The 65196-nt window shown below is 35.8% G+C and overlaps 3 protein-coding genes across 6 annotated transcripts; 1 reads left to right on the forward strand and 2 right to left on the reverse strand.

The window, feature by feature from the left end:
• The first annotated feature begins 15764 nt into the window (after positions 1-15764).
• Positions 15765-22021, forward strand: QPT1B (nicotinate-nucleotide pyrophosphorylase [carboxylating], chloroplastic-like). 2 transcript variants are annotated; one of them, NM_001425969.1, is made up of 10 exons: positions 15765-16028; positions 16280-16413; positions 17076-17209; positions 17312-17375; positions 17451-17533; positions 18636-18719; positions 18815-18967; positions 19972-20148; positions 20541-20608; positions 21795-22021. In NM_001425969.1, exons 1-10 carry the CDS (start codon positions 15970-15972, stop codon positions 21889-21891), a joined length of 1053 nt encoding a protein of 350 aa, NP_001412898.1. In that variant the 5' UTR covers positions 15765-15969; the 3' UTR covers positions 21892-22021. The 2 variants fall into 2 exon arrangements, with proteins under 2 accessions (NP_001412898.1, NP_001412899.1); NM_001425970.1 differs by having other exon boundaries at positions 15877-16152.
• A 9116-nt stretch (positions 22022-31137) lies between these two features.
• LOC107810615 (putative late blight resistance protein homolog R1B-12) lies at positions 31138-34089 on the reverse strand. Of its 3 annotated transcripts, XM_075248113.1 has the most exons (3): positions 32789-34089; positions 32324-32698; positions 31138-32246 (listed from the first exon to the last, which is right to left on the reverse strand). In XM_075248113.1, the coding sequence occupies exons 1-3, from the start codon at positions 33930-33932 to the stop codon at positions 32233-32235; spliced, it is 1533 nt and encodes a 510-aa protein (XP_075104214.1). In that variant the 5' UTR covers positions 33933-34089; the 3' UTR covers positions 31138-32232. The 3 variants fall into 3 exon arrangements, with proteins under 3 accessions (XP_075104214.1, XP_016490900.1, XP_016490901.1); XM_016635414.2 differs by having other exon boundaries at positions 31138-32698; XM_016635415.2 differs by having other exon boundaries at positions 31258-32246; positions 32324-34089.
• Positions 34090-35326: 1237 nt separating this feature from the next.
• LOC107810614 (putative U3 small nucleolar RNA-associated protein 7) lies at positions 35327-45712 on the reverse strand. Its single transcript, XM_016635413.2, has 8 exons — positions 45252-45712; positions 39021-39086; positions 38818-38907; positions 38468-38606; positions 37966-38084; positions 37543-37610; positions 36862-36910; positions 35327-36658 (listed from the first exon to the last, which is right to left on the reverse strand). Exons 2-8 carry the CDS (start codon positions 39069-39071, stop codon positions 35636-35638), a joined length of 1539 nt encoding a protein of 512 aa, XP_016490899.2. The 5' UTR covers positions 39072-39086; positions 45252-45712; the 3' UTR covers positions 35327-35635.
• Positions 45713-65196: the final 19484 nt, after the last annotated feature.

Here is a 65196-nt window from a genome sequence, read left to right on the forward strand (position 1 = left end):
ATCTTCAATACCTGGCTCTGCACAAAAATATACAGAAGTGTAGAGTGAACACACTACAGCGGTGCCCAGTAAGTATCAAGACTAACCTCAATGGAGTAGAGACGAGGTACAGTCAAGACACTCACTAGTCTAATAACCTCTACAATATGATATACAAAATAATAGGAAACAAATAATAATAATAAAGGCAAGATAAAACAACCAGTGATATGCACAACAGACAACAAGAATACCATTAATACCACTCAACAATTTAGTAAACATAATTACACCCAATTAAATCAAGCCCTTCAAATAAATATCTTTCACATAGTTCTTCCACATAACTCTCTTTCAGATATAATTTTCTCAAATAATTATTTTTCAAATATAATTCTTTCAATAAATCTTTTCAAATACAATTTTCTCAAATAAATATCTTTCAAAATACAATTCGTTTATATAATACTTCCTAAGTAAAAATCATTCCAAATAAATATTTTGAATATAACTTTTTCAATTAAAAAGTCACCATGTGATACCTCATTTCAAAATCATCAAAATACGGGTCTCAGCCCATTTTCATATTTTTCGTAAATACGGGTCTCAGCCGTAAATACGGGCCTCAGCCCATTTTCATGTTTCTCTCATTTCATATCTCAACTGCATGGATAATTCACGTGTCAATATCCCTATTTCATATCACAATTCACGGCACCTCGTGCTCACATTTCATTTCATAAACTGCCTGGCAATAGCCACAGGCTCCCAATTTCAACATAAATCATATTATTATCAATTTACTAACAACAAGACAAGTTGCACAAGGTATAAAAGTAAACACAAGAAAATCACAACATCACATGAAAATTGTCAACACCTCAATCCCATATCATCACATATCGTCCCTGACAATAGCCACCCTTATCGCTCCTATTGCCACCCTTATCACTCCTATATCCACCCTTATCGCTCCTATTTCCACCCTTATCACTCTTATATCCACCCTTATCGCTCCGCCCAGATAATATCAATAGCCACCCTTATCGCTCCTATTGCCACCCTTATCACTCCTATAGCCACCCTTATCGCTCCCCCCAGACAATATTCCAACAAAAACAACAACAGTGATATGCCACCCTTATAATCACATAATATCAACGGTGAAATGCCACCCTTATCTCCCCAAAATAACAACTCACACAATACAACAATTTTACGCGGAAAATTATCATAGCAACATAACAAAATCAATTCATATCACAATTTGCCCAATGGCCAAAACCAAATTCCAAAGCTACAACCAAGTCAATTAATTTCCTAACAAATAGCCAAATGCTCCACACAATGTGTACAACACCCAAAAAAAATCAAATAGAGATAAAAATTACTTAACATAAAGCAAAGTCTTCATAAAGATCAAATTTTCAATAATTATATAAAAACCTCTTCTTAAGCTCATTTAATTAATTATTTGCAGAGGGGATAATCCAAAATGAAATTAAGTTCCAATAATTATCAAACAGCAAATTCACAAAAATTTCATAATAATCAAATAACAACCACATCACATTGGCATATAACAACAAAGTCAACAACAAGGATTTAGGTACGACAAGTAGATGATTAAATACATGCCAACGGTTATCCGATTTACTACACAATATGCTCTAGACTTTAACTCAATAAAATTTGCACATATAAACCAAGTACGTACTCGTCACCTCGCGTACATGGTTTTCAATTACACAAATTACACATAAGACTCAATGTCTAAGGAGTAATTCCCCCACTCGAGGTTAAGCAAGACACTTACCTCTTTGAAGTTATGCCGATATTCTAAAATCGCCTTCTTACTTGAATTGACCTCCGGGCCGTTCAAATCTATCCAAATTAATTGTATAACTTCATTAAAATTCATCGGAAACAATTCCGGATAATAATACGTTGACTTAAAAATTTATTCCAAAAAGTCAATAAAAGTCAACGCGGGACCCGTTTTAATCAAAACATAATCATGGAAATTAATAAAAACTGGATAAGAATCACTTACCCCAAACACCCACGCAAGAATCTCTCCAAAATAGCCTTCTACCAAACTCCAAATTAGATTTTGAGTTATGAACTCAAACCCCCATTTTTGGGACTTTTAATTCTGCCCAGATACACCTTCTTTGCGTTCGCGACCATTGCTTCGCGTTCGCGACCATTGCTTCGCATTCGCGAAGGCCAAACTCTAGCTGCCTCAAATCATTCTTCGCGTTCGCGTGACAAGAGTCGCGTTCGCGAAGGCCACTGTTCCTGCATCATCGTTTCCTCTTCGCGTTTGTGACTTCCTCGTCGCGTTCGCGATGGCCAGCTGCCCAGCTCCTTCGCGTTCTCATTCCACACTTCGCGTTCGCGAAGACCAAATGACCTTAGGCCCCTATCTTCCTTTCTTCTTCGCATTCGCGTTGCCTGGGGCGCGTTCGCGAAGGCTTGCCCTGCTCCTTCTTCGCGTTCGCGTTCGCGAAGAACAAATCATCAGCTATCCAAAATCCTTCTTCGCGAACGCGTGAGACCCTTAGCGTTCGCGAAGAACAATACCAGATATCAGTTCCAGCAGTTGCATAACAAGGAAAAATGATCCGAAATCATCCCGGAACTTACCTGAGCCCCCCGGGACCTCAACCAAACACACCATCCAGTCCCATAACATAACACAGACCTGCTCGAGGCCTCAAATCACATCGAACAGCATCAAAATGATGAATCACACCTCAAATCAGAATCTATGAACTTTGAACTTTCAAATTCTATGACTTGTGCCGAAACACATCAAATCAATCCGGAATGGCTTTAAATTTTGCAGGCTAGTCCCAAATAACATAACAAAGCTGTTCCAACTCTCGAAATCACATTTTGACCCCGATATCAAAAAGTCAACCCCCCTGTCAAACTTTCCAAAAAATTCGACTTTCGCCATTTCAAGCCTAAATTGGCTACAGACCTCACATTCACAGTCCGGACACGCTTCTAAGTCCAAAATCACCCAACGGAGCTAACGGAACCGACAAAACTATATTCCGGAGTCGTCTTCATATAGTTCTGACTACGGTAAAAATCCTAAGGCTTAAGCTTCCATCTCAGGGACTAAATGTCCCAAATCTCTCCGAATCATCCGTAAATCAAACTCGACCACACACGCGGGTCATAATAAATATAGCGAAGCTGATCAAGCCCTTAAGTCACTGAACGAGACGTAAGTTCTTAAAATGACAAGTCGGGTCGTTATATTTTCCACCTCTTAAATAAGCGTTCGTCCTCGAACGTGCTAAGAATCTTTCTGAGGACTTAAATTACTGAGTATATTCTTGCACACATACTTGTGAGTGATTTTTACATTCCCGCAATTTAACACGGGTCTGACAACACCATCTCAATTGAGATTATTTCTTTTATCCATACTTGAAAACTTTAAGGCCATTCTCTTACGCTCCAATATTTTCAAAAGGCCTGATTTCTCATAACAACGCACAATATTAGTCTCAACTAGCTATACCAACTCGTGCCTATGCACATATCAATTTTTTTTTCAATAGTGTTGAAGTAATTCAAAACTTTCTCTGGGGTGCTACATTATTCCCCGCTTAGGATCATTCGCCCTCAAACACATAACATAATTTATCTCTTCCTTTGCAAATCTCAATCCCCCAAATTTTACTAACTCCTAAATTTTTCAGAAATTTCGGCAGAGTCTCCCCTGTAATTGAGCCTATCCACCTGCCAGAGTAACACCTAAACAACTCCTAACAACATATCTACAACCCAATAAAATACCACAGGGTATATATCAATAACATTAATCTCAGCATTGCCTTATCATAATGATATCAGGACATGAAGCACATCATATGTATGCTTATCACCACATCTCTTGTCTTAAAAGTTGTTCATAATTAATTCCAGCATCATCAATTAATCTCATATTAACCATTACCTCGTTTTGAATTTTCACAACACTGACAACAGAACGTGAGGCAGGAAGACCTCATGATTACCTACTCAGATTAATGAGTCACATTTAACGCCACCTGGGCACTCATCTCATAGGTTTAAACTTATTATTTACAGCACCAAAATGGTTGAATATGCGCAGAAAAAAAATATACAAGAATTATCAAATAAGCCTAACAGGCATGACTCCCTATTAATACTATTGTACAATTAAATTTCACAAAGGGAAAATTTTAAACTCATAAATATTTTACCACAAGGACCTCGTCCTTACATAACTTTCATCGTGGCTTGCAGCCTGGTTTAAGTATTTCACATCATGTATAAAATGCGAGGAGCTCGTCCTCAACTCTGAATCATAAGTATTTTGCACATTGTGCCAACTGAAATTTTCAATTTCCTTTCTTTCTTCTTTTCAATATATTTAATAAAAATTGGAATCAATTATTCCGAAACACATTAAACCCACTGTATTGAATAAGAAAATTTTGCTTTTGGACTTATACCCCTCAATGGTGCACAAAAATAAAATGACAGACACAGGCTCACATCTTTAAATCTCCAAACAGGGATACACATATAAGTGGGTCACAAATTTACGAAGCTCATCCATGAGTGGAGCATAATAGGAGGATTCACCTCGATATTCAGGACCGAATCAAATTAAGGAAAATATCCTTTTATAATAAAAACCAGGATCGTACCTGTAACGATACCATTTGGTGTATTGGCCTCAGCCAAATCATAGTGATTAAATCAACGGGTCGGGCCTCCACCTCTTAGGCTCCCACTACCCGCCTGTCCTCCACCTCTAGCTAACTGTGCACATGGAGTATCAACTAGAATAAAGCTTGTAGCTCGAGTGTTCTGATGAAATCCACCCCTCCCAAATCTGGGACAATCTCTCATGATATGCCTAGTATTACCATACTCATAACAACCCTTCTGAGGTCGCGACTGCTCGTACTGAGTCTGTGCCGGATAACTGGAATAATCACCGTAAGAATCTCGTACCGATGGTGCACTATAAATTGGAGTACTCCGAGTAATCTGATGTGCGGACTGAGCTGACCGGCTGCTCGAGCCTCCGCTATAATGGGTTCTAGCTGAAGAGTAAAATCCACTGAACCCTCCAGATCTTCGAGACCTTTTGGCCTCCTTAGACTCCCTTTTCTCGCCTAAAACACCCTCAATCTTCCTTGCAATCTCCACTACTTGTTGAAATGGAGCATCAATTTGCAACTCTCGAGCCATACATATTTTAATATCATAATCGAGCCCCTCAATGAATCTGCGGACCCGTTCTCTAATTGTAGGAACTAAGATAGGTGCGTGACGGGCTAACTCACTGAACCTGATAGCATATTCTGACACCGTCATAGTACCCTGACGCAACCGTTCAAACTCTGTGCGCCACGCATCTCTGAGAGTCTGGGGAACAAATTTTTTCAAGAACATTTCCGAAAATTGAGCCCAAGTTGGTGGTGTGGCATCGGCTGGTCTACCTTCTTCATAGATTTTCCACCACCGATACGCTGCGCCTGACAGTTGAAATATAGTAAAGGCAACTCCGCTCACCTCCATAATACCCATGGTGCGGAGAATACAGTGACAATTTTCTAGAAATTCTTGGGCATCCTCTATAGCAGTGCCACTGAAAGTTGGCGGATTGTATTTCTTAAACCTTTCAAGTCTCCTTTGTTCTTCTTCTGATGCCTCGGGCCTGACCTCAGGCAGAATCGGAATAACAGGTTGTACCGGTACTACACCCGGAACCTGCTGCTCTAGAGTTGTGGTAGGAGTCTGAGCTACTCCCTCCAATCTGCGGAATGTTTGGTGCAACAGAGATCAATCCCGCCTGAGTTAATGTACCAAACATACTCAGGAACTGTGCTAAAGTCTCTTGAAGTCTTGGGGTAACAACAGGTGCTTCTGGTACCTATCCCCCAACTGAAGCTACTAGTGGCTCCGCAACTGTTGTTCTGACAGGTGCTCTAGTCGCAGCACGTGCCCTTCCTCGACCTCTACCTCGACCCCGGCCTCTTGCAGCCCTAGCAGTATCTACGGATGCCTGCTCAGCTAACCCAGTAGCACGTGCCCTCACTATCTGTGAGAGAATAGAGATACAAAGGTTCAAATTCCAAATTCAACAAATTCCGCACGACAAGAATGAAAGAAATGGAAATTTCCTAACAGTTCTGTAGCCTCTCGAAGATAAGTATAGACGTCTCCGTACCGATCCGCAAGACTCTACTAGACTCGTTCGTGACTCGTAGAACCTATGAACCTAGAGCTATGATACCAACTTGTCACGACCCAAAATCCCACCACAGGCGTCGTGATGGCACCTAGTCTCTAAGACTAGGTAAGCCTATTTCTATTATATTTTGAAGTCATTTTTTTTAATTAAATAAATAATCAAAACTGACAGCGGAACAAATATGAATACACAACCTTCCAAGACTGGTAGTACTGAGTCATGAACTCTGACTTAATATATGGAATGATCACGAGGACAGAATATACAATACTGTTTGATTACAAATTAACAGTACAATGAAATGAAAAGACTCCAAGGGACTGCGACGGCCAAGCAGCTCTACCTTAAATCCTTATGATCGCGCTTTAATTCTGCTCAAGTCCGATATCTTCAATACCTGGCTTTGCACAAAATTGTGCAGAAGTGTAGAGTGAGCACACCACAACGGTGCCCAGTAAGTATTAAGACTAACCTCAATGGAGTAGAGATGAGGTACAGTCAAGACACTCACTGGTCTAATAACCTATGCAATATGATATACAAAATAATAGGAAACAAATAATAATAAAGGCAGGATAAAACAACCAATGATATGCACAACAAACAACAAGAATACCATTAATACCACTCAACAATTTAGTAAACACAATTACACTCAATTAAATCAAACTCTTCAAATAAATGTCTTTCACATAGTTCTTCCAGATAACTCTCTTTCAAATATAATTTTCTCAAATAATTATTTTTCAAATATAATTCTTTCAATAAATCTTTTCAAATACAATTTTCTCAAATAAATATCTTTCAAAATACAATTCGTTTATATAATACTTCCTAAGTAAAAATCCTTCCAAATAAATATTTTGAATATAATTCTTTCAATTAAAAAGTCACTATGTGACACCCCATTTCAAAATCATCAAAATACGGGTCTCAGCTCATTTTTATATTTTTCGTAAATACGGGTCTCAGTCCATTTTCATATTTTTCGTAAATACGAGTCTCAGCCCATTTTTATATTTTTTGTAAATATGTGTCTCAGCCCATTTTTATATTTTTCGTAAATACGGGTCTCAACCCATTTTCATATTTCCACGGCACCTCGTGCCCATAATTAAATCATCATATTTGCTTGGTACCTTGTGCCCTCATTTCATATCTCAACTGCATAGATAATTCACGTGCCAATATCCCCATTTCATATCACAATTCACGGCACCTCGTGCCCACATTTCATTTCATAAACCGCCTGGCAATAGCCACAGGCTCCAAATTTCAACATAAATCATATTATTATCAATTTACTAACAACAAGACAAGTTGCATAAGGTATAAAAGTAAACACAAGAAAATCACAACATCACATGAAAATTGTCAACACCACAATCCCATATCATCACTGACAATAGCCATCCTTATCGCTCCTATTGCCACCCTTATCACTCTTATAGCCACCCTTATCGCTCCATCCAGACAATATCAATAGCCACCCTTATCGCTCATATTGCCACCCTTATCACTCCTATTGCCACACTTATCGCTCTGCCCAGGCAATATTCCAAAAAACACAACAACAGTGATATGCCACCCTTATAACCACATAATATCAACGGTAAAATGCCACCCTTATCTCTCCAAAATAACAACTCACACAACACAACAATTTTATACGAAAAATTATCACAGCAACATAAAAAAATTAATTCATATCACAATTTGCCCAATAGCCACAACCAAATTCCAAAGCTACAACCAAGTCAATTAATTTCACAACAAATAACCAAATGCTCCACACAATATGTACAACACCCAAAAACAATCAAATAGAGATAGAAATTACTCAACATAAAGCAAAGTCTTCATAAAGATCAAATTTTCAATAATTATATAAACACCTCTTCTTAAGCTCATTTAATTAATTATTTGCAGAGGGGATAATCCAAAATGAAATTAAGTTCCAATAATTATCAAACAGCAAATTCATGAAATTTCATAATAATCAAATAACAACCACATCACATTGTCATATAACAACATAGTCAACAACAAGGATTTAGGCACGACAAGTAGATGATTAAATACATGCCAACAGTTATCCGATTTACTACACAATATGCTCTAGACTTTAACTCAATAAAATTTGCACATATAAACCAAGAACATACTCGTCTGAAGTTATGCCGATATTCCAAAATCATCTTCTTGCTTGAATTGACCTCCGGGCTGTTCAAATCTATCCAAATTAATTGTATAACTTCATTAAAATTCATCGGAAACAATTTCGGATAATAATACGTCGACTTAAAAATTTATTCCAAAAAGATAACAAAAGTCAACGCGGGACCCGCCTCTCGGAACCCGACATAATTTTCATGAAATCCGAACACCCATTCCGATTCGAGTTCAACCATACCAATTTTATCGAATTCCAATAACAACTCGACTTCCAAATCTTAAATTTCCTTTTTGGAAGATTTTACAAAAATCTTGATTTTTCCTCCATTAAATCCGAATTAAATGATGGATTCAAAGACATAATCATGAAAATTAATCAAAACTGGATAAGAATCACTTACCCCAAACACCCACGCAAGAATCTCTCCAAAAATCGCCTTCTACCGAGCTCCAAATTAGATTTTGAGTTATGAACTCAAACCCCTGTTTTTGGGACTTTTAATTCTGCCCAGATACTCCTTCTTCACGTTCGCGACCATTGCTTTGCGTTCGCAACCATTGCTTCGCGTTCGCGAAGGCCAAACTCTAGATGCCTCAAATCCTTCTCCGCGTTCGCGTGACAAGAGTCGCGTTCGCGAAGGCCACTGTTCTTGCATCATCGTTTCCTCTTCGCGTTCGCGACTTCCTCATCGCGTTTGCGATGGCCAGCTGTCCAGCTCCTTCGCGTTCACGTTCGCAAAGGCCAAACGACCCCAGGCCCCTATCTTCCTTTCTTTTTCGCGTTCGCATTGCCTGTGATGCGTTCGCGAAGGCTTGCCCTGCTCCTTCTTTGCGTTCGCGTTCACAGCTTCGCGTTCGCGAAGAACAAATCATCAGCCATCCAAAATCCTTCTTCGCGAACGCGTGAGACCCTTCGCGTTCGCGAAGAACAATACCAGATATCAGTTCCAGCATTTGCAAAACAAGGAAAAATGATCCGAAATTATCCCGGAACTCACCCGAGCCCCCCGGGACCTCAACCAAACACACCATCCAGTCCCATAACATAACACGGACTTACTCGAGGCCTCAAATCATATCGAACAATATCAAAATGATGAATCACACCTCAAATCAGAATCTATGAACTTTGAACTTTCAAATTCTATAACTTGTGCCGAAACACATCAAATCAATCCGGAATGACTTCAAATTTTGCAGGAAAGTCCCAAATAACATAACTGAGCTGTTCCAACTCTCGGAATCGCATTTCGACCCCGATATCAAAAAGTCAAACCCCCGGTCAAACTTCCCAAAAAATTCGACTTTCGCCATTTCAAGCCTAAATTGGCTACAGACCTCAGATTCACAGTCCGGACACGCTCCTAAGTCCAAAATCACTCAACGGAGATAACAGAACCAATAGAACTCTATTCCGGAGTCGTCTTCACACAGTTCCGACTACGGTAAAAATCATAATACTTAAGCTTCCATCTCAGGGACTAAATGTCCCAAATCTCTCCGAATCATCCGTAAATTAAACTCGACCACACACGCGGGTCATAATACATATAGCGAAGCTGCTCAAGACCTTAAATCACTGAACGGGGTGTAAGTTCTTAAAACGACAAGTCGGGTCGTTACACCTACTTATGCAAGTAAATGCAATTTTCTAAAGTCTAGACACCAACAAAGATGTTATATGTGTTCATTAGGGGTGGTTTGATAGGATGTATCAGAAAAAATAATGCAAGCATTAGTGCTAAAGCTCAATTTCACATTTTAATCAATTTTTCACATAAAAACTTTCCGAAAAAATTTACGAACTGCACACGCAAGTCGAGGAATGCTGAAATGTGCTATTCGAGGTCTCAAAATACAGAAATGAATGTTTAAAATTAAAGATGACATATTGGGTCATCACAGATCTAAACTCGAATTAGAAGAATGAAGAAGACATAATCTTTCATTAAAAAACTCAGCGTCAAATATAGTCACTTTTACCTAAAAAATATTTTTTGGAAGTTTTGGCTCCAACCGTGAATCACACTTATTTTAGGTGATATTTTTAATCTCTAGATGCCCCAGTTCAGGAAAAAGCCGCAAAGAGAGCCGGATATAAATGAAATTACCTTGTCAAGTATTCGTCACTTTCAGAACCTTCCAAATATTTTGCAATTATGGTCCTACTTATGCAAGTAAATACAATTTTCTAAAGCCTAAACACTAACAAAGATGTCCATGTGTTCATTAGGGGTGGTTTGGTAGGAGGTATTAGAAAAAATAATGCAAGCATTAGCTCTAAAGCTCCATTTCACATTTTATTTAATTTTTTACATAAAAACTTTCCAAAAAAATTTACGGACTGCACATGCAAGTCGATGAATGCTGAAAGGTACTATTCGAGGTTTCAGAACACAGAAATGAATGTTTAAAATTAAAGATCACATATTGAGTTATCACAGATCTAAACTCGAATTAGAAGAATGAAGAAGGCATAATCTTTCTTTAAAAAACTCAGTGTCAAATATAATCACTTTTACTTAAAAAATATTTTTTGGAAGTTTTGGCTCCAACCGTGAACCACACTTATTTTAGGTGATATTTCAAATCTCTAGATGCCCCAGTCCAGGAAAAAGCCGCAAAAGAGAGCCGGATATAAATGAAATTACTTTGTCAAGTATTCGTTACTTTCATAACCTTCCAAACATTTTGCAATTGTCCTACATATGCAAGTAAATGCAAATTTCTAAAGCCTAAACACTAACAAAGATGTACACGTGTTTATTAGTGTAATGTTAGTTCTTTTTTGAAGGATTGTGACTTTTAATAAAGGAATATGAAGGATGTTTGGACTATATGAAAAGTGAATCAAACGGAATTGGGGGTTGCTAACGGGAAGCAAAGACCGAAGAAATATATTCCTGTAAGTAGGATATTAAATTATTGTTTGGAAGGACATTTTAGTAATTCAATTTTTGTTTTAGGGTTTCCACTTTAATATAACTAGTCTTATAACTTGTTTGGATGGTTGTTACCCATTGTATTGTATCGTATTGTTACTTTAAATATGTTGTTTGTTTTGATTGTTACTTAAATTTTATTGTATCATATCGTTAAATCCGCCGTTACATAACGACAAAATGTGCCACTTTATGTAACGACCGATTTGGTGTGGTCGCGTCGTTATCTTGTCTTTTTATCTCAATCTCACCCTTCATTATTATTAAATAATTTTATTTTATCATTTACCCTACTTTTTTATATAGTAATTTTACCTTGTATCATAATTTTTCTTTATAATATTACAAGTTTATTCTTCATATTGCTGGTATATGATATCTTGAAATGATGGCAAACGACACAATCTATCCAAACATTGTATTTATCAAACGATATAGTACAATACAATACAGTACGATACGATATATTATGAAACGATACGTAACAACCATCCAAACAAGCTGTTAAGATACGCGCGTTGCGCGTGTACCCATGTTAATAAAAATAAAATTTTTAAAATAATATAAATGGTATATTTAAAAGATATTTGTGATAAATAAAAATTAGCAAAAATATGCTTTCCAAAGATAATTCTTTTAACCCACACTAATTAACTTTTTCAAAAGCCAAAATTCTCATCATCTTGTGATAAATACGTTTTCTTAGATTTTTGTAATGCTGTTAAATTTTAGGACATATTACGCATTTTGATGTTATAATTATATTATTTTTTTATTAGGCGAATATGTTATTTGATATTTTGTATTCTGCTTAACGTATATATTTGCTGATAAAGTAATTTTGAATAATTAAAAAGAATTAAAATTGCTAGTATTTGGCCATATGAAAATAAAAAGATGAAGAAAGAGAGAAGAATAAAAAAAAATACTTTTTATGCCCAATACCTTGCTTTAAATTGATCTAGTATTTGGAGCCAGATTTCACATTTTTTTTTTGTAAGAAAGCACAAAAAGAAAAAAAGAAACTAATATTTTTCAAAACTGATCTACACCAAACAATGTTGATGGAAAACCTCGAGAAGACATAATAAGCCGCCGACCTCGAGAAATTTTTCAATGTTTATTAGGATTTATAAAAGTAAAATCATACTTGATTTAAATTTTTAAAATTAGGTATTCGTACATTTTTCAAATAAAAAAATTTAGAATCTTAATTTTTAGAAAAATAATTAAATTATTATTCTTAAATATTAGAAAAATAATTAAATAACTATTTTGTCTAGTGAGTAGTGTCCATAATCAAAGATTTAGAGATCTAATATATGTTACACATGTATGTGTCTGTATATTTTAGAAGGATTTAGAACAAACATTAACAATACAAAAATTTCTTTTTAATTTAGTACAATACATTAATCGTTGGCAGAAGGTTACTCTTCTTAGACTATCAACTACATTTACTTTATAAATTAATATACTTGATTTTTAAATACCCAATAGAATAACAATGTTTATATTTAGCGTAGAAAAGAATATCAACTAATTAATATAGCCTAAACCTAAAAGGAATACAAAGTGGAACAACTTTGTATAGGTACGCGCGTTGCGCGTGTACCATAATTTAATGAGTAAAACTTTTAAAATTATATGAAAATTTGTGTTTGACTAATAAAAGAAAAGTATATTTTTATGAAAAAGATGATTATAGACCTTATATAACTAACTCAATAAAGAAAATTATCATATAGAAGTCCTTAATCATCTGTTGATATGTTCAACTTAGAATTTGTTTTGGTTTTATAATTTTATCACTTTAATTTCACAGGCCATTATGCTTCCTTTTCAATTTCAACAAGAATACGCAATCCTTGAAGATTTAAGATTGGAAAAAATTTAAAGTATGTTTTGAAGTATTAGCTTAGAAGAAGCTTACTTGAGAATCTGACATTATCAAAAAAAAAGAATTATTAGTCTAAAATAGATATTTACTACCCGAGAAACTTATTTACCATCACAATTTAAGATTCTTTTTTTAAAAAAAAATTATAAAATAACTCTCTTTCGTAGCTTCACAAAGATAACTATTGTCCCATAATAAGAAAAACAAAAGCTTAATTAAAGAAGAAAAAAAACAAGAAGGGCTGAAAAATATGTTCAAAGTGAAATAAAACAAATATGTTGATTTTTCTATCTTAATAATTTCTTTGAATATAGATCAATTCATAGTAAGTTTGATTTAATAAAATTTAAAGAGAATACTTTATTATATATTTTATTAAAAAATTATACTATCAACATATTTCACTATGTCCTTTATATTTCTATCATATTGTGTATAAGTTATATGAATTGTGTAGAAAGTTAGCACTATCATGTAACTTATAGATAATTACATGTAATCTCTTTATAAACATAGTAATTATATTAAAAATATTACCTAATAACTATCAAAGGTTACAATTTACTAACATTATAAAAAGAATATGAATACTATACAACTTAATCCATATCACAATCACCAATGTATTAAATCTTTACAGATGTACTTTTCTAACTTAATATAGTTATTAATTTATGCATGATTAGGAATAGGATACCCAAATTTAACTGTATAGATGACATAAAACTAACGGATAATTAGTATGTGGTATATTTTATATATTTATTGGTACAATGATATTAAGTTTTAACTAATAAATTTATTGATAATTAAGTTAGTTTAAGTTATTTATTTATTGGTAATAATTAAATTAACTATAACAAAGTAAGAAAAGGAAAAAGAATAACTTGGGAAGAAGAATAATCTCACTGCAATACGTTCAACAAATTAAAGCTCTTCCATATCAAAATTCTAAATATTTGAATTTCTACCTAGTTAAAACAAGGAATGAGCAAAAATTTTATTGTTTTCAAAGCCCTAATATATTAAGAGAATAATTAAATGACAACGTTGAACTCTATTTTTTAAGGATATTCATATTATGGGAAATGATAAGTTTTACATTGCCTATCTACCACAACCTTCCTTTTTTATTCAAGTTTAAGATGGACAATGTGAAAAAGCTCACACAAACGGAGTTAACAGAGGAAAAGAAAACTTGCTCCGACTAAAAGCTGGATCAAGCTTTCTCCTTCATAACTCTTATGCTTTGAACTCTAATTAAAGCCATTGTTGTAATATTAGAAGAAGAAATAACAAACCCCTAATCATATTATTAATCCTTTGATCACAAACTGACGTTTTCTTGGAAAAAATGTCAAGAATATGCTAACAAAGAGGAAGAATAATTTCGGTGCCGTTTATTTTGGACAAAAGTTGATTATAAATGTGGGAAAATGCAAACATATAATTTTTTCAACACAAAAAAATTATGGCTATTTTTGGGTTTTGGAAGACTTTGAATTAAGTAGTTTCTAGAAGTCATAAGTTGAATGATGAAGTGTTGGCAGACATTTTAGATTTGGGGAGGAAAATGAACATATCATTTTCTTTCAAGTATAATATATGATATAGTTAACCTTTTTCTCAGTCCAAATAATTTTCTTTTGCACGCATTAGTTATCTGAGATTATAATACAATGATTGCTTATGTGGTAATTAATAATTAAGAGATTGTCAGAACAATAATCAGAAATTATTACAATGATTAATCCTTCATTAAACTTAGCTCCGCCACTAGAACCAGCTATCTCGGCTACCAACTAATGCGAACCTAAAAACTTGCATTTAGCAAGAGTATGAAATTTTAGGGAAGAATATAGAGAGCGATTGGAACAATTTCATAGCTTGTAGTTTCGAATGGAACATACTATAGCTCTTACACTAATTGGTCTATAGCTTATTACCATTGATTGTATTTAACTAATTGTATATCTAAACAACTACAGTATCTATTAGGCAATACATGCATGCAAGATTGACATGAAATTGGTGTAATTTCAATCATTCATTTGAATACTATACCACAAGATTTATAACTAAAGTTATTTCTTAATCCTTACTCTCCCTCCCCGCCCACAATCATTATTCTTGGGAGGATCAACAATGATTGGTCACCACCATTTTTACTTTACCTGGTAAGTCGAACTCTTAGTCTTTATAATTTGCAGGAGCAACTCTCATAAGTTATATACGATTAAACGATAACAAACGTTATAATTTAGAAAAGAAATGCCTTATTTATTTTTATACATTTATTTATTTATCACCGTTGTTATTGATCTTTTGTCTCTGAACCGATATTTTCTGAAAACAGTCTCTCTATCCCTCCGGGTTATGGATAGAGTATGCGTACGTTCTACCATCTCAAACCCCAAGATTATTAATGGATTGTTATTGTTGTACATTTATTTATTTATTTATCTGCCTATCAAATGTTGTATCCTGTTTCTTTAATTTGATATATTCTGAAAGGCATATGTTAATTGTTCGCAAAATCAGGAAAAGGGAAGTGAAAAATAACCTATTGTGGTCACCCTGTTAAACCATATAGACCAAAACAACCACAAATTCACATAATTGGAGGACTATTTTGTTAAAACAAAAGTCTTCACAGAAAGCATTAAGCTCCGCAAAAGCTATTTGCTACAAAATTCCTTGCATACCCCAAAATTTCAATGTTTAAAGTTCTTCCTTTCACTGCAATAGTCCACCCTAATGCAATTACAGCTCCAAGGTTTCTTTAAAACCCCTCAATTTAACCCAGAAGCAACAACAAAAAAAAGGATTCTTGAAAATCATGTTTTTATTTTTGTTATATACTGATAAAGATTGTTCTTTTATGCAATTACAGCTCCAAGGTTTCTTTAAAACCACTCAATTCCACCCAGGAAAAAAAAAGTCTTGAACATCATGTTTTTATTGTTTTATACTGATAAAGATTATTCCTTTATGAGTTTCTGATTAAAATTTGTTTGTAAATTGCAGATTGGTTGTGAAAATGTCAGCAATAGCCACCAAAAATGCAGTGGAGTCATTTGTAGTGAAGCCACCAGCACACCCAACTTATGATTTAAAGGGTGTTATTCAACTTGCCCTCTCTGAAGATGCTGGGGATATAGGTTTGGTTTTAGCTTATATTGTTTTTTAATCTTATGTTTGTCAAATGGGTTTCAATAAGTTTTTATACGTGGGGAAATGCTGTTAAAGAAAACTAATGGTAAACGTTTTAATTAATTGGGAGGTGCTTTATGAAGTTTAGCTATAGTCTATTTTTTTTTTGTGAACTCCAAGCTTCATTCTTTCTTGTGTAGCCTCAATTAGTTAGAGCTAATTGTGTTCTTTTTCGATAAGGACAGCTAATGTGTTCTTAATAAGTATTATCTTCAGTTTAAGGAAAGAGGAGGGGGGAGGAATAGTTCTGCCAAAAGTTGCTTTCTTTCTTGTTTTCCATCCGCTGTGAGGCCCAACTAATCCAGATTCGCGCTAGGAAGTCCCACGTTGAGGTAAAGGTGACTTCATTCTCAGGCTTGAACGTTGGACCTCTTGTTAAGGATTGACGTATCGCCCCACCACAACCTTTGGCGTTAAAAGTTTTTTTTTTTAAGTTCAATATCAGGAGGATACTGTCATGTACTGTCTGACTCTCTGCGTGATGGAAAAGTTTGTTTGAGTAAATTTCTTGGAACTAGCAATATTTTCAGCACCTAGCTACCATTGTGAATTTGAGTACTCAATTATACAAAAACCAATTTTTCCTATGTATTATTTGTGTGAAATGCAGGAGATGTGACTTGTAAGGCGACAATTCCTATTGACATGGAATCCGAAGCTCATTTTCTAGCAAAGGAAGACGGGATTGTAGCAGGAATTGCACTTGCTGAGATGATATTCGCAGAGGTTGATCCTTCACTAAAGGTATTGATTTTTTCAATTAGGTTGTTCTGGTAACCGGTATTTCTACTTTGAAGAAATGTCTGAAAAAAGGGTTTTTTAATTTCTTCATGTTCTCATTATCAGATGGAGTGGTCTATAAATGATGGCGATAAAGTTCATAAAGGCTTGAAATTCGGCAAAGTACAAGGTAAACTATATGTGAGAAATGATGAATTGCTAATGATTCTTTGACTTAATAATAATCTTGCCTTAACGTTTGTAGGAAAGGCTCACAGCATTGTTATAGCTGAGAGAGTTGTTCTCAATTTTATGCAAAGGATGAGCGGAATTGCTACACTAACTAAGGTGTGTTTGTCCTCATGTAAGTAGCTCATCATTAATAAAGATCTGGAAAGATATTGCAATGAATGGAAATGGTTATTGTCATTGATGTGTTGGTTCCAGTATTCCAAAGTTAAGTCAAGCGTACTAGATCTGTGACTGGTCAATTGTTCTATGTCCGAAATTACTGAATTTTGTTGCAGAACATATGTGTTGATCCAAATTTACACATTCCTGTATGAATTATGATATATAAAATCAATGAAATATCCTTCAACGTTTCGAGTACAATAGTCCAGAGTGCAAGTCTTGGAAACAGATTCCCTGTACTCTTTATAAGGCTGTGTACGTCCGCTCTTCTGATACGTTAGATGGTGTGAGAGCCACACACTGAAAACAATTCTGCAATCAGTCTATGACAAAGATTCCTCAGTTTAATCCAGTGTTGCGCGGACTCTCAAAAATGATGCCGCACCCGTGTCGGATCCTCCAAAAATACACTTTTTTGGAGGATCCGACACGCACCCAATAACATTTTCGGAGAGTCCGAGAAACATAGGTTTAATCCATCACAAACAATAGGTGCAAATGCACATGCAAAGACGTAACTATACACATGCCATTTTCTAGAACTCAGTAGATGAGAATAAATTAACGAATGAATGTTAACTTAAATTATAAAGTACCAACAAAATTTGTAACTAATAAGAACGGTTCAAATATTCACCCGGAAATGAAATAATGTGTGAAATCTAAACAGAATTGTTGTTGGAATTTGCAAAAGGAGCTGTGAGTTTTGATACTTTTGGTACAACTACTTGCGTTTACCTTTCAATGGATCCCCTTTGGTTCTCTAAATCAGGTAACAAATATCAAATATTTGTCCACAAAAATTAATTCCATGTGTTCCTTTTTCAGGATATCGACACTGCTGCTGGTGTCATGTTTTAAAAGAATATGAAAAATTTCATTGAACCAAAAACAAAATATCTTCGTCTCTCTAATGAAAGACAATCTAGATGTTTTGTACCTGATAATGCTATTTCAAGATGTCATGGAGTTCATTGTCTTGCCTCTGTATTAATGATTAGAATTTAGAAGAGAGTGATTTTTTTAATATTTGCAGGCGATGGCAGATGCTGCTCACCCTGCTACCATCTTGGAGACTAGGAAAACTGCTCCAGGATTACGTTTGGTGGATAAATGGGCGGTAAATATTTACTCGCCAAAATCATCCATTGTGAAAGGCTATCACATGTATATATAGTTTATCTTGGCTGACTTTCTACCTGGCTTTAAGTGAAGGTATTAATCGGTGGGGGGAAGAATCACAGAATGGGCTTATTTGATATGGTAATGATAAAAGATAATCACATATCTGCTGCTGGAGGTGTCAGCAAAGCTCTAAATTCCGTGGATCAGTATTTGGAACAAAATAAACTTCAGATGGGGGTTGAGGTTGGCCACATATACCTTTGGATTAAATTGTTCGATATGGTTATAGTTTGCGCATATGATATGTTTGTTTCGACCTGACAGTTCAATTACCTATTCTGCTGGAATATATTAATCATTTAATCTTAGCTTCTGCCATCAGTTGTGCAATACTCTTTTGTCAATTTTGTATTTTGTCAGATAAACATTTTTCTAGAGCCATTTCAATCATAAACTATTTATATTGTTGATAATATAAACTTTATGATTGATGCTATTTCTGATATCCTTTCACTGAAGAACTGAATTCTTATCTGTTGAAATCAAATGTTAGTTCAAGTTCAGAGATGTTTGCCCTACACCTCAAGACTTTTATTTTACATTTTTGTATCTAGATACACTTTAGGGGTTGAGAGTAGTATCCCAAAATATATCATGATTTCGGATAACTGAAACAAGAGTGGAAAATTGTTTTATTTGACCATGTTAAAGCAGTTAGCGAACAAAATAGTTTGTCAGGTTACATTTTGGACTAGTTTTCGAGGTCATGTTTTTTGGATTTCGGCACACAACAATGTACATGGGTTCCACTCCCTTGGATATTCTTTCTTGATAATGTTTTGCTTTTGTTACAAAAGTAAAGGGAAAAGTAAAAATAACATTATATATTGCTGAAAAAACCGGGAAAATTTCTGCTTTCGGGAATTTTTCAATGTTATCATCCACCCTAATATAACCTAAGAGGTTTGGGAGAAACTGTATTTTTGGTCTGTCTTTGCATAACACTTAATAGTGTTGTCATTAAGTTGGTAATTTGCACCTACTTTGGATAGTTAAGAAGACTAATTATGTAGATACTTTTTTTTTATAAGGCAAAATCTTATAAATGTGTCACCATCAAGAATATGCTGGTAGGAACCCAACTTACGTTATTGTATTTAGCAGTTTTGAGCGTATGGTCCTTTCTGAATGTGCTCAATATCTGGTAATTATTGTCAGAGTTTTAAACCTTTTCTCTTATCCAACAGGTTGAAACCAGGACAATTGCAGAAGTACATGAGGTTCTAGAATATGCATCTCAAACAAAGACTTCGTTGACTAGGATAATGCTTGATAATATGGTTGTTCCATTATCTAACGGAGATATTGAGGTATCCATGCTTGAGGAGGCTGTAGATTTGATCAATGGGAGGTTTGAGACAGAGGTACTTCTGGTTTCATTTAAAATTTTTACTGCTCCACAAACTGTCAGTATATACGAAGCTTAGAAATAGCATTTAAGATTTGATTTTATGAAAAAAACTCCTAACTCATAAAAAAAGATACTGCGCGGTTTCAGAGGCGAATCCAGGATTTAATGCTTATGGTTTCCTGCAACAATCTCGAGTAAATTTTCAATAATAACTGAGTTCACATTCAAACATTTATAGATATTTAGTAAATTTTCGAACACATTTACACTGTTTGGACAAAATCTACTAGATTCACTTGAACCCTTAGGTCGGGAGGTGGATCCGCCCCTTCTTGGTTTCCCGTTTATTATTTTTGTCAGCGGATATCTTGTGATGACATGCTTTGTTTGCTGTAATGGTGGCAGGCTTCAGGAAATGTTACCCTTGAAACAGTGCACAAGATTGGACAAACTGGTGTTACCTACATTTCTAGGTATGTATTTCGCTCTTGCTATTTTTTAGACAAGAGGGGTTGCTCTGATGATAAGCAACCTCCACTTTCAACCAAGAGGTTGTGAGTTCGAGTCACCCCAAGAGCAAGGTGGGGAGTTCTTGGAGGGAAGGATGTCGAGGGTCTATTGGAAACAGCCTCTCTACCTCATGGTAGGGGTAAGGTCTGCGTACACACTACCCTCCCTAGACCCCACTAGTGGGATTATACTGGGTTGTTGTTGTTATTTTTTCAGAAGATCTTCATTAAAGAAATTGGAAGATAATAAAAATAGAATAGACTTCTCATTGTGTGTTATTTGTATTGCTGGGACGTCTTTCTTTTCCTCTTTTTTTATACTAATAAGATGGTTAGTTTACTCGCACACATCAGACAAAAGCTCCCATTAGATGGTCTATGTTATGCATAATTTTCTTGATAAAATTGATAAACAGGAGAACTTACATGGATTGCTAAAGTACAACAACAACTATAAACCTAGTGTAATCCCACAAGTAGGGTATGGGGAAGGTAGTGTGTACGCAGACCTTACTTTCATCTTGAAGGTAGAGAGGTGGTTTTCGATAGACCCTCGGCTCACGAAAGACGAGAAGAAAAGCAATAGCACCAAGCAATAACCAATAAGATAGTAAGAGAACGAAACGAAAGGAACAAGTAATACTAAAAAAATCTAACAAAAATAGAATATAGGACTAATACTCTCGACGACCTACTTACCGTCTACCTTGATTCTTGAGCTTCACACATTCCTATCAAGGGTCATGTCCTCTGTAAGTTGTAGTAAAGTCATATCCTGCCTAATCACCTCTCCTCTATACTTCTTCGGCCAATCTCTACCTCTTCTCAGCCCCTTTAGCTTCAACCTCTCACACCTCCTTACATGGATTGCTAAAGTGCTGACAATTAGGTTGTTGACCTCTTCGGTTATTTATAAGTTAACAAAGGCTTTACTTTTAAGCACATGATTTAGTGTGGGGTACAATTTCCTCGCTAGGAGTGGACTCAATACTTGAGAAAGTTCAATATATGTTTGTTTCATCCACTAATGATACCCTTTGTCAGATATTAGCCTGTTATTTTGATAAAAACGAATCTATCTTTTGTTTGGTCCATATGTATTAGGCACCTGAAGGTTTTGTTATGATACTTATAGTATGAATATTTGCAGTGGTGCACTAACGCATTCTGTGAAAGCACTTGACATTTCCCTGAAGATCGATACAGAGCTCGCCCTTGAAGTCGGACGACGTACAAAACGAGCATGACCGCCATTACTTTTGTTGTAGGGTTGGAGTAAAAGCAGCTGAATGGCACAAAGTGCAAATAAGAATTATTTTACTAGTTGTCAAACAAATAAGATGTAAGTTGCTGGAATAATTCGGTGGCTCTTTTACAACCTAATTGCTTGAGTTGATATTTCATTATAGCTTTGCTTTCATGTTTTGGTGTGTGTGAAGTTCTGTGTTACTTCAAATCTTTTATGGCTCTCTTCCAACCTACCTACCTCTGAATATTTTGGTGCACTACTTTGTAAAGGAAACAGCAAAGTTAAGGGAAGAGCCCTGAGTATGGAAAAATATTTAGTAGGGAGCGCTTCCCCCGAATGGGGCCTTACATGGCGCGAATCCGGATATAGTCGGGTTCCAACGTGGGTACAGGATACCGGGTGGGAACCAAAAAAAAAAAGGTGTCAATCCTTTCTTGAATGTGCTCCTATGCATATTACATTGATTATATTAATATTAGAAAGAAAGAGTAGTGAATTGTATAAACATCTCTACTATCTACTACGAGGCAACTATAAAGATATGTTTTGAATAAATTAAAGAAAAATGAAATATTGCATTAGAAAATGGGAAAGTATAATTCATTGTCCTTAATGCAAAACAAGTTGTGTTAGCTATATGAATACTCACTAGCCATGTCTTTTGATCGGCTTTATAAAACCGGATCAGCCCATGTCTCGTAATATTTGTATTATGAGAAATAATTAGTTTTATATCGACTACTTAGCCACAATTCTAACACCTTTATTCGAGCTTGAGACGGACAATGCATCACTTTCTACGTGCGCGCTAGAGCTGTCAAAACGGGCAAGCCCATGCCAAGCCTCATGGGCTTTTAAATTTGGTGGGCTAGGATAGGCTGGCCCGCCATATGAATGGGCCTTTAAATGGCCAGCCCAACCCAACCCTAAGAAGGCCGCGGGCTAGGGCAGACCGGCCCTTCAACTTTTTTTAGAAAAAAAAAATTTCTTTAAATCCTTAAATATTTTTTCGTGACGTAGTCGATTAATCATATAAACAACTTCTGTTTGCTTAGAGCATACAAAAAGCTTGATATTTGACGAGGAATCTCCTAATTGAAATGCAAATTCTCTATATTTCTAGCTCTTATTTTTTAAAGTTACATGAATATTTTCTTAATAATTTTCTTTCATTTTCCTCAGATTCAGAGATTGCTTCAATAAGTTTATATGTTAAGATTTTTTAATTTAGGATTAACATCATTTGCTGATTTCATCATTATAGTCCATAAAAATTTTAAAATTCCTGAAATTTGCTAGTGGTCAATTTTTTGTGTGTATTTAAAATTGATATTTTTCTATATTGAAGAGCAGTTTAAATATTAATAATAATTAGAGTAATCCAAACTGATCATTGGACGCTTAAAGTAATATTTTCTTTTGAAAAAAATATTATTATTGACCACCTAAAACTTTTTGAGTTCGTTATTAATTAAACAAAAGAAAAACTAATTTTGTCATATTACATGCACGTCAAAAATCTAAATTTTAGTTGATATGAAAGGATAAATGAGCAATCTAGGGTTGGGGAATGGAGATTATAGTTAATAGTTTTTTTAGTTTTTTCTTTTTAAAAATATTTAATAGTTAATTAATTTGAATTTAAATTTTTTTGGCCCACGAGCCGGCTCAGGCCCAGCCGCAAGGGCAAGTGAGCTGACTTGGGCCGGGCTTATAAGCCTCCGTTTTAAATGGGCTCAAAAAATCCTAATGTCTAATAACTTTAATCCATTATATAGATTTGGGTGAGAAGTAAATGAATTAAAAAGGTAAATTAAAGACTAATGTCTCCTTTATTGACATGTTTTGAGAGGCAACCAAGTTAAGAATTAAATAAATTAGAAAACAACATTTCCTCTTAGAGGAATAATTCACAATTACATATTATATTACCATCGTGTGCTTCTAATATATATATATATATATATATATATATATATATATATATATATATATATATATATATTAAAAGCACAAAAGCCCTTAGCGAAATGTCGTTCGTCTTTTTACCATTTTAAAATAGAGTTCACACTAGACAAAATAGTCATTTGCTTATTCTCCTAGCTAATATTTATGAGTTTTAAATTTAATCAAATTTATTACTTATTAAATATTAATTTTTTTCTTATTAGAATTGAGTAAAAAGTCCTTATAATTAGGACTTTAATATTTAGGCTTTTCAAATTAATTTAAATTTTGACTATTAAAACTTTCCTTATTTGAGGTAGGTAAAAACTCTTAATACTTAGAAATTTAACATCAATTAAGATTTTACTTATATATAAATATAAATTCTTTCCTTATTTAAATTATTTTTTTCTAAGAATTATTACTTAAGTTTTTCAATATCTTCCAAAACAATAGAAATTAAATGACTCTAGAAGTTGTTATTCAAGTTTTGAGAAAATAATTTTTTGAATGGGATACAAAAATGTGTGTGTCTGTCAAAAAAATAAAAAAAATACTATAATAATTATTCTATTTACTTAAACAACGTAGTAGGTGGCTTTAAGAATTTCAAATATGTTGTCAATTTCTAAAATTTATTACAACTCCGTTATTTTTGCCATACCTTTTTAATCAAGCAAGAAAATAATAAAGCTCTAGCTAAACTTTTTTATTGATTTGACCCAAAAATAAAAATACACAATTAAGATATATAGTTATTTGCATATAAAACAATAACAGATAATACACAATTGGTATTTTATTATTTTAGCTAAACTATTTTTATGCTAATGTGTTGGAATTCGGTCTAAGTTTTTTTTAATAAATTTGACCTGAAAATAAAATAAAATATACAATTGGATCAAATAGCCATTAAATCTAAAAAAGAACTTAAAAATATAAAACTGGATAAAATATGTTGTATATTAGATGCATTAAGAATAAATACATAATTATATTGTAGTAAATAAATAATTATATTAACGATTGAAAAGTATTACATCGGAAATTTATTTTTTTAATTTTTTTCACTTTCACGCACCTAAAGGAGAGTATATGTATCTACGCTCTTTATCACATTAACATTCCGGAGTAACAATCAAATTGTCAACTTCGAGGGTAATTAAGACTATACTTTATTTAGGTGTGTAACGATTTCGTGCAAAGTTTAGGAAATTTTTTTAACATAAGCTCCATATTTTTGGCTCATAGATTGACATGGTCCTTTTAGAATCTATTAACGTTAATTAATTTCATTACAATCTTAGCTTCTTACTTTCATAAAAGAAAATATTAGGATGCATAGTTGTGTGCTTGGACCAAAAAAAAAAAGTTCCCTCCAAAAAAAAAATAGTAGATTAATCAAAATGTAGTGGTTGAATAATACATTTTGTAATATTAATTTAGTCTCTTTTAATATGTTGGAAACAATTCATATGATATATCTTCTTGATCATAAAAATAGAAAAATTGTGTTTTGGTATTGAGAATTTCTTCCTTAGTTGAAGTTAGCTAATTAGAATCAACAACTTGTAGAAACTTAAGCTTTGGTTAATTTTAATTTTATAACTCAAACCCAAATTCAAATATAATATTTATGTAATTTTCTAAAATTTTATATTCATTGAGATAGGTAACACACGCAACGCGCGTATCCAAAAGACATATATATATATATATATATATATATATATATATATATATATATATATATATATATATATATATATATATATCAAATAATTTAAACTCACACGATTTTTTTTTTTGCCGGTGACTGGGGTTTCTGCAATCGTCCTTGGCGATTGGTATGCATAGTTTTATTGGTTTTAATCTTTTTTAGCTCAGAGAAGTGCATGTGCCAAGCACGTGACTTGAGTAATCCCATTGACCCATATTTTTGGGAACTTGTATTTATTACAAATGCAATCAAACATTATAGCCTTGTTTATTCAAACTAACACAATCATTACTTCCGGTCCATTTTAATTAATTTTTTTGGCTATTTTTATATATATTAAGGAATTTATATTTTAATATTAATTAATAATAAATCGATTAATTAACCTTTATTTGTTTATTGGAACTATAACAAATACTCCTAGGCTCTTTACTCCAAAAATAACTTTGAAAAAAAAAAGTTAATTCCTTTTTTATATCTGAAAAGATCAAATATTGTGAACCACAAAAAAAGGTTAAAAAATCAATTAGAGTGGATCAGAGGGAGTAATAATTAACAAGCAGTTAGTTCATTAAGGTGCTATTGCCAGCAGTAATATAACAATAAGAAATACTCTCTCTTATCCATTTTAATTGATTTTTTGGTTATTTTTACACATATTAAGGAATTTCTTAATAATGAAATTGACTATATTAATCTTAATTTATTCATTAAAAATATAACAAATACTCATAGATTTTTTTACTCCAAGGGCAACTTTGAAAATAATAAGTTAATTTTTTCTTAATATTTGAAAAAATTAAATATTATGGACCACATAAAACATGCCAAAAAATCTATTAAAATGGACTGGAGTCCTGAGGGAGTATACTATAAAATGGTACCTGAATGATACGAAACATAATAATGTAAGCCTCGAGTCATTCAACATATATAACGTGCTTTAAAACTCTCTTTAATTATTAAACTTTAAAAAGGACAAATTAGCAATGGCAATTAATGAGCAATTAATTTAGAAGATTTAACCCAAACAGTCGTCCACCTAATCTCTTAAACTTAAAATAGCTGTCGGATGTATAATATATATATGTACAATATATGTTTAGCTATGTATAATCTATATATATCGGCTAGAAAAAATAAACATTAAATCTTGACGACTATTTGTGTAACAATCTCATTAATTTATGGTGTACCTAAGGGCTTATAAATATGATCCCCCATGTTATAAGAAATCACCACACAGTACTCCTCTGCTAGCTTTGTTCATTAATAAGAAATATTTCAAAGTATTTGCAAATATGGCTGCCAAACATCAAGTGAACAAGCTATCTTATTCATTGCTCTCTTGGCGATAACTATTGAATCGTAAACCGTAATTTTACTTTACTTTATTTGTAATTTTATGAAGTCGTGCATTATATTACTTAGAGACGGACCTATGTTATATCGAGAAGAGTCATCGGCACCCGTAAAATTTAGCAAAAATTTCACGTATACACAAAGGCGGATCTAGGATTTCAAGAAGATGGTGCACCATCAACTACGAGATTGAGACAAGTCATGGATACAGAATGCTGAATATATAATTCCAGTAATTGCTAAGCTAAGGTTTAAAGAGTCGTAGGTGATGAGATAGGGAGTTAGACAAGAGATACCGGAGGATAACAATTTTCTTAACGATTTTAGTGATTAATTACACAAAAAACATGTAAAAGGTTTTCTCTATCTATTTAGAAGTCAATTAGCGATAATTATATGTAGCATAACACGCGATTGATTTACGACCTCTAGAAGGCATAAATAACAAATTACAATAGATGAAAGTGCTTTACACGTAATATGCTAGACCATATATACTCTAAATCTTCAAATCTTGGTTCCGCCTCTAATAATATTGCATTAAACATATGTAGTCAATATGCATATCATGATGTGCATGAGCTTTTTGTACATCCACTTAGACATGTATGTATATATATTTTTACGAATGTTTCTACGTCCACTCAGACATGTATGTATATATATTTTTACGAATGTTTCTATGTACAAATCCATACAGTGTCGGAGCCACCTTATCCCAAGGGTGTCAACTAACACATCTTTGTTAGTATATATTGACTCCCCTTGATTTCTTCTTTATATTTTGACACTCCTTAGTGAAAATTCTGGCTCCGCCGTTGCATACGGACATTTATATTTACATTGTTTACATTATGATATTTGGATTCTTACGTTGATCTTAATCACAATATATGCAGTTGATATGTTCGGACCACCAAGTTTACAAGTGATGGCTGTTCGAGACTTGACGCCAGAAACAGCAATGATGCGAAAGAAGCTATTTTGTATGGCAAGTTGTGGCGATTATTGTAGCTCTAACAGTGGCTGCGGTGGCATTACTCTCTGGCGGAGACGGATCCAGGATTTGATGGCTACGGGTGCCACTATTTTAATGTAAAACGATCACTAGTGAAGAAGATTGAATTAGGGTGTACATTCAGTCGATTCGATCCGTTTTGGATTACTTCGGTTCGGTTCGATCCATTTTGAATTTATTCAATCCAATTTAAAATTTGTTTTATGCATAAACGAATATGTGATACATCCCTTCCATCTACATGTAGCTGATTAATATTATATTATGTCTTTGATTCATCACTATAAAAAAAAAAATTATAATTAATAAAATAACATTATATGGATTAAAAAAGAAAATGATTAGATTACATCCATCCAAATAAAATACGAATATCCAAAAAAAGACAAAGGAAGCAAATATACAATATAAATAAATAATAAAATTGAAAATGTATAAGAAAAGTGAATATATAAGATGAAGAAAATAAGAGAAATTAACAAAAAGAACATATAGAAAAGAAAGGCAACACGAGAGCATCTAGACAGTCTCGATCCCAGATATTGTGTATGGAATTTCAGCATTTCAACCACGGCACCTTCAGTCATCTTGTGACTTGGAGTACCACTTGTTCCTTATGTAGGTATTTTTATGGAAAATACTAGTATGTATATAAAACTTTATCCGAGCGACCGGGTGGCATGCCACCCCCAACTCCATACATAGATCCGCCCCTAGGCGGATAATTAACTCATTCATCTGAGTTACTTAAGTCATCATAATTCATGATATGCAGAAGATTCTCAATTTCAGCTTCTCTTATGCAAAGCTGTCGAAGAAGATTGTGAATTTTGCAAGTTTTCATCCTTCCATTAGCCCTTTGTTTACCAGCTAAAATTAGACTTCTATCAATTAACTCTTGTAAATACTCCTCGAGACTTAGAAAAGACAGGTCATGAGGAGGAAAATCATAGCAGCTGACATAATCTGATAATCATCAACATATTTGAGCCGAGTGGTTAATATAATTCGGCTTTTATTGTCATCATTTGGAAATATTCTTTGCATTTTGTCCCAAGCCTCATCTATGACAATTAGAAATCTCTTACCCTTCAGACCTTTATACGCAATATCCGCTAGCTGATCACTGCTTATATTTTTTATGCTTTCATCAGTCCTGTTGATCCGCCTAATTGAAGAGACAACATCAAGAAGCACTTACCTACCATTGTCCATGTGAAGGGGTGCCTTGGCGTAACTGGTAAAATTGTTGCCATGTGACCAGGAGGTCACGGGTTCGAGCCGTGGAAACAACCTCTTGCAAAAATGCAGAGTAATGCTGCGTACAATAGACCATTGTAGTCCGGCCCTTCCCCGGACCCTGCGCATAGCGGTAGCTTAGTGCACCGGGCTGCCATTTTTAGAGACGGTAACCCATGCATGTGTATCAAATCGATGTCGAATAGATGAATCATCATAAACTTTTCTAGCAAGAGTTGTCTTACCTATACCTCCCATACCAAACAATTGATATGACTGTTAGCTCCTTTGTTTGGGCAGTGAGGCGATCTAGTATGATGTTGAAGTCATCCTCCATTCCAATAACAGTATTTTTCCAGTTGCATACTTTCTTGATGAGGAAGAAGTTGTTGCTAATTCTGCACATTTGCTTTGTATCACCTCTTTCCTGCTTTTTCCACTTCTTGCAATTCATTATTGAAGGCTTTACAAGCCCTTTCTCGGTCATCTGCATTATTTGCTAGAATGATGCTTCTTAGGCTTGAATCAACTCTATCTTCTGCTTCGTAGACAACATCAGTGATCCTCATTTCTAAAACCTTCAGAGTTTCAATATTATTAATTTCCTTTGTACTATCCTCAAGGAAAATCTGAATAGCACAAAGACTTTGATAAACAGGTTCAGCATGTTGTTGTATAGAGCTTCCAAAAAACAAACGTTGGTTAGGTAGCAAGAGTTGCTGGAGTGTATGCATAAGCGACGAAAGAGCAGCATAAGCCATTTCTCTGAATTTGAGTGTAAAAATATGAGTAAAGGTCTCTACACCCTGAAGACAGCAATATGTAGAAAATACTAAGCTAAATGCGGAAGGACAAAGAGCTACTCACCTACCTCCTTGTTGGCTTATTTATTTATTATTCTTATATAGAAGGGGAACTTTTTTGAGCAACGGTAAATTTGTGTCCACGTGATATATAGGTCATGAGTTCGAGTCGTGGAACCAGCTACTAATGCTTTTATTAGGGTAGTCTGTCTACATCACACCCCTTGGAGTGCATCCCTTCCCCGAACCCGCGGAATGCCTTGTGCACCGGGCTGCCCTTTTTATTATTCTTATATAATTTAATAGTTTAAGGTCTTTGATTTGCTTTAATTTTGTTTACTCTAGTTCGAGTTATGGAACCAGTCACTAATGCTTCCATTAGGGTAGGTTGTTTATATCACACCCCTTGAAATTTGGCCATTTCCTGAACCCAGCGGAATGCCTTGTGTATAGGGCTACCCTTTATATTATTCTTATATAATTTAATAGTATAAGGTTCTTTAATTCTGTTTCCTCTGGAAAATCCACGTGAACTGATTCTAATTTGCCGCACCATTTCATAATTAGCAATGGGACAAGAGCCTACTGTAACTATAAAGTCTTAGGCTCTATCTATGTACCTTTTCTTTTTTTAATTTGGGGAGATGATAAGGTGTAGCCTACACACTATTTGTTTCTTCAATAAATTTAATGGATAGTAAAGACTAGAAGACTCCTTTCTGGCAATTACAAACAACCAAATAAAATAGTTCCACTCACTCAGTGATTAATGAGGTAAACCAACAGAATATTTGCTCTCTTTAAAGGTAATGCACTCAAGAAAATCAGTTATCCAAATATTCAAACATAGTAGTATTAAAGTAATAAGAGCTATATCTTCTAACTTCATTCAATTTTTAAAGATCTAGCTACTATAAGCTTGAAGTCATCTCACTATCAAGAATGAAAATAGCTGTTGGGATCAAAGATTTAACATGCTACTACATCTACTTTACTCAGTGTTAACACCAAAATATTTTCCAAGTTTCACAATGCTAGAAGCTCTGAGATTGAGACTGCAGTAAATCATACTCAGAATTTCCTCAAATGCCAGTTAAAAGCTTATTTGTAGCAAATCTTGCAGGTGGGGAGAAAAGGAAAATAGCATCCAAAAAGTGATTAAAAGTACAATGTATCTTAAGATTCTGACTGTAGATAACGGTTCTCAAAGTTTACAAGCCTTTTTATAAGAAAAGAAGGTAAAGAGGAAAATTTAAGAACACAGAAAACCACATGAGCATATTAAGAAAATTCGCTAATAATCAAAGATGGAATTTTAACATACTTAATAATCAAAGCTAGATAATTCGAACTTGAAGCTCATAATTTCCCCAGCTTTCTTGCTCTTGTTGAATTTTCTTTGCACTAGTGACTGCTGCAGCGCTGCAACGTTCTATTTGGATCAATTTTAGTATCATTATTTCTCCAATACTCTGAGGAATCTCCTCCAGCTTCCGGAATCCATACAGGAGTAGTTGCTCAAGCATCGGAAAATTATCATTAGTTGCTTCCCACCTTTCCAGACTTCCGTACTGAAGTCGTAGATATTTTAATTTTTGAAACACAACATCTTCATTTAGTTTCCAATTTGTTCCCTCGAATGCAGAATATGCTTTGAGCACCTCAAGATTGGGTAAATTAGCCAGCACAACCATATCTTCCCATTGTAAAGTAGTATACGATAATTTCAATTGCTTGAGATTAGGAGGGAAAATATCCCTAGAGAGAATCATCGGGTCACTGCCTAAATCTGCTTCTATAGTTAGTGTCTCCAACTCCTGTAGAAGACTGAGAGGATCAAGAATAGCAGGACAGTCAGAATGCCTAGATTCATCTAAAACCGTTAGCTTATTTAGATAGGGAGTTCTTCTTAGGATTTCCGCCAAATAAGGAGAGGAACAGAGAACAAGTGTTTGCAAGTTATTGAGAAACAAAGGTTGTTCTTCAATACTATTATGACTTTCTGCCACAAGAGGATTAGGCATATGTATTGACCATCTAATATCAAGATGTCTTATCTCTGACATTGTCCAGATCTCTTGTGGGAGATGCAAGTCTTTGCTTGAAAAATTACGAAGAATTATGGATTGTAGATTCCACAATTTGGCAAGTGAAGGAGCTTCGTCAATGTTTGCAGCAACATATCTCAAATGTATAAGTTTAGGTATTACACATGAGAAATCACAACGGACATTATATACGTCCAACACCTTAAGCAGCTTGAACTGTGAAACAATGGAACAAAAACGTTCTGTAAAATCTAAATCAGAATATTTCGTAAAAATAAAGGTCCGGGTCATACTTGTAAGGACACTGCTATGCCTTGTAGGGTTAGGGTAAACATGCTTCTCTTTAATATCAAATGGAACAATTACTCGTCGTTGATCATTTACGGCTTCTGAGAACATGGGGACATTTGCATTCATGGCGTGCACCACATTCTCATTGTGAGCTTCTATTATGCACAGCTGCCGAAGAAGATCGTGAATTTTGCAAGTTCTCATCCTTCCATTAGCCCTTTGTTTACCAGCCAAAATGAGACTTCTATCAATCAAGTCTTGTAAATACTCCTCTGCCACCTCCTCTAACCTCCTATAGCTTCTTGCCTTTATGAACTGCTCAGCAATCCATAGCCTAATCAACTTGGAAACATTAATCTCCATGTCTTCAGGAAAACCTCCAACATAGAGAAAACAAGCCTTCAAATACTGGGGCAAGTAACTGTAGCTCAATGAAAGAATTGATTGACACTGTTCAGAAACCGTACCAAAGAATGAGTTCAAATTTTCCTCAATTTTCTTCCAATTATCATGTGTCGGGTCCATCTTGCCAAGAATTCCAGCAATGACAACGATCGATAGAGGTAATCCTCGACATTGTTGTATGATATGCTTCCCTATTTTTTGTAGTAGTAGAGGACAAAGATCTTCTTTGAATAGCATTTCAGTAAACAGATTCCAGCTATCGTCCAAACTTAGAAAAGACATACTATGAGGGGGGAAATCAGGGCTTGCATAATCAGCAACATAGTTAAGGCGAGTTGTTAATAGGATTCTGCTTTTGTTGTTATCATTTGGAAATAGTCTTTGCATTTGGTCCCATGCCTCAGTACTCCAAAGATCATCTATGATAATTAGAAATCTCCTACCCTTTAAACCTTTATACACAATCTCTGCTAATTGATCTTTGCTCATTGTTTCATAGCTTTCATCAGTTCTATCCCGACTTATTGAAATAATAACATCTAGTAGCACTTGTCTCTCATTGTAGTTCTCTGAGACTGTGACCCATGCATGTGTATCAAATCGATATCGAATAGATGAATCATCATAAGCTTTTCTAGCAAGAGTTGTCTTACCTATACCGCCCATACCAACAACTGATATGACAGTTAGCTCATGTGTTTGTGCGGTGAGGCGATCTAGTATGGTGTTGAAGTCATCCTCCATTCCAACAACAGTATTTTGCTCAATTGCATACCTTCTTGATGAGGAAGAAGTTGTTGCTAATTCTGCAGATTTGCTTCGGTGTTTGTTAAACTCGATCTGTATCACCTCTTTCTTGAGAGAATCAACTTCTTTTTCGACTTCTTGCAATTCTTCATTGAAAGCTTTACAAGCCCTTTCTCGGTCATCTCCGCAATCTGCTACAATGACACTTCTGAGTCTTGAATCAACTCTATATTCTACTTTGTAGACTACATCTCTGATCCTCTTTTCCAAACTCTTTCGAGTTTCAATATCTTTGGCTTCCTTTGTAGCCTCCTCAAGGAAAACTTGCAGAGCAGAAAGACTTTGATAAGTGGATTCAATATGTTGTTGTGGTATACAGCTTCCACAAACCAAACGTTGGTTAGGTTGCAGGAGTTGCTGCAGTGTATGCATAAGTGAAGAAAGAGCTGCATAAGCCATTCTTCTTCTCTGAGTTTGAGAGCCTAAAATTGTTTGGTGTATTGTATGAGTAATGGACTAATGGTTGTTGCAGTTTTGCTGGAATGCCTTAAGACAGAGCTGTGCAGATCTAATCTCCCTGCTTCAGTAGCTTAGTTATTAGGTCTCGAAGTTCTGTCCAAACAGGTGTACTACTCAATCACTTACAATTTATACGAAAGTGTTTGATTGAGCACGTAATTTTAAAAAAAAAATATATTTTTGAAATTTGTAGTCCTAAATAAGTCAAAAGTGATCCAGATTATTTGTGTGTTTTTGTAAGTTTAACATAAATTATTTTTAAATTTAGAAAGACCAAAAAGTAAATGGGAGGTAGTATTTATTTACACCTTGTTTTTCTAAATGGGAGAACAAGGTCGTAGGACACTCCCTTTTGTCATTTTCTTTAATAAAGTTGATGGATTGCCAATTGGTTGACAAATGACCACACAATCCGGTCCACTTTGCACTACACCAGAAACAAGAAAATCAAATTGTTTCACTTAACTCACTAGTTAATCTAACTATTAAAAGTAGGTTGAGAAGATTAAGCCCCCGTTTCGCTGTAGATTTTGCCAATTTTTTTCCAAATAAAATTTGACAAAACATATTTGTTTATAGATTTTATACATGTTTTGGCATATTACGAAAACAAAATTTCCAAATCCCAAAATTATTTCTAGACCTATTTTTGGCCCAAAATATCACTGTTTGATTTTTTAACAATTTCAAAAATTATCCTAAACTTTTGTATTTTATAAAAAAAGTTCACCATCTATTATGACCCAACTAACCAGCAGCTAATTACTATCAATTTCTTTTGGACTGATGGATCTTGTAATATTATTGCAATTTGACGAATTATAGTGGCTAGTAATTGTGTTATTAGCAGTTGATATTAAAATATCATGTTATAGTTTTAGGATAATGTATTATGTAGTTCATTATAAAAATGACAATTTTTGTGCCAAATTTATCTATATTCAGGACTATGGTTTGTGATGATGATAATGAATGTGATCGATAAAGGTTCTGCATATACTGGATTATCAAGTTTGTGTGTTTGGTATTGTTAGGTATTTTTGATAGTTTTTAGACGTTATGGATATAAGTCACATTTCATATCTATAGTATATGACATGCAAGTCTTAGCAATGTCCTATTCAACCTTTGGTCCTTTCATCTGCTTTCTTCTTAACTAACAGGATCCTGGCTGCAGCCAGCAGTAAAGTGACAGAAATTGCACACATGTTCGACTGAAGAATATTTACTGAATACAACTTGTGCACTAGCCTCAAAACATATCAGTGCAAGTTCAAAATGAAAGAGAAATAGACGGGAAAAAGTATAACAAAGCTTATGAATGCGCCTATACATAGCAGGAAATAGTCAAGGCTATGATAAATTAATTCATACATGGCCTAGTTTGTAGATTTTACATTGGCCTGTAATTTCAAGCTGGAAACCCCATGTTAAAACAAGAATGCCTACATTTTTAATCTAACAATAAAACAATGTAAACAGGGAGAAAAGGGGATAAACTTGATCTGAAGAATTACAACACTAGCCTCTTCAATTTCTATAACCATCTCCCTCAAGGGAAGTTAATAGGGAGAGAAAACAAAAAGAATGAAATGCAAATGCAAGTTAAGGGCAAGAAAGAAAAGTCCAGTAGACGTAACTGATCATGCTACTACTGCCTTCTTCCTAACGAAACGCTCTAAAGATTTTGGAAGCTGAGTTTCCTCGGTGAGTTTCCTTTTCTTGGAGAATTCATTCATCTGTTGCTCCAGGAACGGCTTCTTAGCTTTCTCGACAGCTTCTTGCTTCTTCTTTGCAATCTTACTCGGCTTGCTTCTACCTTTTGTTTTCTTCTTCATAGGCATACTTTTAGCTTCATCAATAGCAGCTTCCATTTCAGCTTCTTTATCCTCCTTTGTTGGCTGTTCCTTCTTTCTTGTTGACCTCACTGTACCAATCTTTGTAGGATCTAACATGATAGTCTCTGGAGGAAGCTTGTCAAGAAGAGATCGGACTTCCTTCTCTCTCCTTTGTTTAGATGTTTCGAATGGATTTGCCACCCAAGAATCGAAGTTGGGTTCTCCGGATCCTGGAATTAAGATAGAAGACCAACCCATAGAATGCCCTATGCCTAGAACGTCTTCATATGGTCTGAACGCCACCTTCTTTACTTGGTATCCTTTCGCAATAGAATGATTCATATAACGGCTATAATTCTGAGATCCAGAAAGATCTCCAAAAACTTGTACGAAAGATCCGGTTGCAGCAGCAAGTAAACCTTTTTGACTAAAATCCAAGGCCTTGCAATGTCCTGGTAAGGTTTGGAGAACCTCAAACTTCCTCAAATCCCAAATCTTTATTTTCCTCTCCATACCAGCGGTTGCCATTAGATGGCCGTTAGAATGGAATGCAAGAGCAGTGACTGGTCCAGGATGACAGAGCATTTTCACTAGGGGAGCAGCGCTTGTAGGCTTCCACATGCTGACTGTTCCACCAGAATGGCCGACAGCAACCACACTGTTGAAGGGATTCACCTGCATCACATCAGTACGGCCCAAGCCAGTTCGAAGATTACCTACCATCTGTCCAGTAGTGACATCCTGATAATGGAGCTGACCAAATTTGTTAATAGAAGCCAAAAGGAAGTGATTCCTTAAGAACTGAAGCTTTAGCACAGCACCATGCTCCTGGAGTTTTAAGGAAAGAGAACATAAGCGAGCACCATTTTTACTTAATAATTGGCTAAAAACCTATGAATCGGAATGCAAAACAGATGAGCATGCATTTGTTTCAACAATAACATCCTAAAATACCAATCGACCACATGGAATCCATAAATATTTATTTTCTGGGGCAGTCAATTATAAAAGACTAAACGGGTCAAACTAACCTTCAGGCAGTGGAGCTCTGTGCCATCTCTATTGTATATATATGGGTACCTGTGACATGCCAGATATTTAAATTTAGAAATGAAATCTGTCAAATTTGTGATGGACATGGGAATGAAAGAGTGGTGATTGGTGAGATGTGGAATATAATTAAAAGAACATGCACAAAATTGCTGATAAAAGTACTGAGCTTCAGCACCCAAGGGTGTGGCCTAGTGGTCAATGAAGTGGGTGAGAACCATGAGGTCTCAGGTTCAAATCCCAGCGGAGGCAAATACTAGGTGATTTCTTCCCATCTATCCAAGCCTTGGTGGATAGAGTTACCTGGTACCTGTTGCTGGTGGGAGGTGGCAGATATCCCGTGGAATTAGTCGAGGTGCGCGCAAGCTGGCCCGGACACCACGGTTATCAAAAAAAAAAAAGTACTGAGCTTCACATAGGATCCAGCACTAAAATTCAAGTTGACGGAAAGAGAAGAAAATGCTAGAACAAGTTCATCCAAAAGTCATCCATTTTATTTACAGTCCAAACCAACTCTGAGATCTATGTGAACTTTTAAGAAGAGCGTAGGAACTTATATAATCTTTATACCCTGTGAAACATAACCAAAGGATGAGAGTTTCTTTGCAACCCATCTTATAACACATTACAATCAAGAAATTTGGACATAAAACGTGTCTTACTTCTTTTGAGCAGCAGCAAAAAATTGTTCATTATGCAAGAATATTACATCACGCACCGTTTCCCTGACCTGGAATAGAAGCAGAAGCTATAAGTACACCTGAGCCTCAAAAAGTGGTGAGGAACTCCTTAATGCAAATGTAGTACAAGACTTTATTTCAACGACGTGTTATAAGATAAAATGATGCTGGCACTTATTCATTTGATAAATTAAGTGATGTATGTGATAATACAATTAATGATACCAAGTTGTCTAATTCTTCAAGCTAAGATTACTCCATACTAAACCGGATTATTATATGTTACAGCCGACGGGAGCCTTGAAAACCCTAGAAGTAATTTGACACCGTACGAATCATAACAATACATCTATATGCTTGGTTTATATAATCTTTTACGAGAACAAATCAAACAGCAATAAGTACCTGCAGTTCTTTAACGAGTTTCATGTTTTTCATATCTACAATAGCAAGGTGACCTTTGCGTCCAGCTGCAGCCATGTAGCGACCGCTAGAGGTGAATTCAAGAGTGTAAGGACCAAAATCTGCAAAATACAAGTCAACAACTTATGTGAAACTAACTTTAGTGCGGAAGCATATATGCTTGAGACCAAACATTTCACAATTATTTTTGAAATTCTCTGATAAAGCAAAATAACAAAGGTTTTCATCTCCACAGCTTCCATTAGTGAGGCTTTTACTAAGATTCAAAAAATTATCTGCGCAAAAATCAAATTTAACGGATGAGTAATGACTAAATCCAGTTTCAGTTGCTAGGGAAGAATCACACTACGTTCCACTACTTTGCTTGCAGGTTAAATGGATAAACATGTTGGACATGCCCAAAATCAAATGAAAAGGAAACAAAGACCAACAACTCTGCAGCTTTTTCAGTATTTATATAAGCAAAATCTTCCAAAGGATTAACCTGGTAAGACGATATCATATTGTTTCCTAGAGCTCAAAATGTCAACTTCACGGGCAATTGCCTCTTGCTTTATTCTCCATGTCTTCTCAATACCTTTATCATCAACCTCTAGATAGCCACCCTCACTTGGCATAAGCCACTGACAAAAGCAGAACAGTCAGAGATTCAAGCAAATCTTGATCACCGGCATAAAAGGATATGCAATCGACAAAATCAACTTCAAGAGGTTAACAGAGACAACTTGGTACATGCAATTTAACCTAGGTTTTCTGCAGCTGAGTTTAATGGAAAAATAGATACTGTAGATGCCTAGAAATTTAAGCTAAACTATCTAAACACAGGCTAGACACCTTCTCAGCCTTCGCAGCAGCTGTTGCAGATTTTCCATACAACTCTTCTTTCACAGCAAGCTGACCCTTTAATTTTTTGTCCTTCAATGCCTGCAAATTATTAAAAACAGCTCTTTAACATATGATTATCAACGAAAAGAAAAACTAACCAGAACCAGAGTTAAGCGAAAAGCAAGTTTAGAAGTCTTAACAAACTTCAGTACCTCCAAATTTGCTCCTTCACCTCTAAGGTATTTCTTTACTTTCATATCCATCTCTTCAGAAATGACCTGCCAATCAAGATATCAAAAAGAATCACAAGGAAGTAGAGTAAGAAAAAGAGAGCAATTGGTCAAGTTCTAATCTTTTTATTCATATTGATGTTTGGTACTTCTAATCAAGAAATATTGTGTCTAATAATCAATTTTAATCCTTTTGATCCTATGACTATTTGGTTCCAAACGCACAGAAAATACGCATTCCCCTTTTTTTGGGACAGAATAATACCCCTCCCCAGCCTGCCCCGTCCCACCTTCTCTTTTCACTAGGTTAAACATGTCTGGATATTCTAAAGTTTCAACATGTCATGGCTTAAGTTTCTAACACTAAGATCTAATATTATTGTAAAGGAAGCAAAGCCCATAAAAATGCTTAACAGTAAACACACAACAAGATTCCTCTTCTCAATATAAGAATAAAGCAAACAATCCTACTTGGTGTTGATAATAATCATGATTGCCATACGGATCCTGTAGTTTAACCCAACTCAACCAAAACTTAAAGAGTATAGGATAATGGCAAAAAAACACGAATGCCAGTAAGTAACAGAAACTTCAAAATTGGCCTGTTTCATTTAGTTTCTGAAATTGATTCTGATTCAAATAATTTGGAAAATTAATAGTTCAAACAAAAGTCATTATTTGCTAAAAGCTGATTATTTTCACACAAAACCACATAATGATTCTAATGAAGAAACTCATTCCACCACTTATAGCATTTAAATCAGATAAATAAAATCCAAAAATAAAATACAGGGAATGAAGCATCTCGAGTGTGTGGAATGCAAGCAAAAATACAACATTACACATAACCCGCTTAAATAAGAAATGCGCCAGCTAATAATCAGTCACATTTACACAAAACGACTTCCGATACCGCCAAGTACAGGTAGAGCTGCTCGTCCGCTTTCGGAGTATGAAGCAGTGGCGGGCTCGAGAGGTATCGTTTCAATTCCTGTAACTCTTGTTGGCATTCCGACGTCCAGGCGAAGTCGTTCTTCTTTCTGAGTAGGGAGAAAAATTTGTGACTTCGATCCGATGATCTTGAAATGAACCGGCCTAAGGCTGCAATTCTTCCCGTTAACCTTTGTACAGCTTTCACGCTGTCCACGATGGTGATGTCTTCGATGGCCTTGATTTTATCGGGGTTGATCTCAATTCCCCGATTTGAGACTATGAAGCCGAGGAATTTGCCCGAACCGACCCCGAAAGCACATTTTTCGGGGTTGAGCTTCATGTTGAATTTCCTCAGAATCTTGAACGTTTCCTGCAAATGGGCCAAATGGTCCTCTGCGCGCATGGACTTAACTAGCATGTCATCAATATAGACTTCCATCGTTTTACCTATTTGTTCTTCGAACATTCTATTTACTAGTCATTGATAAGTAGCTCCTGCATTTTTTAGCCCGAAGGGCATTACGTTATAACAATATGTTCCATATCGGGTCACAAATGAAGTCTTTTCCCGGTCGTCCGGGTTCATCTGAATTTGATTATATCCGGAATAGACATTGAGAAAGGTGAGAATCTCGTGGCCGGCCGTGGCATCGATCATACGATCGATGTTGGGCAGTGGAAAGGAACCTTTGAGGCATGCTTTGTTCAAATCCTTATAGTCCACACACATTCTAAGTTTGTTTCCTTTTTTAGGTACAACAACCACATTGGCTAACCATTCGGGGTATTTTACTTCCCGAATGGACCCTATCTTGAGAAGTTTGGTTACCTCGTCCTTTATGAATGCGTGTTTTTCCTCGGACTGGGCCTTCTTTTTTGCTTCACCGGTCTGAACATAGGGTTCAAGCTTAACTGGTGCGTCGTTATGTCCGGCGGGATCCCTGTTATATCTAGATAGGACCAGGCAAAACAATCGATGTTATTGATAAGAAATTGAATGAGTTTCTTCTTGAGTTCGGGGCTCAAACCCGTTCCCAAGTATACCTTTTGTTCAGGCCAGTGTTCGATCAGTACGATTTGCTCTAGTTCCTCAATTGTTGATTTGGTGGCATCGAAATCATCGGGGGTTACGAAGGATCGAGGGATCCATCGATCATCATCGTCCTTTTCAACGTTTTACTTACCTGGCCGGGTCGAAGCCGATGTCTGTGACTACTATTTGGCGCTCTGCTTTGAACCTGATCCTTTTATTGGTGAAGGTGAGGATATTGATTTTGCTTCTTCGACGGAGAACATTTCCTTTGCGGCCGGTTGTTCCCCGTACACTATTTTGACACCTCCCAATGTTGGGAATTTGAGGACCTCGTATAGGGTCGAGGGTACGACTCTCATGCTGTGGATCCACGGCCTTCCGAAGAGGGCGTTATATCTCATATCACCTTCGATCACGTGAAACTTTGTTTGCTGGATGGTTTCGTATTCAATACATCTAATCGATACATAAAGATGCAAAATTTCTAATTTTGAGTGGCCAAGAACAGTAGTATTGACATACAGTCTCGCTTTATGTTGGTAGTAGGTTTTTATGACTAACCGTTGTTTTCTTTCATAGTTGATCACCTTACTGTCTTGTTGTTTTATTCTGCTTTTATATGGCTTTTTGGTATTATCCCTTCTTGTCTATATTTTCTTTAATGTAGTGCTTATGCTTTCCTGAGCCGAGGGTCTATTGGAAACAACCTCTCTATCCTCACAAGGTAGGGGTAAGGTATGCGTACACACTACCCTCCCCAGACCCCACAGTGTGGAATAATACTGGGTATGTTGTTGTTAGTGTCCAAGAACAAATCACTTCTTAATTCAAAAATAACTTTTTCCCGCTACCCTTTACCCCATTTTTGCTTGTAAATTCAGAAAGTAACAACTTTTTTTGTTTGTGAAATTCATCTAATTAATACATAAAGATACAGTACTTCTAATAGTGAGTGGCCAAGAACAAAGTTTCGCAATTCCTGACTTCAAAAGGCAACCTTTTCAGCTACCCTTTACGCCATTTTGTATGTAATTTGAAAAGTAATATAAAACCCCACATCAACAGGATCACTAAAATAAATTTTATACCAGCTAATAATCAGTCACAACAACAACTATGTCCCAATCCAGAGGCGGAGCCAAGATTTCAATTTTATGGGTCTAAATTTTAGAACAACTTCAAATGCTAATAATTGAGTTCTAATTTTTATTATTTGTACATAATTAAAAAATTCCTTAACACAAATACATTGTTCAAGCAAAATATATTAGATTCGGCCAAACCCTTACCAAGCTTCTAGCTCGGCCCCTGCACTCAGTCCCAAACAAGTGGAGATCAGCTATATGAATCCTCACTTCTCCATTCAACTTGTGTAGCTAATAAATTAACTTTCTTCTTATTCAATACATCTAATTTATATATAATATGCAAAATTTCTAATAGTGAGTGACCACGTTCATGATTCAAAATAGCAACTTTTCTAGCTATCCTTTACACCACTTTGTATGTAAATTTGAAAAAGTAATTTAAAAACTCGCCTCATCAGTAGCAGACTTACTTTTTCTTTGAGTTATTTTATCCACTTTTACCACCATTTTCTCGCTTGGAAAAAAAATTCTCCAAAGCTTTATATGATACATTTCAAATGTGATAATTTTCAAATGTAATTATGTGATAATTTTCAAATTTCCCCAAATGATACTTGATAATAACATTTTAACCCCTTCGTTTTTTGTAAAAGTGATACTTTTAATCAAGTCTTTAAAATATTTCTGTCTAAATAAAAAGAGATGGCCAAAAGGACTCGTACCTCAAAACCTAAAACCCTTTTGCGCCATCCCCAATTTCCGGCGAACCTTCGACGGCGGAGCACCACCATAAACTTCCAAGTTTCTCCGTCTAATTTATTTTCCCTTTATCTTTAGATATTTATTAGTATTTATAAAGCTTTGGAGAAAATTTTCAAGCAACAAAATGGTGGTAAAAGTGGAGAAAATAACTCCAAGAAAAAGTAAGATTGCTACTGATGAGGTGGGTTTTTAAATTACTTTTTCAAATTTACATACAAAATGGTGTAAAAGGTAGCTAAAAAAGTTGCTATTTTGAATCATGATTTGAGAAAAATTTGTTCTTGGTCACTCAATATTAGAAATTTTGCATATTATGTATAAATTAGATGTATTGAATAAGAAGAAAGTTAATTTATTAGCTACACAAGTTGAGCTTAAATGGTGAGGATTCATCATTCATATAGTTGATCTCAACTTCTTTGGGACTGAGTGTAGGGGCCGAGCTAGAAGTTCGGTTAAGGGTTTGGCCGAATCGAATAGATTTTGCTTGAACAATGTATTTGTGTTAAGAAATTCGTTAATTATGTACAAATATTAAAAATAAGAACTCAATTATTAGTATTTGAAGTTGTCGTTCTAAAATTTAGAACCCATAAAGTTGAAATCTTGACTCCGCCTCTGGACTGGAACATAGTTGTTGTTGTTGTGACTTGATTATTAGCTGGTATAAAATTTATTTTAGCGACCCCGTTGAGGTGGGTTTTTATATTACTTTTCAAATTACATACAAAATGGCGTAAAGGGTAGCTAAAAAAGTTGCCTTTTGAAGTCAGGAATTGCGAAACTTTGTTCTTGGCCACTCACTATTAGAAGTTTCACATCTTTATGTATTAATTAGATGTATTTCACTATTAGATTTTGCTTGAACAATGTATTTGTGTTAAGAAATTTGTTAATTATGTACAAATATTAAAAATTAGAACTCAATTATTAGCATTTAAAGTTGTCGTTCTAAAATTTAGAACCCATAAAGTTGAAATCTTGGCTCCGCCTCTGGACTGGGACATAGTTGTTGTTGTGACTGATTATTAGATGGTATAAAATTTATTTTAGTGATCCCGTTGAAGTGGGTTTTTATATTACTTTTCAAATTACATACAAAATGGCGTAAAGGGTAGCTGAAAAAGTTACCTTTTGAAGTCAGGAATTGCGAAACTTTGTTCTTGGCCACTTACTATTAGAAGTTTCACATCTTTATGTATTAATTAGATGTATTTCACAATTCACAAACAAAAAAAGTTGTTACTTTCTGAATTACAGACAAAATGAGGTAAAGGGTAGCTGGAAAAAGTTGTTTTTGAATTAAGAAGTGATTTGTTCTTGGCCACTCAAAATTAGAAATTTTGCATCTTTATGTATATGGTGCCCAAACAATGATTATTCAGAAGCGTTGGACAGTGACCTAAAGTCAGGACTGTTATGGGCAATGAAGTTTATACTTAATGTAAAATTAGAATAGTCATGGTCTTCTAATAAACCAGCTGCAGAGCAAATGCTTCTGAGCAAATGTTTTTACAAAAATGCCACATTTAGTGCAGTGTTATCAAAGGCGAAAAGCAAAAAAAGCTCTAAGGTCAGTTGGGGCTTTAAGCGAAAAGCGCAAATGAAGTGTGGGCTTTAATGAAAAAAGGCGTAACGGGAGAAAAAGTAAAAATATGCATGTAGTCCAAGACTAATCATTATAAACATGAATAATAAATATATAGACAAAGAAATTGAAAAAAAAATACGATAAAGTAAAATATCAATTGTTTAAGGTCGCCTTTTCAGGATTACGGCAAGGACAAGTATGCCTTAGAGTTTTGATGCGACACTAAAGCGCCCACAAAGCGAGTCGAAGCGCTCAATGTGTTTTGAGCCTCGCTTTAGGGCTTAAGCGTGCCTTTGACAACACTTATTTAGTGCAATTATGAATTAATCTTACAGAGACAGCTCCTCTTTGGATCTTCGTTTTATATCACTAATCTACTACATATACAACCACTATATCAATCAACAATAATTAACTTTGAAGTCTTTGCTCCAAGTTCCATTTCATCTGATGCTTACTAATTTTAAAACTGAATAAGTAACGGGTGCTTAATTCCATCAAAACAGTTCAGCAAATCACGTAGCTTGGGCACATGAGATGAACAGATCTGACCACTTCAATGTCAGCTCTGCACACTTCAACCCGCATGAATCAAACTATAATAATAATGAAACAACAATTCGGAAAACAAACATCAATCGTCACAACTAAACTACACTGTTTCAGGCAAAATCTCATTGAAAGTCTAAATTCAACAAGTTTAACCATGAGAAAGCATGCCATGAGCTTTAAACTATAAAGTATCACTAATAATGTCAACACAAATCTTCTTTTAAAACAACATATCTACATCGAAGAAATAGTACCTTGATTGCAAAGAGGATGACTGATTTCAACAGAAAAATGGAGGGGAAGAAAATGATGGAGCTCAGCTACCAGTCCTAGCAAATAATCAGCAGCAAACCGCAAGGATTTTCACCTCTTAGAACCCAGAAGATGAGAGCAAATAAAGTGCAATTCCACAGCTACAGAAACCCCTCTTTTATGCTGTTATCCTCTTGTTTTCTCTCTTTGTTTTTTTTTTTAAATATTTTTTCTATGTCGGATCTAAGATTCAATACGAATTCAAAACTTTTGTTTCAGCTATTTGGACTGTGAGTTCTGTGTGTGTGTTTTAGATGATGAAAGAATGACTGAATGTGTGTAAGTGTGTGAATTAGATGAGAGAATGAGGAAAATCAGTGAGAGTAGGAATGGAGAAGAAGAGGTCGGCGGCTAGGGCTCAAAAAATGGGGAAGGGTTTGGTAGTTTTAGCTAAGAGATGAGGGAGAACGACGTAGTATTGGGATACTACGTCGTTTTGGGTAATGACATGGGGGAGCTGGACCGGGTTGGGTTTGTGGGGATTGGGCTGGGCAGCGTGGGGTTTGGGCGATGTGGGCCCGCCTGAAATTGGCCCAGTCCAGTCTTCAAGCTTAGAAATGGCCTCTTCTCCCTTCTTTCTTTCTTTTTCTTGATTTTTCTTTGAATTTAAATCCTAACCAAATTAATTAAGCACCTAAATTAATTCCTAAATCAAATCTAAATTGAAATTAAACCTAGTTATCTATTTCTAACCTTTGAACAATTAATTTAAAATTAACGCAAGGAAATTAATATCTTAAGACTAAAAACTAAAAATATAAAATGACCATGGTATTTTTATGATTTTCATTTAATAATGCAACTAATAAACTAAATGAAAGATAAAAAAAATATTTTGATGATCTTTTTATGATTTAAAACATTTTCAAATATGCACGAACAACGTGAATACATGCAAAACAACTAAAGAAAAATTCCTAAAATCATATAAAAGCGATTAAAATTATTTTTGGACTTTTTTAGGAGTGATATCCTATGTGGGGCAAAAATTAGGTGCTCACATATACTAAAGACTTGAAACGAGACTGTTGTTTAATGATGAATAATTATTTACCTCTCCACCATAACCTTTGTTGGTTAATCATATTGATTTTGCATAATTAACTAATATGTTGAAGTAATACTATATATTAGTTAAATATAATAAAATAATATGTTTATTACATGTTTAGATATTATTAATTTGTCATGTGTCGGTTTCGGATAAATATTTTTTTTAATCCTTATACTAATAACTCTTTTAAAATTTTCTTTTCTTCAATCTCCATTTCTTTTTCTCTAATACTCTCAAGAATCTCCTCCAGCTTCCGGAATCCATACAGGAGTAGTTTCTCAAGTAGTATAGGATAATTTCAATTGCTTGAGATTAGGAGGGAAAATATCCCTAGAGAGAATCATCAGGTCACTGCCTAAATCTGCTTCTATAGTTAGTGTCTGGGAGGATCAAGAATAGCAGGACAGTCAGGATGTCTAGATTTATCTAAAATCGTTAGCTTATTTAGATAGGGATTTCTTCTTAGGATTTCCGCCAAATAAGGAGAGGAACAGAGAATAATTGTTTGCAAGTTATTGAGAAACAACAGTTGTTCTTCAATACTATTATGACTTTCTGTCGCAAAAAGATTAGGCATATGTATTGACCATCTAATATCAAGATGTCTTATCTCTGACATTGTCCATATCTCTTGTGGGAGATGCAAGTCTTTGCTTGCAAAATTACGAAGAATTATGGTTTGTAGATTCCACAATTTGGCAAGTGAAGGAGCTTCGCCAATGTTTGCAGCAACATATCTCAAATATATAAGTTTAGGTATTACACATGAGAAATCGCAACGGATATTATATACGTCCAACACCTTAAGCAGCTTGAACTGTGAAATAATGGAACAAAAATGTTATGTAAAATCTAAATCATAATATTTTGTAAAAATAAAGGTTTGGCCATACTTGTAAGGACATTGCTATGCCTTGTAGGGTAAACATGCTTCTATTTAATATTAAATAGAACAATTACTCGTCGATGATCATTTATGGCTTCTGAGAATATGGGAACATTTGCATTCATGGCATGCACCACATTTTCATTGTGATCTTCTATTATGCACAGCTACCGAAGAAGATCGTGTATTTTGCAAGTTTTCATCCTTCCATTAGCCCTTCGCTTACCAGCCAGAATGAGACTTCTATCAATCAAGTCTTGTAAATACTCCTCTGCCACCACCTCTAACCTCTTATAGCTTCTTGCTTTTATGAACTGCTCAGCAATCCATAGCCTAATAAACTTGGAAACATTAATCTGCGTATCTTTAGAAAAACCTCCAACATAGAGAAAACAAGCCTTCAAATATTGTAACGACCCAACCGGTCGTTTTGAGTATTTACTCTCATTTCAACTATTTGAAATCTTGAATTACTTCCTATGGGGTATTATGACTTGTGAGAATTATCGATTTTGGTTTTAAAGTATTTCAGAGCTAGCTTGGAAGAATAAACTTTCATGTTGGAAGCTTAAGTTGAAATAATTGTTCGGATATTGACTTATGTATAAATGACCTCGGATTTGAATTTTAATGATTTCAATAGCTCTGTAAGGTGATTTTGGACTTAGGAGCATGTCCGAAAAATTATTTGGAGGTCCGTAGTGGAATTAGGCTTGAAATGGGAAAAGTTTAATTTTGGAAAGTTTGACCGGGGGGTTGATTTTTCGATATCGGAGTCAAAATCTGATTCTTGAAATTGGAATAGCTTCGTTATGTCATTTATGACTTGTGTACAAAATTTAAAGTCATTCCGGATTGATTTGATATGTTTCGGTACAAGATATAGAATTTGAAAGTTCAAAGTTCATAGATTTTGATTTGAGGTGCGATTCATCGTTTTGATGTTGTTTGATATGATTTGAGGCCTCGAGTAGGTCCGTGTTATGTTATGAAACTTGTTGGTATGTTCAGACAGGGTCCCGAGGGCCTCGGGTGAGTTACGGATGCTTAACGGATTGAATTTGGATTTGGAGGAGGAGCTGAAATAGCTGGGCTGCTGGTGTGATCGCACCTGCGCGAAAAGGGGTCGCAGGTGCGAGCTCGCGGATGCGAGAAATTGGTCACAGAAGCGGAAAATGCATGGGCTAGCCAGGCAACGCGGGTGCAAAAAAGTTTTTTGCGGGTGCAAAAATTCTGGACAGAATGTTAAAAACAAAGAGGTTCCGAGTTTTGCCATTTTTTGACCTTCAAGCACATTTTTTGGGGCGATTTTGAGAGAGAATTCAAGGGAAACTTGAGATTCAAGGCGTTTGGATGCCAATTCACGAGGCAAAGCATAGTGGAGTAAAGAATTTACACTGTTTGAGGTAAGTAACACTTCTAAACTTGGTTCTGAGGGTATGAATCCCTGAATTTGATACGATATAAATTGTTTGGAAGTGACACTCACGATAGGTGACGAACATGTGGACGCGCACCATATAAAATATGTCTTGAATAAATCCTGTGAAGTTGTAAGTTAAATAATCATGTTATTATCTGAGCATGCCATATGTGTTAGAGAAATTGAGCTGAGGCTCCTATTAAAGATCATGTATAGGCTACATGCCAATATTTTGGGACCCATGGGGTCGTGTTGTTGTTGAATTAATTGTTCAAAAATATGCATTTCACACTCAGTAATAATTGTCCATTATGAGAATATTTATGGGATTGAGTTGCGTAACGCAGCAGGCCATAATGGCTTTATACATTATTATTATTATTATATGGATCAGGGATGCCCGCCTGCAGTAGGCCTTATATGCTTTACTATTATATGGATTGGGGTTGCCCGCCTGCAACAGGCCTTATAGGCTTTACTATTTTTGGATCGGGGCTGCCCGCCTACAGCAAGCCTTACAGGCTTTGTTATTATACGGATCGACTTTGTATTATGCTTGGGCTGAAGGAGCCCATCCGGAGTATGTACACACCCCTAGTGAGCATAGATGATCATCGATTTTTGGGATGGACTTCCCAAGGCATGGACTTGCCTTACTTACTACTTATATATATATATATATATATATATGGGATGGATTTTTCCAGGGCATGGACTTTTCTTACTTATTTGTATTGTAATGAGTTATCTGGACACGGGTCTTGTCCGTATCATTTATATTTAGGGATAAATTATCCCAGGGCTGGATTGGTCTTATACGGTACTGAGTGACTAACTGTCAGTCGATGTGTATTTATATACGGGTTGGAACACCCCTGGGCTAGATTGGCCATAAACGGTACCGAGTGACCGGATAATTTGTGACAAGTATTTACATGAGGTCTTTCTACTGAGATGTCATATTTCTCATATCATGCAGTATTGATCTATTTCACTTGTACTGAGTTTAACTGTTGAACTTGAAAGCATGCCTACATTTCTGTACCATTACTTTTACTAGATTGTACCTGCGAAGCTCATCATTTCTTTCAGCCCAGAGGTTAGTCTTGTTACTTATTGAGTTAGTTGTACTCATACTACACTATGCACCTCGTGTGCAGATCCAGGTGCTTTCGGACATGGAGATTGTTAGATTTCAGAGTACTATCAGTTAGAGACTATCAAGGTAGCTGCTTGGCGTCCGCTGACCTTGTCTCTCTTTACTTCAGTTATTGTACTTCTCTATATTTTGAGACAGTAGTTTTTATCAGTCAAATATTGTACTCATATTAGATGCTCATGTACTCAGTGACACCGGATTTTGGGAGTATTATATTTGAAATTGTGAGATTTCTTCCGCTGAATTTAATTATTTGTTTTCAAATTTAAAAGATATGGTGGATTATTGAGATTTTTGGCTTGCCTAGTATTGAGATAGGCGTCATCACGACAGGTGAGATTTTGGGTTGTGACAAGTTGGTATCAGAGCTTTAGGTGACATAGGTCTCACGAGTCATGAGTAGGTTTAGTAGAGTCTTGCGGATCGGTACGGAGACGTCTGTACTTATCTTCGAGAGGTTGTCGAACCCTTAGGAAAATTTACTTTCTTGTATTCTATCGTGCAAAATTGATTCAGCTTGAAACATAACTCTTTGAATTCCTTTCACGCATTCGTATGCGCACATGAGCGCTCGGTATAAGCTGTGCATCGCCGGCTTGTGATTCTATGAACGAGGTTCAAGATGTGTATTATGTGTTTGGTGATGGGCCAGTCTGTAGGACTTGAGGCCAGGTTTAGACAGCAGCTTAGGCTCGGTAGCTTCAGTTGTAATATGTACATTTGGGCTCATATGTCCGGTAATGTCCTTACGAGTGAAATTTGTGGTTCGATGAGCGGTGGAATGGCTTTGTGATGAGTATGATGTGACTGCGGGATGTGTTAAGACGATTTGAATGTGACGAGAAATATTTCCTTAAAATGTAAAGAAAGGCCATTGGGTTTATTTTCGTTTGATTTGACGTACAATCTCGAGTGTGAATATTTTGAAAGATTCTTCACGTTGTTAAGTTTTTGGGGAAAATTAAATTCTCGTGTCTGGTTAATGAGTTTCGACTCAGAAAGATTAAGTGATTTCATAGTAATTGTGGTTGCGAAAGGGTATAACAAGATGCCAATTTGAGACTAAGCAGGTGGGTTATCTCCTGAGGAGTAATCTATGTAGGTGTGTTGCTTATGATGTGAATAGAGAGTTTCTTTTTTGTCGGCGGGGCGTATGTGTTTAGACTTGAATATGAATCTGGTTGAGAAAGTTGACTTGAGTGTTAAGAGAATGAATGCGAGATTAGCGGATGATTGAGGTAATTATGGTTGGTATGTCTTGAGCTTGAGAAGAATTTTCGTTGAACTGACTGTAGTATTATGGCAGTAATAAAGTATGGGTATTGTGAGTTATGAAATGTTTTAATCTATGGCTTTGAGCCAAGTGGGGGAGCTGGCTATTGACAATTCAATTGATGGTTATATGTTAAATTTTAGTTTGGTCTGAGGCATACTTGTGGATTAGTTATGACTTGCAGAGGTTGAGATCGAGGATGATTTGAGTACTAAAATTTCTAAATACGGAATATATTGCGCTTTATGGGTATATGAAAATCACGGGGTGAGTAGGTTGTTATTCGTGAATGATGTAGTGTGCACGGAGTATGAATTTGATAGGTGGTATTAAAGTAGAGTTACTTCTTTGAGTGTTGTTGTGCTAATGGGGCACGTGTCTTTTGGCCTTGGGCGGTGTAATGTGGATTTGAACAAAGGGGGTGACTCTCGGGAAAGTTCTAATGGATTCGAGATTAATATGTAACAATTGAGAATTTTTGGCGGATTTATTTATGGCTAAAATTTGAGATTTAAGTTGGATGGTGTCGAGACTTGTGGTATTTTTGTATATCATTATGGATTTTATATTTCGGTATCAGGAAGGTGAATGAAACGGCCTTAGACTCAAATAATCTATTTTCAGAGTGGGTGTTTCGGTTGTGGTATTTATAGGGGTAATTATGATGTGGTGAGACTCTACAAATATTTTGGTGGCAATATTCTTGGGTTTTGGTGACCTACGTGGTTTGGTCGAGTTAGAGGAATTTAGTTCTAATAGCTTAGTTATGTGCAGATGGATTTCAAAGTATTCTTGACGGTTTAAACTAGATATTTTCTACTGGTGTGGGAAACATGTTGTATATTGTGATTTCCTCCTTGAAGGAAGCGAGAGAAAGGTTTCTAACTAACAAGGTATGTAATTTGTCGGTGACTCAGAGTCGATAATGAGATTCTTGTTCCTTTCACATGGTAGATGTGGTGTGTTGTGTGGGATTTAGATTCACACGCATAAGGTGGCAGTTCAATCTTGAAAGAAAGATCACGAATTTTGGACAGAATGGTCAGTTTCAGATATTTAGAGGAATGTTATAACCGTCCGAGGATCCCTAAGAAAGGTGCGCATTTCAGATGGCGTATTGTGTTTTGACTTACGGATGTTTATCGATATTGCAGTACCCACCTAGTTGATAAACTGCTGATATTCAAATTATTGCTATATGGCACGGAGGAATTATGAGAATATTCCTAGTGGGATGATCGTGCATGAAGGATGTGATAGCCACGCGAGTGTTGGAGTTGTGATCAGTTACGATGGTTCATGTCTACTTATTTGATTGCTCTCGTATGTTATGCTTGAATTAAAGGCCTGTGAACATGCCAGGCGGATTATGTTATTGGCACGTGAGTTGTCTGTGCGGTTTCAGATATTGATACCATAGCACGTGAGTTGTCCGTGCGAGTGATGTTAATGTGAGCTCTAGAAGAGCTGGTTACTGTTATTAAATTTGTGTGTCTTGGTTCTACTATATATAATGAGCTTATAGCATTACATTTGTGGCGTTGCTTGTTGAACTTACAATACAGTTCTCTACTTTGAGACATCTCCCATATTTGGGTACACAGATTGCGCAGTTGTGGCTTAAGTTATATCAATGTGGCGTGTCTGTGGGATAATTGTGTTTAACAAAATAAGGTCATTGGACCTAGAATAGGTACTATTAGGATTGATTATGGTATATTCGAGAGGATTGTGGTTCTGGTTGGGGCGAGAGAGCTCCATGACTTGTTGATCTGATAAGAGGTTATGAATTGTTGATTGTTTCTTTCATCATTGGCAGTGTATGAAGGTTTTGGAATGAGGTTCTGTTGAATGTGGGATTTTATACTAGTACTTGGTTGGTTTGAGTAGTTATTGTGATCAGAAATGGTGCTACGAGTAAGTGAGTTATGTAGTATGTTATGCGATTATATCTGGGATTGTGGTTATGGCTTGGTACAATGTGTTCAAACTCATACAGCGTGTAGATGTGAGATTCAGGTCTTGAAAAGAAATTCTGAATGTTGGAAATTGAAGTCCCAAGTTTCTAGGCTAAGGTTAAATTACTGATTTTCCAGTTATGTCATGTTGTGAGGCCTATACATTTTATATAGAATAGGGTGACGTGAGATCACCCCCGAGTATGTGCGTGGTGAGGTGGCATAGATATTTGAAGGTTAAAAACAACTCTTGGCACATTCGAGGACGAACGTATATTTAAGGGGGGAGATTATAACGACCCGACCGGTTGTTTTGAGCATTTACTCTCCTTTCAACTATTTGAGATTATATACTCTCAAATAGTAAGGCATTTGAGATTAAAAACGACTTCTTCCTCTCCTTTTGAGATTTTATATATATATATATATATATATATATATATATATATATATATATATATATATATATATATATATATATATATATATATATATATATATATATATGGCAAGCCCATGCCCTGGAAAGTCCATCCCGAATATATATAATTATCTACGCTCACTGGGGGTGTGTACAGACTCCGGAGAGTTTCCTTGAGCCCAAGCGTAATACAAAGCCAATATGCCCTATTGCAGGCGGGCAGTCCCAATCCGTAACATGATCTTTAATAGGAGCCTCAGCTCAATTTCTCTAACACGTGGAGAATGTTCAGATAATAACATGATTCATAAATCTTACAACTGCACAGGATTTATTCAAGACACAATTTATATGGTGCACGTCCACATGCTCGTTACCTATTGTGAGTGTCACCTCCAAACAATTTATATCATACTAAATTCGAGGATTCATACTCTCAGAACCAAGTTTAGAAGTGTTACATACCTCAAAACGTATAATTCTTTACTTCGGTATGCCTTTGCCTCGTGAATTAGCCTCCAAACGCCTCGAATCTAGCCATAAATAATTCGTTTCAGTCAACTAAATTTATTGGAATTAATTCCATATGGAAATATAATTTTTCCATAAAAATCCGACAAAAGTTACAAAGGAATTCGGAAGCCCACGTCTCGGAACCCGACAAAAGTTATAAAATTCGAAAGCCTGATCAACCACAAGTCTAACCATACCAATTTTATCAAAATCCGACATCAACTCGACCCTCAAATCTCCAAATTAAACCAAGAGGGTTTTCACAATTTTTCCAACTTAATTCACCAATTAAATGATGGATTCAAAGGCATAACCATGGAAATTAATCAAAATTGGATAAGGATCACTTATCCCAAACACCCACGCAAGAATATCTCCAAAAATTGCCTTCTACCGAGCTTCCAATTTGATTTTGTGTTATGAACTTAAAACCCATGTTTTGGAACTTTTAATTCTGCCCAGAAATGTCTTCATCGCGTTCGCGACCACGGCTTCGCGTTCGTGAGGCACAAAAATTATGCCGCCAAGGTTCCTTCTTCGCGTTCGCGACCTCTTCATCACGTTCGCGATGCCTTCCTACCTCTGCCCTTCGCGTTCGCGAGACACGAGCCATGTTCGCGAAGGCTTAGCACCAGGCAGGCCCCAGCTCCCTTTCCTCTTCGCGTTCGCGTCAACCCACTCGCGTTTGCGTAGCCTTCCCCAGTCTCTTCGCGTCTCCTTGCTCGCGTTCGCGATGGGTAAATCCCAGCAGCCAAAATTCCTTTTTCGCGAATGCGTGAGACCCTTCGCGTTCGTGAAGAACAATACCAGATATCAGTTCGAGTAGTTGCAAAACAAGGAAAAATGATCCGAAACCATCCTGAAACTCACCCGAGCCCCCCGGGACCTCAACCAAATATACCAACAAGTCCTAAAACATCATACGAACTTAGTCGAACTCTCAAATCACCTCAAACAATGCTAAAACCATGAATTACACCCCAATTCAAGCCTAATGAACTTTGAACTTTCTAATTTCTACAAACGACTCCGGAACCTATCAAATCACGTCCGATTGACTTCAAATCTTGCACACAAGTCATAAATGACATAACGGAGGTATTCAAATTTTCAAAATCGAATTTCGACCCCGATATCAAAAAGTCAACCCCCTGGTCAAACTTCCAAAAATTCAACTTTCGACATTTCAAGCCTAATTCCACTACGGACCTGCAAATAATTTTCCGGACATGCTCCTAAGTCCAAAATCACCATACGGAGCTATTAAAATCATCAAAATTAAATTCCAAGGTTGTTTACACATAAGTCAATATTCGGTCAATTTTTCCAACTTAAGTTTTTAATTATGAGACTAAGTATCTCATTTTACTCCGAAATCCTTCCGGACCCGAACCAACTAACCCGATAATCATAAATCAATTGTAAGGCATAAATTGAGGAGTAAATTGGGGAACATGGTTATAATACTCAAAATGATCGGTTGGGTCGTTACATTCTCCCCCACTTAAACATACGTTCGTTCTCGAACGTGCCAAGAGTTGTTTCCAAGCCACCAAATCACTATTTCATCTTATCACGCACGCACCCGGGGGTGATCCCACGTCACCCTATTCTGTGTAAATTGTATAAGCTTGACAACACAACATAATTGAAAATCATTACTTCAATCTTAGCCCATAAATCTTGGAATTCAATTTTCAATATTCAGAATACCTGAAACTCACATCTACACGTTGTATGAGTTTGAACCAGCTGTATCAAGCCATAACCATAACCCCAGATGTAATCACTTAACATACAACACAACTCGCATGCTCGCAGTACCAGTTTCGATCACATTGACTACTCCAAAGTAACCCGGTAATAGTATTAAACCCCATATCAAACAAAACTTCATTCCAAAACCTTCGTACACTGCTGATAATGAAGGAAACACACGGAATCTCATAACACCTTATCAAATCGACAAGTCATAGATCTCTCCCGCCCCAACCAGAACTATAATCACTTTTAAAGACGACCTTCAATATTATCCTCCCAATATACCGAAATCAAACCTGATAGTATCCGTTCTAGGTCCAATGAACTTATATTATTAAACACAACTATCCTATTGATATGCCACACAAATACAACACAATCCACAATTGCGCAACCTCGTACCCAAAATGGAAGATGTCTCAAAGAAGAGAACCGTATTGTGAGTTCAACAAGCACCACCACAACTGCAATGCTATAAGCTCGTTATATATAGTAGAACCAAGACACACAAATTTAATAACAGTAACCAACTCTTCTAGAGCTCACATTAACATCGCTCGCACAGACAACTCACGTGCTATAGTATCAATATCTGGACCCGCACGGACAACTCACGTGCCAATAATATCAGTATATGGATCTGCATGGACAACTCACATGCCAATAATATAATCTACCTGGCATGGTCACAGGTCTCTAGTCCAAGCATATCATAGAGGAGAAATCAAATAAGTACACATGCATATGATAAATGAAATAAGATTCGCATGCTCCTGGACTTGTATAAATAATATGCCATAGCGTAAGCATGTGCAAAGTCTGTTGTCATACTTCAAATTGGCAAGTTAACGCAAAAAATAGTAACTACCTCGTTTATTCAGGGGAATTAACCTCTTTGTAACCTCAAATGTAGCCCAGATAGTTCTCAACAAAGGTACGAACACGAGAAACGTCATAACTTTATGCTTAACAGTCAACTCTAGGCATATTATAGCCTAAGCATTCTTTCAAGTATGAGTACTTGCTCTAATGGCCGCACAATGGCTCAAACCTCACATATATGCACACTCATAGCGCATAGCTATCACAAATAATTAACGCAACTAGTGCCTCCACCGTGTTTTAAATAAAAAATAGGTCGCAACCCCAAAATAATATACTTTTGAGAACTTCCAGTCTCCAAATTCATCGAATACATGAATCACCGTAACTGATTCCAACTCCAGTACTAAAATGACTAATACATCTTCCATTCACGACAATCCCACGAGGAATACTTTCATAATTCTTCTGTGCCATATAGCAATAATTTGAATTCAGCAGTCTATCAACCATGTGAGTACTGCAATACCGATGAACATCCGTAAGTCAAAATTGAGAAATTCATACTCCGTGTGCACTACATCATTCTTAAGAAACTCTCCACTCACATTCATACTCCGTGTGCACTACATCATTCACAAATAACAACTCACTTATCTCATGATTTTCATATACTCATAAAGCGCAATATAACCCGTATTTAGGAATTTCAGTACTCGAGTCATCCTCGATCTCAACTGCTGCAAGTCATAAGAAATCCACAAGTATGCCTCGAACCAAAACTAAAATTTAATATATAACAATGAAATTAAGCTGTCCGCAGCAGGCTCCCCCACGTGGCTCAAAGTCATAGAACAAAACATTCCATAACCCACAATACCCATACTCTATTACTGCCATAATACTGTTGTCAGTTCAACGAAAATTCTTCTCATGCTTATGCAACACCCACCATAAAATACCTCAATCATCCCCTAAGTTCGCATTTATTCTCGCGACAATCAAGTCAACTTTCTCAACCAGATTCAAATTCAAATCTCAACACATACCCCGCTGGTAGATAAGAAACTCTCTACTCACATTATAAGGAACACACCTACGTAGATTACTCCGCAAGAGATAACCCACCTTCTTAGTCTCAATTACTATGAAATCACTTAATCTTTCCGAGTCCAAACTCATTAACCAGATACGAGAATTTAATTTACCCCAAAATTTAACAACATAAAAGATCTTTCAAAACATTCATACTCGAGATTGTATGTCATATCAAAACAAAAATAAAGCACCCAATGGCCTTCCTTTACATTTCAAGGAAATACTTCTCGTCACATTCAAATCGTCTTAACACATCCCATAGTTACATCATACTCATCACAAAGCCATTCCACCGCTCATCGAGCCACAAATTCCACTCGTAAGGACATTACCGGACATATAAGTCCCAATGTACAGGTTACATCTGAATCTACCGAGACTAAACTCCGGTCTAAACCTGGCCTCAAGTTCTCCAGACTGGCCCATCACCAAAACACAGAATACGCATCTTGAACCTAGTTCATAGAATCACAAGCCGACGATGCACAACTGATACCAAGCGCTCATATGCGCATACGAAATGCGTGAAAGGAATTCGAAGAGTTATGTTTCAAGCTGAATCAATTCCGCACGATAGAATACAAGAAAGTGAAATTTTCCTAAGGGTTCTGAAGCCTCTCGAAGATAAGTACAGACGTCTCCGCACTGATCCGTAAGACTCTACTAAACCTGCTCATGACTCGTGAGACCTATGTCACCTAAAGCTCTGATACCAACTTATCACGACCCAAAATATCACTTGTCGTGATGACGTCTATTTTAATACTAGGCAAGCCAACAATCTAAATAAACCACCACATCTTTTAAGTTTGAGAACAAAATAATTAAATTCAGCAGAAGAAACTCACAATTTCAAATATAGCACTCCCAAAACCCGGTGTCACTGAGTACATGAGCATCTAATATGAATACAATGTTTGACTGATAAAAAAACCACTGTCTAAAAGTATAGAACAATACAATAACTGAAGGAAAGAGAGACAAGGTCAGCGGACGCTAGGCAGCTACCTTGATAGTCTCCAATTGGTAACACACTGAGGTCTAACAGCTGCCGTGTCTAGAAGCATCTGGATCTGCATACAAGGTGCAGAGTGTAGTACGAGTACAACCAACTCAATAAGTAACAAGACTAACCTCTGGGCTGAAAGTAGTGACGAGCTTCGCAGGTACAGTCCAGTATAAGTAATGGCACAAAATGTAGGCATGCTTTCAAGTTCAACAGTTACACTCAGTACAAGTGAAATAAATCAATACTGCATGATATGAGGAATATGACATCCCAGTAGAAAGACCTCATGTAAATACTTGCCACAAATTATTCGGTCACTCGGTACAGTTTATGGCCAATCTAGCCCAGGGGTGTTCCAAACTGTATATATATATATACATCGACTGACAATCAGTCATTCAGTACTGTATAAGGCCAATCCAGCCCTGGGGTAATTTTTCCCCAAATGTAAATGATACGGACAAGATCCATGTCCAGGTAAATTCATTACAATACAAATAAGTAAAGCAAGTCCATGCCTTGGAAAAATCCATTTTGAATATATATATATATATATATATATAAAAATCAGTAAGTAAGGCAAGTCCATGCCATGGGAAGTCCATCCCGAATATATATAATTATCTACGCTCACTGGGAGTGTGTACAAACTTCGGAGGGGATCCTTAATACAAAGCCAATATGGCCTACTGCAGGCGGGCAGTCCCGATCTGTATAATAATAAAGCCTATCAATATGGCCTACTGCGTTGCGCAGCTCAATCCCATAAATATCCTCACAATGGACAAATATTACTGAGTGTGAAATGTATATTTTTAAACAATTAATTCAACAGCAACACGACCCCATGGGTCCCAAAATATTGGCACGTATCCTAAACATGATCTTTAATATGAGCCTCAACTCAATTTCTCTAACATGTGGAGAATGTTCAGATAATAACATGATTCATAAATCTTATAATTGCACAGGATTTATTCAAGACACAATTTATATGGTGCAAGTCCACATGCTCGTCACCTATCATGAGTGTCACCTCCAAATAATTTATATCATACCAAATTCGGGGATTCACACCCTCAGAACCAAGTTTAGAAGTGTTACTTACCTCAAACCGTGTAATTCTTTACTCTAGTATGCCTTTGCCTCGTGAATTAGCCTCCAAACGCCTCGAATCTAGCCATAAATAATTTGTTTCAGTCAATAAAATTTATTAGAATTAATTTCATATGAAAATATAATTTTTCCATAAATATAATTGTGGGGCCCACGTCTTGGAACCCGACAAAAGTTATAAAATCCGAAAGCCCAATCAACCACGAGTCTAACCATACCAATTTTATCAAAATCCGACATCAACTCGACCCTCAAATCTCCAAATTAAACCAAGAGGGTTTTCACAATATTTCCAACTTAATTCACCAATTAAATGATGGATTCAAAGGCATAATCATGAAAATTAATCAAAACTAGATACTGATCACTTACCCCAAACACCCATATAAGAATATCTCTAAAAATTACCTTATACCGAGCTCCCAATTTGATTTTGTGTTATGAACTCAAAACCCCCATTTTGGAACTTTTAATTCTGCCCAGAAATGTCTTCATCGCGTTCGCGACCATGGATTCGCGTTCGCGAGGCACAAAAATTGTTTCGCCAAGGTTCCTTCTTCGCGTTAGCGACCTCTTCATCACGTTCGCGATGCCTTCCTACCTCTGCCCTTCGCGTTCGTGAGACACGAGCCGCGTTCGCGAAGGCTTAGCGCTAGGCAGGCCCCAGCTCCCTTTCCTCTTCGCGTTCGCGTCAACCCACTCGCATTCGTGTAGGCTTCCCCGGTCTCTTCTTCGTGTTCGCGTCTCCTTGCTCGCTTTCGCGATGGGTAAATCCTAGCAGCCAAAATTCCTTCTTCGCAAACACGTGAGACCCTTCGTGTTCGCGAAGAACAATACCATATATCAGTTCCAGCAGTTGCAAAATAAGGAAAAACGATCCGAAATCATCCCGGAACTCACTCGAGCCCCCGAGGAGCTCAACAAAATATACTAACAAGTCCTAAAACATCATACGAACTTAGTCGAACCCTCAAATCACCTCAAACAATGCTAAAACCATGAATTACACCCCTAATTTAAGCCTAATGAACTTTGAAATTTCCAATTTCTATGAACGACTCCGGAATCTATCAAATCACGTCCGATTGACCTTAAATTTGCACACAAGTCATAAATGATATAATAGAGGTATTCAAATTTTAAGAATCGGATTTCGACCCCCGATATCAAAAATTCAACCCCCCGGTCAAACTTCCCAAAAATATAACTTTCGGCATTTCAAGCCTAATTCCACTACGGGCGTCCAAATAAATTTTCGAACTTGCTCCTAAGTCCAAAATCACTATACGGAGCTATTGGAATTATCAGAATTAAATTCCGAGGTCGTTTACGTATAAGTCAATATCCAGTCAACTTTTTCAACTTAAGTTTTCAATTATGAGACTAAGTGTCTCATTTCACTCCGAAATCCTTCTATACCCGAACCAACTAACCCGTTAAGTCATAAATAAATTATAAGGTATAAATTAAGCAGTAAATTGGAGAATGTGGTTATAATAATGAAAATGACCGGCCGGGTAGCCTACATCTCTGATTCTCTTTTCCAAACTCTTTAGAGTTTCAATATCTTTGGCTTCCTCTGTAGCCTCCTTAAGGAAAACTTGCAAAGCACAAAGACTTTGATAAGTAGATTCAACATGTTGTTGTGGTATACAGCTTCCACAAACCAAACGTTGGTTAGGCTGCAGGAGTTGTTGTAGTGTATGCATAAGTGAAGAAAGAGCGGCATAAGCCATTCTTCTTCTCTGAGTTTGAGAGCCTAAAATTATTTTGTATATTGTATGAGTAATGGACTAATGGTTGTTGCAGTTTTGCTGAAATGCCTAAAGATAGAGCTGTGCAAATCTAATCCTATATTGCGCGGACTCTCCAAAATGCTGCACCACCCGTATCAGATCATCCAAAAATACACTGCTTTTGGAGTATCCGACACGCACTCGATGGCATTTTTGGAGAGTCCGAGCAACACAGATCTAATCTACCTTCTTCAGTAGCTTAGTTATTAAGCCTCAAAATTGTGTCCAAACAGGTGTAAGTACTATTTATTTACACCTTTTTTTTCCTAAGGCTTAGGACAGTCCCCTTTGTCATTTTCTTTAATAAAGTTGATGGATTGCCATTTTCTTTAATAAAGTTGATGGATTGCCAATTGGTCTGTTGACAAATGACCACACAATCCATTCCACTTTGTGTCACACCCATTTTTTACCTTACTAACCCTCTTTAAAAGAGATAAAAGTGATTTTGAAGCTCAAAAGGGTTTTTCAATTAAAAAGTGACGAAATATTTGTTTAAAAGAGATTTTCTCAGAGTCGCCACTTGGCATATAATCTCGATGTGCCAAGTCACCATTTAAAATCAATTTTTCCTTAAAAACACATTTGACTCTAAACCAGTTTGCACCAGATATTCTAGATAAGGGAGTTCATTTGACTCGGGGAGAAGGTGTAGGCATTCCCCGAGTCCCGTAACTAGTACGGTTGCATGCATGATCTAGTTGGATTTAAAGAATACTCTAATTGAGGTAAAACATACAAAAAAGAAAATAAACATAAAAGAGGTTCAAGGTTGTCCCTACCTAATAAAAGAAAAGAAGATAACAAAAATAAATCTAATTATCCTACTATGCCTACATAATATCGCCTCGGCCTCCTTTTACATTCACTTTGGGGCATTCCCCTGATAAAAATACTTACAAAGTCTACGGGGCATTCCCCTAAATATGAACTAAAGGGAACGACCTCTCACCTCGAATAAAATAAAAGAAAGACCTAAAGTTTTTCTATCCGAGTGTTGTCGGCCTAAGCATGCTACTAGGGATTTAATTAATAAAAAAATAAAATAAAAGCAGCAAGATCATTTAAGCTCAATTTCCTTCACATTTTTAAAGCCAATTCCCATGACCCATTTGTCTCATAACAAGATTGTATTTATATCAGATTAAAATCAAACAACTAAAATCCAAAACATTTACCAAAACAAACAAGATGTTGAGCCACAGTAATAAAATAAAAATAAAGTATCGGACAACTGAATATTAATCTAAGAAATAAACCATCAAAATCGTACCATAAAAAAACACATGAAAGTGACAAGAATAAGAGAATAGAGAAAGAATTGGACCTTAAGCAACAAATATCTTTCCCAATGTATTCAGAAGAGTCTCCGAATCAAACCTTACACCCAAACGACCTACGTATGAGATGGAAACTCAAAAGTAGCAACCAAACTTTAAACGAAGAATTGGACCACGATCGAAAATGAAATGATAGGAACTAAACCCGAACCTCGAACGGCAACCTCGTTGCTTTTTCCTTTCTTGGATCTGAGCTCCTAAAATGTAAAGCACACTGAATTATAACTTTGTTTTATCAATCAGAGAAGTCTTTCGGGTGGAAATACGATAGTGTTCAGGTGGTGTCGATGGTGATAATGATGGAAATAAAATGGACAATGAGGAAGGGGATCGAAAGCTTGCTTCTGCTGCCCCGCTATGGATTTTCTCGCGTCCCTTCTGTTTTTCTATTTCTTTGTCCGTTCCTCTCTCACTCTCGTTGTGTGTGTGCAGCTGCCTAGGGTCTTTAGGGTTAGAAAAGGTTATAATTAGGATTTTAAATAGGTGTGGGAAAATAACAAGGTCCATTAGATTAAAAGAAATGAAAGGGTAGGATTGAAATGGGTGTTGAGCGGGTAAGCAGGTCTAGTGGGCTAATGGAATTGGGCTGGCCTCTTTTGTCCTAAAGCAAGTTAAAATAATGAGCCTAAACTATTAAAATACTACCAAAATATTAATTAGTCCTATGTAAGTAGAGTAAACTATTAAAATAAAACTAAACACTAAAATAAAACTGTTTTTGGTATTTTTCAAATATCATACTAAAAATAAAAATAGGAGTAAGTTAAAATCATAGCGAAATTAAAATAATATCACTTCCAAAAAGAAAACTAAGTACGTCAAATAAATATATGTATAAAAATGAGAAATAAAGGATGAAACTATTTTTGTAGTTTTCAATTTTTATGCCTTAAAACTAGAATTAAAATTAATAATAGAGTGAAATCCTGTAAAAATAAACTCAAATAAATATTCTAAAAATACTAAGACTACTAAAGATAATCCTAATGTGCGGGTCAAAAATTACATGCTTACAGCTGCCCCTATTTGCTCGAAAACCCGAAGTGTTTTTGATCAAAGAATCAAGTAAGCGACGTAATTGATTTCTAACCCGACACTTATTCAAAAATAAAATAAAGATGGATAAAAGATTGTGACTGAGCCCTGGTATTTGAGCTGCCTACATATCCTTGGCTATAAAGGAATCAAACCATGTGTAGTTCATAAGTGAATGAAGTGATGGAGTATGATTAGATGATGAGAGAGTCGAGTGAGGTACCGTTCGAGGTTCCGGTCCGCGGTGTCTGCCATTACATAAAAAATAAAAGCAAAAATGACTACAAAAAAATAAAAGAAAAATACAAGATCATATCTACTTCGTGTCTCGAATCTTCCTTGAATCTTCAACATGAAACTAAAAATCAACCATATTCTTCAGGTGGGCATCCTGCTGACTTGAACTTGAAGAAAATTGAAAGTTGACCCTATTCTTCAGGCGGGTTCTTGGAACTTCTCTGACTTGAACTTGAAAACTAAAAGTTGAACCTGTTCTTCAGGCAGGTCCTGGTACTTCTCACTTGAACTTGAAAACCAAAGGTTGACCCTGTTCTTCAGGCGGGCTCCTGGTGCCTCTCCGACTTGAACTTGAAAACTGAAAGTCACTACAAAAAAATGCTAAATTTACGGAGGTTTGATTGTGGCGCTTACTTAACCTCCACAATCTATATCAAATTATAGGAGTTTATTTACCCCCGCAAATATATTATATTTACGGCGGTCGGTAACCTCCTCAACCCTTAAAAAAATAGCACCCACTAACCCTATGTTTCCCTCATTTTTTTAATCCTTTCCCTCTCTTTTTTTCCTAAACCCCTTTCTCATTTTCAGCTACCCTTCTCTCTTCCCCTCGCTTCATTTTTAGAAACCCTCGCCCACTCTAACCAAATCCTTAACAGACCTACCAGACAAGGGATGAAAATGAGCAGCCCACTCTAATACAAAACCTTTAATTGGATGTAAGTTTATTTGATTTCGCTCTTTCATACAAATTCCTGTTCGATTTTGCTTTGATTTTGCTCTTTCATTCTTTGATTTTACTTTTTTGTCTTTCTTTCTTCATGCATGTGGCTTTTAAGTTTATTTTCTCTGTTAATTTGTGTTTTTTCTTTACTGATTTTTTTCTCTTTCTTTCATCTTGATGTTTTTTGATTCTCAACAGAAAGTAGCAGAAATTTGGTAGAATCGGTGTATTTTGAAGAAGGATATAACACTCTTTGTTG

This window comes from Nicotiana tabacum, chromosome 24 (genome assembly GCF_000715075.1).
Source record: "Nicotiana tabacum cultivar K326 chromosome 24, ASM71507v2, whole genome shotgun sequence".
NCBI lineage: Eukaryota > Viridiplantae > Streptophyta > Magnoliopsida > Solanales > Solanaceae > Nicotiana > Nicotiana tabacum.

What these genes read in the sequence shown, in the direction of transcription:
- LOC107810614 (XM_016635413.2), bottom strand. Translation starts at nt 39,071, where the DNA reads ATGGATATGAAAGTAAAGAAATACCTTAGAGGTGAAGGAGCAAATTTG. An exon ending in CTGCTGCGAAGGCTGAGAAG is followed by an intron (nt 38,607 to 38,817) that starts GTGTCTAGCCTG and finishes TGCTTTTGTCAG; the next exon opens with TGGCTTATGCCAAGTGAGGG. An exon ending in CAGAGCTCCACTGCCTGAAG is followed by an intron (nt 36,659 to 36,861) that starts GTTAGTTTGACC and finishes TTAAAACTCCAG; the next exon opens with GAGCATGGTGCTGTGCTAAA.
- QPT1B (NM_001425969.1), top strand. Translation starts at nt 15,970, where the DNA reads ATGTTTAAAGTTCTTCCTTTCACTGCAATAGTCCACCCTAATGCAATT. An exon ending in GTTTGGTGGATAAATGGGCG is followed by an intron (nt 18,720 to 18,814) that starts GTAAATATTTAC and finishes CTTTAAGTGAAG; the next exon opens with GTATTAATCGGTGGGGGGAA. An exon ending in ATGGGAGGTTTGAGACAGAG is followed by an intron (nt 20,149 to 20,540) that starts GTACTTCTGGTT and finishes TAATGGTGGCAG; the next exon opens with GCTTCAGGAAATGTTACCCT.
- LOC107810615 (XM_016635414.2), bottom strand. Translation starts at nt 33,932, where the DNA reads ATGGCTTATGCAGCTCTTTCTTCACTTATGCATACACTGCAGCAACTC. An exon ending in AAATTTGAACTCATTCTTTG is followed by an intron (nt 32,699 to 32,788) that starts GTACGGTTTCTG and finishes TCTATGTTGGAG; the next exon opens with GTTTTCCTGAAGACATGGAG.